Here is a 55,011-nt window from a genome sequence, read left to right as displayed (position 1 = left end):
GCTGCCCCCTAAAATCCTGCCACCCTAGGCCCGGGCCTTGGTGGCCTCTCCACAAATCCAGGCCTGCTGATTTAGCACATTTGCCTTTTCTGTATCTGGTACAACCATATTGGTACCATTATTTAAAGAAGCAACACTCTCAACCCACATCTTTTTACTATTAATATACTTAAAAAACTTTTTCGAGTTAGTCTCCTGCCATCGCCGTTATGCACTCCATTTAATTTCTTTGCCTTCTGGATTGCTGTTTTACAACATTTATTATAGTGTTTATATTCATTAAATGCAGCTTCTGTCCCCACAGACTTGTAGTTTTTAAATGCTTTTCTCTTCTTTCCTATTAACTTTACTTCTTTATTTACTTCTTTACTTCTTTTTTTTTTTTGAAACCTTAACTTTGTGAATTCAAAGCGAGTGTGGGAGCTGCTAAGCGAGTGTTGCATGTAAATTAAATGCTAAGCCGCGTTAAAAACCTTAAGGTGTTGGTGTTTGCTGTGCATGCTGGGAGTGCTGGAGCAAGAAGGGAGTAAGTGTAAATAACTGACTGCTGTGTGCCCTGAGTGTATCTGAGACAAACAGCTTTTTCTTTTCTCTGTTTGGGGTACACTCGTAGCATACCTACCAACTGTCCCTTTTTCGGAGGGACAGTCCCTCTTTTGACAGCTCAACCCGCAGTCCCTCATATGTACTGGAAAGTCCCTCTTTTCTATGCACTGAACAGCCAGAAAAAGAAACAAAGTTTCGCACTTAATTGGCTTTTAGCAGAGAGCCCAGAACAGCTAACAGGTGCAAATAAGATACTTTGTAACAATTTTGAGACACAAAAACACAGTTTAGATAAGGAGAAATATTTTCAAACTTTCATAACCTGCCAAAATTTGTAAAACAAACATGGTAATTAGGGGGTGTGGCCACAGAAAGGGGTGTGGCCAAAAAATTGCTGCGCTACGTGCGGGAAAAAAATGTGAATTAAGTGTTAAGCAGCGTTAAAAACCTTGAGGTGTTTAAAACTGAAAAGGTATTTGTGAGGAATTGCATTTGGGAGACTGTAAGTACCCAGTGTAAATATGAGTGCAAGTGGGTTTGCTGGTATTACTCAGTGTGTGTCTTGTCACATGTATGTGGTGTTGGAGCAGCAGTTCCATGCAGTATCTACATGTGAGAGGGTGTCGTGGGTTTTCATCTTGGAATCTGAACTGCAGACTCTAAGGGGTGAACTTGCAGCGGCAAACGAGGGGGAGGAAAGGAGGCTCGCAGAGCAACCACTGGCAGGAGCTAGTGGAGTGGGGGGAGGAGAAGGGGCAGTGGAGGCTAATGAGGGAGGAAGGTTTGTGAGTCAGGAGGGGAAGTAGGGGGCTGGTCCACAGCTTGCCAAAACAGCAAATTCACCGTTTTGGCTGAAGATGCTGGGGAGGAAAACTCTGAACTGGCGTGTATGGAGCAGACTGACTCTCAGAGCACCCTGGGAGGCAGTGGTTCTAATACGGGTGGTGGGGGGAGTGCAAGGAAGGAAAGGCAGGTTATAGTTAAAGGGGATTCAATTATTAGAAAGGTGGATAGGGTAATCTGTCGTAAGGCCCCTACATGACGAACAGTCTGCTGCTTGCCTGGTGCTAAGGTTCGGCATGTGGTGGAACGAGTGGACAGATTATTGGGAGGGGCTGGGGAAGACCCGGCAGTCTTGGTACACATAGGTACCAATGACAAATTTAGAGGAGGTGGTGAAGTCCTCAATAACGATTTGAAAAACCTAGGTGTAAAGTTGAGGGCGAGGACTTCCAAGGTAATTTTCTCAGTGATATTACCTGAGCCACAAGCAACGCTAAGGAGACAGCAGGAGCGTAGGGAGATTAATGCGTGGCTGAGAGATTGGTGTAGGGAGGAGGGTTTTGGGTTTTTGGAGAACTGGGCTGATTTCTCAGTCGGCTACAGGCTCTTTGCAAGGGATGGGCTGCACCTCAATGATGATGGTGCTGCTGTTTTGGGAGAGAAGAGGCTAGAGGGTTGGATTTTAAACTAGGTGTGGGGGGGAGAGTCCAGCAAATGAATGGTTGGCGTGTGCTATAGACCCCCTAATGTAAGTGAGGAGGAGGAGGCGAAGCTCCTCATGCACATAGAAAAGGCTGCTAGTTTGGGTAAAGTAATGATAATGGGAGATTTTAATTACCCAGATATTGACTGGAGCAACAGTACTGCCAGATCAGTTAATGGAAACAAATTTATAAACTTGTTGCATGACAATTTTATGGCACAGGTTGTTGAGGAGCCTACCAGCAAAAAATGCTATTCTGGATCTAGTGATCTCAAATGACCCAGAACTTATAGCAAATGTGCAAGTCATTAAACCCCTGGGTAATAGTGACCATAATGTTATATCATTTAATGTCTGGTGCAAAAAACAAAAATATACTGGGGCAACAAAAACCATGAATTTTGCAAAAGCTAATTTTAGTGCCTTGAGGGCTGGCCTACAGAGTATTGATTGGGATATTAAGTTTTTAGCTAAAAACACAGAACAGAAATGGTTGTCATTTAAAATGTTATTAAATCATTACTGTTCTCAATTTATTCCCTTAAAGGGCACCTATCACAGCCAAAATCAAAAACATAAACATGTTTAATCAAACTACATATATAGTATTTTGAAAAAATCCCTTACTTTGTCAAATGGGTTCTTTCACTGAAGGAGGCCATACTGAGACTATAACAGAGACTATAATATGCAAATTTCCGGAACATGCTTAGATTGTAACACTGCTTTGAGTATTCTACCCAGAATGCCTTGTTTTAGTAAACTCCTCCACTAGAAGTATCAGGAGATTTCCCTATCTTGTCCCCTGCTGATGATGTTATTATGCAAATTAAGGGCACACACTAACTTCCAGCAGGTGGCAGCACTACTGTACAGCAGCTAACACAAAGGTTTGGCAACAAGAAATTTCAACTGAGCATATGCAAGATTTCAGAGCTGCAGTTGGCTGGGAATAGGTAGGAGGAGGCAGTGAAATCCAAGATGCCTGCCTCAGCTAGAACTGCAGTGGAGATAGGGGAGATCTTGCAGAAGGTATAGTGAGCTGATGATTTACATTATACAAACAATACTAACTGTTTTAAAAATCTGATTTCTTGAACTTTCACATAGTGTATTTAATTAGGAAATGATTTTAGTGATGATTGGTGCCCTTTAAGAAGTAAATGTAGAAGCTCTAAGAATCATCCTATGTGGCTTAATACAGAAATAAAGAAGTTAATAGGAAAGAAGAGAAAGGCATTTAAAAACTACAAATTTATTGGGACAGAAGCTGCATTTAATGAATATAAACACTGTAATAAATGTTGTAAATCAGCAATCCGGAATGCAAAGAATGGAAATGAAGAGTTAATTGCGATGGAGGTGAAAACTAACCCTGCTCCATTAAACAATGGTACCAGTATGGTTGTAACAGATACAGAAAAGGCAAATGTGTTAAATCAGTTATTTTCTTCAGTGTATACAATAGAGGAGTCGGAGTTCCCAGGCTCACATTATAGCTGCACTAATGGCTCAGCTCAATCTAGTCAGTGGCTGACTCAGGATATGATTCATAAAGCTTTAATAAAAATTAATGTAAACAAGGCTCCAGGGCCTGATGGCATACACCCCCAGGTTCTAAGAGAGCTTAATTCAGTTTTAGACCAGCCCCTATTTCTTTCTTTTTTTTACAATTGTTTTTTATTGAATTTTCCCAGGCACATATACAACCATGTTCATGTTCAATAAACTTTGTTACAATCAAATAACGGCATGCAATAAGCATTGACATACTTTTAACAAAGAACATACGCTGTAATAGACATGCATGAAAGATAATAACTCCGTTATTCAGTAACATCACAACAACCAATGTCATTTGGAAACATAAACCCACATTCAGTATTGTATATACAAGTATATGCACCCAATACATTCCCCCTAACTAGCAGCCAACCATACCTAAACCTAGAGGTGTATTACCTTAGTTTCCAATTAATCTCTTAGATTTATCAACATAAAAGAAGAGCTCCAAGCTCTGGGCTATCTCAACATGAATTACTCATCTACCTATTTTGAGGGAGGTGTGCATCCATCCAGTCAGTCCAAATAGCATCAAACTTAGCCGGACAGCCTCTCTTGAAGTACGTTAATTTATACATGGGAACATTGTTATTTACCATAACTATCCATTGCTCTTTTGTGGGCGCTACTGAAGCCTTCCAATAGCTACCAATTTTTTAGCATAAACAAATAATGCCGACAGCAGACTTCTAGTTTTACGTATAGGGGTTATTGATTCAACATAATTAAGCAGAATAGGTAGAGGGTCCAGGGTCAAGGGGATAGAAACTACCTCCATACATTCAGCAAGAATCTCTTTCCAGAATATTTGGAGCTTACCACATGACCAGACCATGTGCAGAAAAGAGGCTGGGGTTTGATGACATTTAGGGCATTCATCAGGAATTGTACTGGAGATTAAGGATAACCTATGTGGTGTGAGGTAGGTCCTATGCAAATATCGAAATTGTATCATTTTATCCCTAACACTGATAAAAGACCCAAACGCTGACTCCAAAACTTCTTCCCATAAATCTGTGGTCAACGTAGGTATATCTACATTCCATTTCAAGTATAACTTGGGGAGTGTTTGTGGCAGAGGGAGACAATAATCCTCCAACCTGATGGGACTAGTTTAAATTGTGAAAGGGAGCTGGGCCTGGACAGCATGACGTAGCTGTAAATACCTGAAAAACATTCGATTCGGGAGATTAAATTTGGATTGAAGATCGTCAAAAGATACTAATGTCCCTTGGTCAATTATATCCCCAATGTACTTTATTTGATAATTTGCCCACAGTTGAGGATCAGGGATTGTTAACAAATGAGGTAAAGTCGGATTGAACCATAAGGGAGAGAATTTTGAGCAATAAGTTTTGTCTTTGCGAAAACATTTTTGAGCTAGTTTCCAGTCAGCGACAGTAGCTTTCATCAAAGGTGTAACTCCTCTATTAACACCAGTTCCCCTATATAAAAGATTTTTTAAAGCTTCTGAGGATCCCAGAATGTGAGATTCCAAAATGGTAGCAGCATTTGACCCTGAGGGGGACACCCACCACCATGCAGTCACAAGTCTAGAAGATAAATAATATGAGCGCATATTAGGAGCAGCTAAACCACCAGCTTCAGAGGGCAATTGAAGGGTAGATAAAGAAACTCTAGGGTGATTATTCGCCCAATAAATAGTGGTAAGAAGGGAATCCAACTTTTTAAACAGTGAGTTTGGGATGGAGACCAGGGTTTGCTGAAAGACATAAGTAAATTTGGGTAGAAGTACCATTTTGAATAAATTAATTTTACCTAGAACTGTTAATGGAATCTGAGACCACGCTTTTGTTTTAACTTTTGCAAGAGTGGACTCAGATTCAAATCAAGAAATTTGTGTAAATCTTTATTTATCCAAATCCCTAAATACTTAAACGTATCCACCCATACCATATCGGTTTGCATGAGAGAGGGGTCCGGGAGAAATTGGTCTATCGGAAAAATGGTAGACTTTGACCAATTAATCTTAAGGCCAGAGAAGGCAGTGTGATTATTAATTAAATCCAGTGCTTTCGTAAGCGGTAAATAGGGACTTTCCAAAAATAACAAGGTATCATCTGCGTACATTGCAATTTTTTCAACATGAGATCCGACTCTTAATCCTGTTACGTCCACATCTTCTTTTACCAACATGGCCAATGGCTCCATCGCTATAGCAAATAGCAAGGGCGAGAGCGGGCAGCCCTGCCGAGTTCCCCTAGCAACATCAAATAATTCAGAGATATTTTGATTGGTTCTCACCTTGGCTTTAGGTTGATGGTACTGTGCCTTAACCCATGTTAAAAAATTATTTCCCATGCCCATAACCTGTAATATTTCCCACAGGTAGATCCATTCAACAGAATCAAACGCCTTTTCGTTATCAAGCGCAACTATTACTCTATGACCAATGTTATCATGATGCACTGCTATGTTAGTATACAGGCGTCTTAAATTGATATCTGTGGACCGTCCAGGTATAAAGCCTGTTTGATCAGTTGAGATTACAGAATGTATAACTTGATTGAGGCGTTTGGAAAGTATTTTTGCCAAAATTTTGGCATCGACATTAATCAATGAAATGGGCCTGTACGACGAACATAGCAAGGGGTCTTTTCCAGGTTTGAGAAGTAATGTGATCAAAGTTTCACTCATGGAACTCGGCAGTGCTACCCCCTCCAAAACATCGTTAAACAACCGTTTCAGTTTTGGCATTACCAAGGACCCATGTACCCCATACCATTCTGACGGCAGACCATCCAACCCAGGCGATTTCCCAGGGGGGAAAGCAGATAAAGCATCCAAGATTTCTTGATCAGTAATTGGCTGGTTCAGAAACTCCCTGTCCTGGATCCCTAACTGGGGCAACGGGATATTGTGTAAGTAATTGGCAATGTCCCTCTGACTGTGTTGGATTTTGGAAGAGTAAAGGTGCTTATAATATGACACAAATACCTCATTAATTTTATCCGGAGCAGTAATTACTCCATTTTGACTATCCTGGATGGCAGGGATAGTAATGCTGGCCCTGTCTAGTTTAGTTAACAACGCCAATAATTTCCCATTCTTCTCCCCGGAAGCAAATACATTTGCTCGGTGATACAACAATTGTTTATTGACCACCTGAGTTTGGGCTAGCGCATGTTTTTGCAACAAAAGTTGGAAATCTTGTTTAGTCTCCGGGGTAGGGTTTTGAACAAAGAGAGACTCTGCTAGAGACAATTGTTTTTGGATATCCATTATAGTAGAAAGGGCAGTCTTATTATATTGCTTTATACATGAGATATATTTCCCTCTAGAATATGCTTTAAGGGTGTCCCATTCAATTTGCAGGGATGCTGTGCCCTCATTAATACTAATATGTTCCTTAAGATCCTCATTTACCTCTTCGGTTATTTTGGGCTGTTCGGTCCAGAACCTGCTAAGTTTCCAGAACTTATCAATCGGAGAAGTCAAACTAACCACCCGCAGTAAAATTGGAGTATGATCTGATATTCCACCCGGCAAAATTTCAATTTCCTCTAAATAGCTGGTAAATTCAGGGTTGCCCAAAGCCAAATCAATCCTAGACATAGTACTATGCGATGCTGAGAAACATGTAAATTGTTTCTTGGCAGGGTGTTTGGCTCTCCATAAATCTGTCAATGCAAAAGTGGAAGCCCAGGTGGCCAGTGCAGAGGTAGAGCGCAAACCCCCTTTTAACCTATCCACGTCCGCATGCATAACGGAGTTAAAGTCTCCCATCAGTAACAAAGGTGCTAAGGGCAGAGTGGCAATTTTCTCCATAATGTGGAATAGCAATGTGTCAGAGAAGGGGGGAGGGTTATATACATTTACAACATTAAACATTTTGTGATGCAACATACACAGAATAATTACGTATCGCCCCTCCTTATCACATATTACTTTGCTCACGGAGTAGTTACACGACTTAGCAAACATTATGGACACCCCCCTCGAATACGTAGAGTGCATGGAATGATATGAGTCAGCTAACCAAGGCCTCCGAAGTGCCTGTTGTACCCGGGTATCAGCATGGGTTTCTTGCAACAGGATAACCTGTGGTTTATGTTGTCTGATAAAGTTAAATACTAGACGCCTCTTAACAGAGTCTCCCAATCCCCGAACATTCCAGGATAGGAAAGTTAGATTAGCCATTATTCAAGTAAATCCACTGTCCCAGAGCAACACTCCAAGTTACCAGTAACCCAGAGCCTGTGGCACTCTTCACAAAAGTCGACAAAAAAACACGTGTTCCATCGTAGAGATTTATCCGGTATGGAAAATGATTGGTTATTCACCTTTCTGTTCAAAGGCCCTCTCCTATAATGGTACCAGTATCGTTGTAACAGATTCAAAGGAGCAAAGAGACTAGAATATTCTAGTCTCTTTGCTCCTTTGAATCTGTTACAACGATACTGGTACCATTATTTAGTTCTTTTCTTCAGTGTATACAATAGAGTCAGAGTTTCCAGGCTTAGCTCAATCTAGTCAGTGGCTGACTCAGGATATGGTTCAAAAAGCTTTAATAAAAAATTATGTAAACAAGGCACCAGGGTCAGATGGCATACACCCCTGGGTTCGAAGAGAGCTCAGTTCAGTTTTAGACTGGCCCCTATTTCTGATTCTCTCAGATTTGCGTTCATCTGGTATAGTACCTATGGATTGGAGGAAAGATGACATTCCAATATTTAAAAAGGATTACGATCTCAGCCTGGCAATTATAGGCCAGTAAATTTGACATCTGTGGTGGGCAAATTATTTGAAGGCTTGTTCAAAAATGTGTCCTAGAGAATGGCCTTATAAGCAGTAATCAGTATGGCTTTATGAAGGATAGGTCATGTCAGACAAATTTGATGATGTAAGTAAGATGCTGGACAACGAGGGAGCAAAAGCATTTGAAACCATGACCCACAACAAAGGTCTGTTGGGCTTAATAAAGTTGCTTGCACATGGATAGAAAAATGGCTAAAGGATCAGAGGGTACAGGTACAGAGGGTGGTTGTTAATGGTACATTCTCTACTTGGAGTAGAGTTCTTGGTGTGGTCTCTCAGGGCTCGGTATTGGGTCCACTTTTATTTGACTTGTTGATTAACGACTTGGGGAGGGTATTGTAAGTAATGTAAATATAAAAAACACGGAGCATCAAGAGGGAGCAAATTATTTGATAAAATTTCACCTTTAATAGTTTATCTTTATATAAATCCAGTGCATAACAACATTGAATTACGCTCTACGCATTTCGTGGCGTCTCGCCACTACCTCAGAAGTGATTCTGTGATCCATCTACAGCCAAAAGAAATAAATATCTCATAACCCCACTCCTAAAAACATTATCCCTTTAATAGATCAAAAAGATTGAGCCATGAAATAGCATCACTAAGATAGCATATTAAATGCATACCTATTCCCATTAAAAATACACATTTATTCATAGGAATATAGCATATAAATGCATACATACATCACACCCCATTACAGAGGATAATATATTAATAATAACATGTCAATTCCCATTCTCTATTCATGCCTCCTAAAGATTCAATAGTTTTAAGTGGATAAATCCAAAACACCTCCTTTCTTAACAATCTTTTATTGAAGTCCACCCTCCTGATTTGAAAATTGGGTTTATCTATAGTCTGAAATGTAATACATTGTCTTCCTCCATGTTCCTCTATTGAATGCTTTGCTAATGCTGATATATCACCTTTTCTATGTATTGCTGATACATGTTCCAAAATACGAACTCCTGCACTACGTATAGTTTTGTCTACATATTGTAACCCACAAGTACACGTTGCAAGGTAGACAATTCCTTTTGATAGACAATTGAAATATTGTTATATCATAACATATTTCCCTGTACTTGTACTGGAGAACTCCTTGGAAACCTTAAAATAATGGCAAAATTTACATCTTGTCCTTCCACAAGGGTAATTGCCATTATATCACAACAGGTCTTAGTAGCCGTGGTATCCCTTGAATTAAAGACACTTCTATCTAGATTTTAGATTTATGATTAGGAAGTAAGAGTGCTTGCTACATTCATTGTTTAAAGAATTTTTGTTTTGGAGCACAGAGACCGGCAGCTATTCCCATAAATACAGCACTGACTGCAGTAAAGTAATTAGGTGGGGGCTGGGCCGGGACATTCAGCTGGGACCCTCCTTGCAGATTTTCTTTGCGGCTGCAGCCGACTACAGCCGGCTACAGTGCGGGCCCTGGTCCAATTGAACCCCTGCTCCCCAGTAATTATGCCACTGACTGCCTGCATTTGCTGTACTGTCCCCAATTTGCAGGCAGGTTGGACTGGTACCACAAATTAGTTTCAATTAAAATGCCTTTATTGTGCACTTAGGCTGTTACAGCAATGTTTTACACAATGTGGCCTTTTATCAAGCTAACTGATCCAAAATGCTTCTTTATACAATTCTTAAATTCTATTGCCTCCTCTGCATTTGGGTTCAATTGTCCCCACAATTTGGAACTTAAAGGAACAGTTTAGTATAAAAGTAAAAACTAGTTAAATAGGCTGTGCAAAATAAAAAATGGTTGTAATATAGTTTGTTAGTCAAAAATGTAATCTTTAAAGACTGGAGTGACTGGATGTCTAACATAACAGAACAAATTTTCCTGCTTTTCAGCTCTCTAACTCTGAGTTAGTCAGTGGGGCTCATTTATTAAATTCTTGCAGGGCAGATTGGTTCTCACAGTGAATATATTTGCCCTGTGTATGGTTACATTTATAAAGCTGAAAAAGAGTGTGCAAACAGAAATTGCTAATTTTTTTTTCGCAATGCGAATGTCTATAAGAGCTTTTTAAATATGTAAAAAATTGCAAATGGAGTTTTAATTACGTCACAACTTTGGTGGCGGAGAAAATATTTGCAAACAGTTTCGCAAATTGCGAATTTAAGTTACTGTTAACGCTATTTAGCATCACTTCTGTTTGGGTCCTCTATAACCTTTGACATAAAATGATCATAAAGCATATTAATAAATAATAAATATGCTGGTAGTAGTGTTACAGATTTAAGTTCTACTAACAGATTTAAGTAATTATCTTTGTGCCAATGGTTTTTATTTTTAGTTTGCAATCCACTGGGCATGATGGGCAGACATTCCATGAAAAATATGATTTACTTTGTTTTCCTGTTTCCCTTCAAAACACATATGCCACATCAAACATAAGATTACATTTATTATAGGAAAATCATTTTATTAGGTAAAAAAAAGACATACAACATACATAAATAATCCGTATACAAATCTTTTTGATACATGTATCAAATTATATTGCAAAAAAACTCTCTCAGCATCAGATAAATACAAGAAAAACATTATTTGTCATAAATGTAAAATATGATTTTGTGTGTTCTGAGATCACAATGATCTGAATGTTCCTGAGATATTCTTTAAAAACGAATGTTTATAACATATTAAGTATCTATTTACCCCATATACTAAAAAGGCAGACCAATCTCTTCTTCTCCATATAATAAAATAAAGTTTTTCTGCGTATTTAAAGGGCACTGGCACCTGAACATGCAGAACATTATGTATATCCTGATTTTATAATCATACTGCACAGATGCAAATTGCTCAATTCTGTCATAGAAACAACGTATTAAGTTATATTATGTTACTTACAAATAGATTCCATATATAAATATTATACATTTTATAAATTTATGCATGGTCACTTTTTTTTTTAAACTGACAGAAAAATCTGAAGGTAAAGCTATTTTTATAAGCATATTTCCACTTAATGTACTCAGTTTAAGTGTTCTCAATTCACTTCAAATGAACCCAGATTTTTCATTTGATAAATTGTATTACTATAAACATGTAAAGGTGGAGATGTTAAATGTGGTTATCTGTAGTAACCAATCAGATGTTTGCTCATTTGTTCATTTCATAACTTTTATTAGACTAATAAAAACACATTTCTGACTGGTTTCTATGGGAAAGCACACTCATGCAATTTAGCACGTTACTAAATTAGCCCAGGTATGTTCCCTGTTCACAAAAACAATATTTCTTAATAGTTTACTGTTTTTTTTAAGATATACCATGCTTATAAATGTAGTGTAGTTGCACATTATGGCTCCCTTACAAAGGGGACAACATAGTATAAACTTGCCATACAGGTGCATTTCAATTGCTTTCTTATTAAACCTAAGCCAGACATAGGTGCAGATATAACAGCGCACTAACCACCACAGCCAGTCAATGCTCACAGGGTCCTGTAATTACATCTGAAAATGATAGATAATTCCATAATTCTCTGGATTCCTTGTGGACAGACACAAATGCACCATGCTACATTTTTACCCACATGCACCTGCCCAGGGTTTTGGTATCATGGTGCAGGGCCCTTGTCCTATACCTCTGAGTTTTTGAGCATGGAAATTTGAATTCATATTTGCTTTGCTCTTTTGTATGTATACTACATAGCCACAAGATGAAAAAGGCATTCAAAAGAAATATTTGAAATACTAAAAAAAACTTGAATAGTATTTTGATCTTGTGTCATAAATAAAGATTTTTTTACAGAACAGAATAGTGCATTGGTGTATCTAATCTAAGTAATTTAAAAAAATGCATTGGTGTGTTTTTTTTTAATATTTCCTCACTTCCTGCTTTGTAGTCTGAACATTTCCTTAAATAGCTGCAAAGCACCAGAGCTCCTGCCATAAACTGGCTAATTTCACAGTATAAGTGAATGTTACAGTATAAGGGTAGGACTACATGGACGTTTCGCAGCGTTGAAATGCACAATGTCGGATCAACGCTGCCGACATTTCCAGTACTTACCTTATTTCCTTCGCATGCGATTTGACACCAGCATTTGTTGCAGCTCGTCGGATCTCACTGAAAACATCCATATAGTCCTACCCTTAGTGCAAGCCCTTTAGAGCTAGTGCCAATCTGACATGATACTGTTACTCTCACCAGTACAAATAACACTGTGCAACTCACATTTTGGTCGACAGTATGAATCACAACATATATACCATATACAGCTGTCCGTGTGAGAACTCCTGTTGTATCTCCTTTATCTCGTTTAAGGAGAACCATCTTGTGTAGAATAAATACATTTGTATGTCATATCAGTGATCTCTATTACACCAGAGATATAAAACTAATGTATAACCTCTTTCACTAGGTTTAGGAATTTGGCAAGAGTTTAACATTCTATTGACTTCCATTGTTGCAGGTATTGTACAGGCTTTGTATAACAATTTGTTAGGTACCCACAAAACCAAGCACAAACGGGATCCTTAAAGGAACAGTAACACCAAAAAATATAAGTGTTTTAAAGTAATGAAAATATCATGTACTGTTGCCCTGCCCTGTTAAAATTGATCTGTTTGCTTCAGAAACACTACTATAGTTCTTATAAACAAGCTGCTATGGAGCAATGGCGGAAATTGAAAAACGTCTATATGGCACAGGTTAACTCATGGATAACAGATAACACCATTAGACAGACAGAGCTTATTTGCTTTCTGCTGTGTAACCTGAGCCTTTTCTCCTTTGAATGGCTGCCCCGATTGCTACACAGCAGCTTATTTATATAAACAATAGTAGTGTTTCCTAAAGCAAACACATCTGTTTTACCAGTGCAGGTCAACACTGCATTATATTTTCATTACTTTAAAACACTTTTATTTTTTGACATTACTGTTCCTTTAACATCTTGTTAGGATTTCTGGCTGACATTTTCTTCTCCCATCTCCACCATTATGTGAGGTTTGCCCATAAAAAGCAAAACACAAAGAGAAATCTGTGGATCTATGATGTAGTGTAATTTGTGCTTTTTGGGTTTCTTCAGATGTTTCTACTTTCCATAGGGGTGTATGAATTGCAACTTACAAACTGCTGACTGGCTGGAAGCACTAAAACCTCACTGCTGGCATCTCAGCAGAACCATTTCAATTGGCTGTGCACCAGAGGAGGTGAATGCTAGTGATGAGAGGGTTTGCGCTAAACCTGTGGTTTGGGCAAGTTCTGGCTGGAAATGGGCAACCATTTTCAGGATAGGTGCAGGTTAGCATGGGTCATAACTGTAAATACATTAACTGTCTGGTGGGGAAGTGTTGCCCAGTGCTGGCCACTGATCACATCAAATTTCATCCAGTAGACAGCACTCGCTTTTCAATAAAACCATCTTTATTCTTATTTGGACAGCAACATCATGCATGATGTTGCTGTCCAAATAAGAATAAAGACGGTTTTATTGAAAAGGGAGTGCTGTCGACTGGATGAAATTTGTATACCTTGGAGCAGCCATTGTGAATAGGCTACTAGACGTGCACCCAATTATCAAATTTGGGCAGAAAAAGTAAGTGCGGTCTAATTTGCATTTTCACTGATCACATCAGACAGGGCTGGTTCAACTGGAAAAGTCTGACCCAGGCATCACTACTATTGAGCATGTAATTGCTAAATCTGACATTCTGCTAAAGCTGACGATAGGGCTTTTTTCCTTTAGATAAAACTCGAACACTGTGAATATAGGGCATATGTGTAATTAACACACACTTTGTCACAAAATTATGAACCCTGTATGTTAAAAATCAATGTATAATCTAGTTTCATAAACACAGGGGGCAGCAAGCACGGTCACATTTTGCTGTGCACCTCCCCTTTCCTCCTTTCAGATCACTTAACAATTAGATCACATTTTGATAATTCTCATTAATCCTGTTGGTGCTGCAGGAATAAAGTGCTAAGAACCTTTTTAATATCATTTTGGGGGGGCATCATCTCATCCTGACCCTTCAAATGATATAATCTGAATTGTAGAAGTATAATTTCAGCTCATCTTGGTAGAGCCTGTTCTTCACCTCTGGCCGGCAGAGATACAGAATGATACTTTACAAACTCTTGTACTTGTGCGCTTGTAACTTCAGCTATCTTGTAGCCTGCAAAAACACATACAGATGTACATTAAACCTCTGGGGATTTATTTACTAAAAGAGTGCTAAAGGAAAAAAAATGTACTATTTGCCATGTTCTTTACTTAAAATTCTAGTCTAGTGTAATTGAATATGCTACAATTAAAAACATTTTGCACTGGTCAGTAAATTGTGTACAGGTAGTTACTGGGTACTTCACTGCTGGCTGAAATATGATGTATGCCATAGACCTGACCAACAATCAGTAAAAAGTTGTACAACTGCAAACAAGAAACTTGTCTCCTTTAAAGGACCAGTAACATAGCCCAGAGCTTTACAGTTACCAATAAACGTATGCGTCTTTTCATTTTTTTATAATTAATTACTGCAGACCTCAGTCAGACATACCCGTTCGCTGGATTGCTTTTTATCTTTAAATTACAGCTTAGCTCCTGCGCTTGCTCCCTGACAAGCTGTAAATTAAAACCAGAGCGAGTGCAGGAGCTTCAAAGATTCACTGAGTGTCCTAGGAAGTAGGATCCCAATTGGAGAGAGAACGAATGAGGCGGGGGCAGAGAGGTCAGTGATGACGTACGGCTCCATCACATGACCGCAATGTTATCTCTACCAGGGAACACATCAGATTCTAGTGTGCATGCGCAGGGCACTGCTGCTAACTATTGCACATGCGTGTGCCCTATTCAGAGTGATTTTCGGACTGCAAACCGAGTATGATTTTACATACATGTTTAAACTTTTTTTTAAAATGATTGCAGCCCTTATATTGGGAAAGAAACTAATGAGGGAATGTTTGCTGTTAAATATATGTTCTGTTCATTGGCAACACTTAGAGATGAAGTTTATTTTTGACTTTCCTTCTCTTTTAAGAAATAATTTACCGAAACTCTGCTTCCGCTCCTCTTCAGAAAAGGCCACAGGGCGACGATCCAGCGTGTGGCGCCCAATTTCACCTACCTGGCTATCTCCTATAAGGAAGGCAGGGAGGAGAAATCGAGCGATGCACGATGGATCGCCCGATCACCTTTTCTGAAGAGGAGCGCAAGCGGAGTTTCGGTAAGTTATTTCTTAAAGGAGAACTAAAGTTAAAAAACAAATACAGCTCAGCGTATTGGCCAGTATGTTAAGATCTGCTTATAAGAAGATTTTCTACAAGTGAGTTTCCTTGTGAAATTATTCTGAAATCGAATTCCAAATTATTGCCAAGTAGATTGAAAGTATATCACATCCTACTCTTAATAACAATCCCTATCTCAAGGCATGCACATGCGCACAACCATTTCCATGTGCCCTGGGCATGTGCATTTTGGTCTCTGGTGTGCAAGATCACAGATGAACCAGGTCATGCATAAGCGATCATGAGTGACTGATCGCAGATGCGAGTGCAGGTGCGATCGTGCGATGAGTGTCTCACAGGCGTTGGTTTCAAATAAAAGGGCAATTCCTCTCTCTTAAAACCCACAAATGCTATCGGCAGGGGAGGCTTTAGCCCTTTTATTTGAAACCAACGCCTGTGAGACACTCATTATATCTGCTGTACTTATCACTAGGTAACACCTCTGCACTAATTCACATACACTACACCAATTACACTTCTCATTTAGCTCTTCCTTTTTCATTTTCTGTTCACATCTATACCCTCACCTGTACTTATGCTTATACTCACACACATACACACACAAGAGTGCACCTATATATATACAACTTTACTTTGCCTTTATTATAGTCTCTTCATTATCACATTTTTTTTTTTAAATGGGTGTGGTTTGGGCAGTCTCCCTTTTAAAAGCCGCATATGCAGGTGGCGGGGGAGGATCTAGTCCACAGATTGAAACCAAGCCTCTGGAGATTTTTACTCCAAGTAATGCTGTTAAAGGACATGTAAAGTATTTTTGTGGTGCCAGTCTGTATGCATAGAGCACCTTACCCTGACCCCAACCGCATCATTTTCGCACCCCCATTCAGATCCTACGTCCTGCACCGTCGCTTTGTGTGTAAATGCATTAAACTTTTCACCCGGCGGCCATTTTCCCTGCCCGGCGTCATCGCTTCTGGCTTCCTCTTCTAAATGCGCATGTGCGCATAGTCCCTTCTGCCTGGGCTTTCTCTGCGGTAGCCTTAACAAACAAAAACTTGATGACGCATGCTTCAGGTGTACTGAAGCAGAGAAAGGGCGCATGCTCCCCACGCCAAACGGCAAGGAGAATTCTGAAGGGAGGGGGAGAGGGAGCGAGCCAGCTGCCGATATGCAGACAGATCAAGGGAACGGAGCAGCCGCTCTATTAACTTCGCAGTGAACGCAGAGGCAGGTATTTAAAGATCACAGTGGGGCTTTTTACAGATAAGATTTTTGGCTGGGGGGTTGACATGTCCTTTAAGCAGAGAGGTATATGACCTTTTATATTTTGATTACAGGTAAACAAGTTAGGGAAGACCGCATGGGGTTTACCTTGACGTGGTATGGTGGCTTATCAAATTTATGATAATAACTTGTAACAAAAAACCCTGTTTTTCTTTTTTAAATACATGCGCTTGCATATTCATTTAATTATTTAGACAGGGGATTATTAATCTTAAATATGTTTTTATATGGCTTTAGGAGTGCACCCACAACCCCCCTTTTTCATATTAAAATATTACCACCTTTACCACCATTCACCTTAAAAAAAAGCATATTTGTGAAACGTGTGTCACGTTTCTATGCTCTTGTTACCCTGTTTTTGGTTTTAATTTAGCTACGGAGCAATTATTAATTTAAAAACTCTGGAATTGGCTTTAGAGGATTGGCTTGCTACAATTCACAGCTCAGCTCATATCACTTCTACCTCTCCCCTATAATGTTCACACTTGTGACACCTCTATTGTTCACATCCAAAAGCCCTGTACTGTTCACACCTGAGACCCAGACTGAAACTGCCCACATTGTTCACCTGTTCACACCTTATTCAAAATGCTAATGGAGCACTAGCACTGTGTCACTGTATGTAGTACAGACTGGTCCTGATTCCTGTCTGCTCTGTCTTCTATATGCTCCCTGTGTGTGTCATACTTTGGTATTTGTTCTGGGGGTTTGTTAGCAATTGAAAATTATTGTTAGTGGCCCCTAAGGTGTTTAATCATATGCTGGGATACTGTATTATACACAGGGGAGGAGGAGGCATATGGATTTAAGGGTATGTCTTATATGACTTAACTTTATTTCACATATGAGTGACATCCTTGCCAGGGCAGGCACATGGTAGTTTGTCACCCTAGGCAAGAGCTTCACTCAGTGACCCTTTCCTGCTTTACCATTTACCTCCTTACCATGATGGTTTTTAAATAAAGAGAGCAAGAACACAACACTTTTTCATTTATATTACTGTTCCTTATACCTGTACCAAGAAGCTCAGCAGCAATCCATCATACAGCCCTCCTGCAGCCATCATATTGTCCCCAATCTTTACCTGTGCCAGCAGCAGCCAAAAATAAATCTGATCACATCATATTGCCCCCAAGTATTTATGTACCTAGCAGCAACAGCAAACATATGGCCCCCAAATCTGTACCTGGCTGTGCCAGCAGGAAGCTTCACACTTTACAGTAATAGAAAGAAGTCTTCAGTTCAGTGCAACTGTGCAAGGCTGAGAGCAGCGAGAGTGAGCCACACCAAGCAGGCCGCCAGCTCTCTGCCTCTCTCTGTCACCCAACTGCATTAGTGACGTCATTGACGCGTGTATGCACGTCGCGGTGCACCGCATATAAGGAGCTATTACTTGCTGGCAAGAGGGAGAAGGGGAAGGAGATGGATTCCACCCGACTGGGTGGCCATGATTACTGAAACAAATTATTAAATAAACGCTTAAAAAAAACGAAAACATTTAAAAACTAAAAGAAATCCCCTTAAAAGTGCACCCCTCAATGATGGCACCCTAGACAGCTGCCTACCCCTAGTTCTGGCCCTGATCCCTGCAGTGAGCACCAACCATCTGTTTTTTTGGTGTGCTATTAATGTGGACATGGTCTTGCGGTAACATGGGTGTGGTTTAAAGTGGGTGTGGTCTAAAAACAGGGAGTGGCTAACACTGGCTTCCGTTATCAGCCCTTCACCACGTAGATTAGAAAAATTCCAGGCCCTCGCTACCATAGAAGTTGGACAGCACTGTGTTAATGTATTGTATATGATCTCTACGATTAATTGAGGATTAGATTATCAATAATTGTTTGCATTGCACTTTATTTTAGTTAATTCCATTCCAAGTGATGGATATGAAATGAACTAATTTATGCACTGTACATTAGAAATAATAATTTTTTTCCACCAAGTAATAATTCATATTTTAGATAGAATGAGTAATTCTCCGTTTTTGTTAATTAATTTTACTATCACAGATTAGTTCATTAGAGGTACTTACACGACAAAGACCTCTGTCTTAATTTATTGGTATTACATAAATTATTAACTACTGATCTTATAACTAATACATGTGTTTGATTGGTGAGGAGGAAGCCAAGGGTGACCGATATTTTAAACTAGTTTCTTGCAGGGTACATTTCTCTTTTTCTCTCTATAGAAAAATCTCTCTGTAAAATTAAAAAGGAAAAAATTTAAAATGGGTTGTTACATACTGGGGCAAATTTATTAAAATTAGAGGTTTAATTTTTTCCACAATTCGAGAAAATCATGGTACCATAACAGTTTGTGTTTAAAATGGTGGTTCATCTCTAAGTTAACTTTTAAGGTGGCCATACACGGGCAATTAAAGCTGCCGATATCGGTCGTTTGGACCGATTTGACAGCTTATCTGCCCGTGTATGTGGGCTTCCGACGGGTCTTCCCGATCGATATCTGGCCACGATATCGATCGGGAAGGTTGGATTTTTACCCGACTGACCAGTCGGAGCCGCTTGGCGCATCGTAATTCGATTGTTCGGCCATACGGCCGAACGTTCGAATTACCCCCAATATAGCCACGCAGTTTAGTGGCATATCGGGGAAAGATCCGCTCGTTTGGCGATGTCGCCAAACGAGCGGGTCTTGGAGTCTATGGCCACCTTTAGTATGTTATACAATGATCAATTCAAACCAACTTATCAATTAGTCTTCATTCATTTTTTTTTTAGTTTTTTAATTATTTGCCTTCTTCTGACTCTTTCCAGCTTTCAAATGGGGGTCAATGGCCCCATCTAAAAAGATCTGTATGGCTACAAATCTATTGTTATTGCCACTTTTTACTACTCATCAATCTATTCAAGCCTCTCCTATTCATATTCCAGTCTCTTGTTTAAATCTTGAACCCTAGCTGTCAGATTGCTGAAATTGCCCTTATATATAATCACTCTACAAATGTAAGCACTTGTTTAGATATATATATATATATATATGAAAGCATATGCACTGACCCTTGAATCTCTTCTCCTTTTGGCCATGCTCCCATAATGCTTAGCTGATTTTCCAACTCCATAATTCGCAAACCAATGTATCCTGATGAGACCAGTAAAAGCAAAACCCTAATTAAGAAAAGGAGATAAATGAGTGAAGGAAAAATGTGCATTTAGAGGCCTATAAAAATAAGAGAAACATATGACTAAGAGGTATGGGACCTATTATCCATAATGCGCGGGACCTGGGGCTTTCTGGATAAGGGATTTTTCTATAGTTTGGATTTCCATACATTAACTATACTTAAAATTTATTTAAACATCAAATAAAGCCAACAGCATTGATGGATGATTTATATTAGTTGGATCAAGTACAAAGTACTGTTTTATTATTACAGAGAAAAAGAAAAACAATTAAGAACATTTTATTTGGTTAAAAGTCTATGGTAGATGGCTCTCCCATTATTTGGAGCTTTCTGTATAACTGGTTTCTAGATAAAAGATTCCATATATGTACATCCATGTATTATATATAGGTGCTATTGAAAACAGTGTTTGTATATTGTTTTCTGTTTTCTGGTTCTGACTTTTAAAGGAACAGTACAATGTAAAAATAAAAACTGGATAAATAGGCTGTGCAAAATAAAAAAAAAAATGTTTCTTAAATAGTAACTGAGCCAAAAATGTAACCTATAAAGGCTGGATTGAGGGAATGTCTAATATAATTGCCAGAACCCAACTTCCAGCTTTTCAGCTCTATGTGGGTTAGGCAGCAACAAATACACGGGCAAATGGAAAAGTGACCCCCTAGCTTTTGCGCCTAGGCACGTGCCTCCTCTGCCTACCCCTAGTTCTGGCCCTGCCAATCAGTGGAAACCAAGAGAGCTGCCAACAGGAGCAGGAGGTAGTGTTCTGGCAGTTTAGTCTACCAAAGAAACATTTAAATAAACACAATAGGATTGTTTTGCTACCAATATGGATTTATTCTAGGTTAGTTATAATCAAATACTATACTTTTGTAGTACTACAGAGAAAGTGGAAATTAAAAACATTAGAATTAATTGCTTAAAATACAGTGGGAGATGGAGATCCCATACCTGTTAATAATTGTATTGAATGTATTAAAGTTGTCCTGACAAGGGAAAATTACTTACAACAGCATATAGACAATGAGGAGAATATTCACAGCGCTGGGTTCCACCCACTGAGTATGATTTGTGTAATCTAAATTTACTTTTTCTTGGCCAGCTTCACCTTAGGTTAAAACAGAATAAAGTAAAATGTAACTCCTCTCAATACTAACACTACAGTATCAGTGCATACATAAAGCATACATAATTTTTTCCCCTTTTACACCAAAATACATTTCTAATAATAGCATTTTTATATCAACTGAAGGGCTGACAGCTCCAGTCTTTCCATAAAGCATTATGCTCACAAGGTTCAAAGCTAAAAGGTATGTTTATCAAAAATCAAATTTTCAAAATTGTTCACTAAAAAACTCGAATGTTAACTTATTTTGTATAAAAAGTTGAATCTTGAAAACTAGATTGATTAAAAACATGAAAAAAAACTAGACCACAGTGAAACCACTCTTTTATCATCATTATTTTGTATAAAAAGTTGAATCTTGAAAACTGGATTGATTAAAAACATTAAAAACTAGACCACAGTGAAATCACTCTTATATCATCATTTTCAAACTACATTTTCTACAAACTTTTAAAAACATCTGAAAAGCTCAAATTTAAAAAAATCGCATACATTTTGCCTAGGACATCTCCCATTGACTTTTATATGAATATTCAGCTTTTATATGCTGAATTTTTCCAATCAGTTTTTAGATTTTTGGTGCTTATTAGGGAGGTTATTTATTAATGTTTGTATTTTTTTTTTTGGTGATTACATTTTCTGTGATAAAAATCATTCATTTGAAGAATGGTTTAAAATACTCACATTTTTGATATTTATCAAGCAGAAAAAACACAATGAACTCTAATGTAAAACTCTCCTAGGCAAAATGTAAACTATTTATGCAATTTGAGTTATTAAAATTTCTTTTCAGCCTACAACCCATTAAAAATGATGACTAAAATACCAATTTGAGTGTTGGTAATTTTGTTCACGGTTTTATTAGATTACTTGCATCTCTGTAAAAACTTGAACTTAAACATTGTCACCAAAGTATACAGCATTAGATCCAATAGCTAGGTAAGCTTTTGCTAAATATATCTGTGCTAGGGAGAACATAAGCTTTATATGTATTTTTTAGTTTTTATTGGTGTGTAGGCAGCTATCTCAGGTCAGTTTGGTTAGGTGCTTTCAGAAAGAGCCAGCACTACACATTGGAACTGCTTTCAGACAGGCTGTTGTTTCTTCTACTGGGAGGCAAATTCATGTGTTTTTTAAAATTCCCATAAATTCGAAATGCGACCAATCGAAATTTATTAATAAATTCAATTCATTTTCTCAGCTCGGGTGAATTGGATCGACCCGAAAATTCGAATCTAATTAGATTCGGATTAGAAAAACTCTATTCGAATTGGAAAAACTTGATTTGATTATTTTTCTCTGAAAAAAACTTGAACGTTAGGAAGGCTGCAAACATCACCAAATTGATCCCTGGACCTCTCACATTGACTTATACAGTAACTCGGCAGGTTTTAGGTGGCGAATAGTCGAATTTGAGTTCTTAAAGGGCCAGAATATGGTAAATCTAGAAATTAGAATTCAAATTAAAACTTGAATCCAGTTTGGATAATTCACAATTAGAATTTGAGAGTTTTGACCAAAAAAAAAAACAATTGGAAAATTTGAATTCAAATTTTCACTTTGACCATTAATAAATCTGCCCCACAGTGTAACTGTAGTAAGGAGTGAGGAGTCACAACTTGGGTTAGCTGGACTTAGTTTTTTTTTCATTGAGTGCTGTTATAATGTCTACCACTAGGTGGGGAATTGGAGCATTTTTAACAATGATGATATCAGGGAACTGTTATCTGGTTACCTTTTCATTGTTCTGCTGATGGGCTGCTAAGGAGAAGGGGGGGGATGATATCACTCCAACTTGCACTGCAGTCATAAAGAGTGACTGAGTTTAGAGCACAGGTCACATACAGTAGGGGACACTTGCAGACAACATGTCTAACTCATGTAGGATTTCAAAATTACCGTAAATATAATAAAATGTATTTGCTCTTTTGGAAAAAAAGATTTCAATGCAGAATTCTGCTGGAGGTGTGCTCTTAAAGGATTTGTTTATTATAAAAATATAAACTGGGTAAATAGATAGGCTGTGCAAAATAAAAATGTTTCTAATATAGTTAGTTAGGCAAAAATATATGTATAAAGGCTGGAGTGACTGGATGTCTAACATAACATAACAGAACACTACTTCCTGATTTTCAGCTCTCTTGGTTTCCACTGACTGGTTACCCTGGTGACCAAGCAGTAACCAATAAGTGACTTGAGAGGGGCCACATGGGCCATAATGGTTGCTTATGAATCTGAGCTGAATGCTGAGGATCAATTGCTAACTCACTGAACAGTTCTGTCCCTTGTGGCCCCCCTTCAAGTCGCTGACTAGCTCAGAGTTAGTGAGCTGATAAGCAGGAAGTTGGATTCTGGCTATTATGTTACATATCCAGTCTTAGATTAAATTTTTGGCTAACTAACTATATTCGATTTTTTTTTTATTTATTTAGCCAATTTTTATTTTTACTTTGAACTGTTCCTTTAACTGATGCATTTTGAAAAAAACTGTTTTCCCTTTTATGTAAATGTATTTAGGAGGTCAAGGTATTAGGCCAATGGCACATGTTGCAGTTTCCCTGCCTGAATATAAATGCGAGCAGAGAAAAAGCTGATCTGCTCTCATGTCTCATCGAATCATTTCTGTATCTACACTGAAAGGCACATGTGTTAACAGGTCAGGCAGGTGTGGGTTAAAATTTGGGTGACCATTGCTGGTTTGGGTTGGGGGTGGGTCAAACTAGGGAGGAACACCCCTCTGCCATACCTCCCAACTGTCCCTTTTTCGGGACTGTCCTCTTTTGACAGCTCATCCTGCAGTCCCTCATTTGTACTGGAAAGTCCCTATTTTCTCTGCACTGAACAGCCAGAAAAAGAAACAAAGTTTCTAACTTAATTGGCTTTTAGCAGAGAACACAGAACAGCTAACAGTTGCAAATAAGATACTTTGTAACAATTTTGAGACACAAAAAATACAGTTTAGATAAGGAGAAATATTTTCAAACTTTCATAACCTGCCAAATTTTGTAAAATGAACATGGTAATTAGGGGGTGTGGCCACAAAAGGGGGCGTGGTCACACATTTTCGCTGTTCTACACGAAAGAAACATTTTTTGTCCCTCTTTTTACTTCCAAAATGTTTGGAGGTATGCCCTCTGCTTCTGAAGATTCCTTTGGAACCAGAGGAGCATGCACAAGTAGTGTATGGAGCAGGAGGACATGGATTTGGGTTGGGTGCAGGTCCTACAATGGCAATATTTGTCAGGTTAGGGTTGGGTGCAGGTTAAGAGTTTTAAGCTACGGCCGGGTGCAGGTTGAGTTGTTGCTGACCCTCACAACCCTAGTGTGCAGTCACACACGATTTAACATGATAAATGAATACTCTCATGTTTCCTTGCTGAAATCTGCTCAGAGTGTGTCTATACACAATGTCAGTACAGATACAGGTGTGAACTGTTAAGATCAGCTGTTTCCCTCCCCGTATTTACATGTAGGCAGAGAACCAGACACATGCGGCATAAGCCTTAGGGTTTGTTAATAAGGTATGAATGAGAAAATGGGTCCACATACCTTTAATCCAAGGGTTTAAGGTAACTGCATCCACTTCACTAGAACCGGATCTCACCAGGATTTGAGTCTCAAAATGAACATCTGCAATAAAAAACAAAACTTGATTTTGGTGAATCTGTATCAGACAGCCTGTCTGTAAATTACTTGCTATAGGCAAACATGCGTGCCAGTTTTTGTATTTGTGCATCTTTATATTCATATTGCGCACTAACCTGTACCTGTAGTGCAAATATCTGTGCTGTCCGATTCCTGTTGGTTCTGATCAATATCGGAGTGGCTAGAATTCTACAAGAAAATGCAGAATTTGGTCAACAAGACTGGGACCACAAAAAGTTGTCAGAATGTTAAAATAGGGAAAAATCATGACTAAATAAGTGTGTAATTTCTTTTTCAAGTAAGTTATAGCAATCCATGTTTCCACAATGTGCTTAAGGAGCCCTGGCATGTTTTAATAACCAGCAATACAATGCAGAAAACATGTTTCTTTAACATGCTATTACCAAGGTAACATTCCCATTTATTTCAAGGTTTGTTTCAGCACACATGAGTAGAACACAAATTATTTAGGTTGCTTTTAAAGTGCCAGTAATAACAAAAAGTTATTATAAAAATATAAAAAGATAAAGTTGTATAAAAATATTTTTTTTATATTTAAAAGGTATATCTGCTTGTTTAGCACCTGCAAATAAATTACATATTGGCAACAAAAGTCTTATTTTATATAACAGTGTATTGAAAGTATTTAATGAGCACTATACACATATATAGAACCCTTTTCAATATGAGCAAATTATTTTTGTTGTTACTGGCCTTTTTAATGGCTGAAGAATTCCATAAGGGGGTAATTACAGCAAGGAAATTACACTGTAGTAGTAGTAGTACCAACTAAGACTTGCGATAACTTACCAAAACCTTGCTTTGCTCAAAACTTGCCTCTGCCGAGTATGAAAAGGGGGTGCTGCAAGCACTGCCATCCTTAAGTTCGGAAGTAAAAAAGAAGTCAATAAAATGTCTAAGACGGCAAGGCATATTTTAGTAATTCTTGTTATTTTTCACATATTGTATGGAATCATTAATATCAAAATGTATGCCATATAAATACAAAGCAGGAAGACTCCAGCCTACTTGACAGGTGAAAACAAGCAACGTAGCATTGCAATAAGGATACATACCTGCAAGTTGCTGCATACTGCATGGACAGCTTGATAACAAAGTTCTCTATTCCGTAGAGATCCAAAAAGATACTGGGAGGAAAAAGAGAGAGAAATGTGGCATTTTTAAATATTGTAAAATTTGTATTAATATTGTAAAATTACAATCACACAAGATTTGTATATCATGGTGTATGTACAACTGTATGTTATAGAAGTCTGTTTGAGTGTTTGAAAAATAAATCTTTAAGAAGAAAGAAAGAAATCTTAATGGACATGTTTTACATTTGAACATACAAATATATCTATGCCACTCATTACCCTGGCTGCTCTAATGCTTTATTTACCAGTAGGTCCTTCCAACAGACACAAAGAAAAATCCATTCAGATTAGAAGAAAGGAAATTCTGTCTTAATATTCTAAAAGGGTTTTTAATACAGTGAGAGCTGCCAAGTTCCATATACCAGATAAAAGTGAGAAAATCAGAAAATGTGGCCTTACTAAAAAACTGAACTAAACTGTGACTTTTCTACATTAACTTAGTAAACATTTAAGAAACCTATATGTGTCAGCCACAAATTTTTATTGAGCGAGCTATCTTTGTCACTCCAGAGTGAATCTTGAAACTTGCCTGTGCAGAAACCAGTTGCTCCTTTTCTATATTTGCCTTCTATTGGGAACATCCCCTTGGCAGTCCTTGTTGAGTTATCACATACAAAACCATGGAAGCACTTTAGCCATACAGGCCATGAATTAGTTGGGCATTTTTGACAATTTCGACTGTTAAGTCCTGATCATCAGGGCATGTTTGGCGCCTCTAGCAGGGATGGTAGTTACGCCTCATTTAGCTGGGTTAAGGGCAGGAAAAGATTATAATACAGTGTCCTCTGTTTGGATTAGTACAGAGTACTGCATTTACAAATTGCATTACTTTATGATTAACTGATAACATAAAGGGAAAAATACAAATATTTAGCACACAACAACATACTAAAAACCACATGCTATACTTACTGTTAAAACTATTTCCACACTAACAAATCTTCCCCACTGTCTACAACACATGTTTAACCTTAGGCTCTTCAATGACTACAAAAAAGTGCTCACCTTTTCTCCTTCTACAGTTCTTACACTGAGAGCATTGGGTACTAGTAGAGCTGTATTTGCCTTTTTCAGAACAATGACTGAATTGACAGGAATTAATACCTTGAGAAATTGAAAGGAGGAAATTACACTGGTTATTTAATTCCATTTGGCTGTTCTGGTACGAATCCATGCAATGGACATATATACATTTCACACACCCTAACTTTCAGTAGCAATGGAAAATCAGGGTACTATACAGCTGCTAGGTAAAAATATAAACATTTAGCAGTAGTGCATATAGTGCAATGTGCCTTTGTAAACTTTTTTTAAATCTCAATGCATTTAAAAAATGGTTTTATATCTTTGTTTCTTACTACTTACCTTAATCTCCTTCCGCAGCATGTTGCAATAGAAAGCTAGGTGGTTGGAGGAAATATAGAGTCTACCTTGGTACAGGACTTCCCGCTGGAGGGCACAAGAGAAGCCTGTAGATAGAGAGCAAAAAGCCTGAGATCGGTGGATCTTAAAGGAAAACTATACCCCCAAAATGAATACTTAAGCAACAGATAGTTTATATCAAATTGAATGACATATTAAAGAATCTTACCAAACTGGAATATATATTTACATAAATATTGCCCTTTTACATCTCTTGCCTTGAACCACCATTTCGTGACTCTATCTGTGCTGCCTCAGAGATCACCTGACCAGAAATACTATAACACTAACTGTAACAGGAAGAAGTGAGGAAGCAAAAGGCAGAACTCTGTCTGTTAATTGGCTCATGTGACCTTACATGTGGTTTGTATGTGTGCACAGTGAATCTTACGATCTCAGGGGGCGGCCCTTATTTTTTAAAATGGCAATTTTCTATTTATGATTACCCAATGGCACATACTACTAAAAAAGTATATTATTATGATAATGGTTCATTTACATGAAGCAGGGTTTTACACATGAGCTGTTTTACTCATTATCTTTTTATAGAGACCTACATTGTTTGGGGGGTATAGTTTTCCTTTAAGAACTAATCACAAGGAAAAGTGACTAGATTAGACTAGAGCTAAACAGGGCAGGGGAAGGGTTCCAGTAAGGTGGTATAGTGATAATGCAGTGTTCAGTGTATCTTACTGTCTTTTAGTTCCTCCTCCTTGGTGACATCTTGAAATATCCTGTGGAAAGTGATATTGTGCTTTGGTAACTAAGGGAAAATGGAAATTAGAAGTAGGATTAAAAAAAAGGAGAAGAAAGTAAAGATGAAAATAAATTATTTTTAAATAGTGAAAGGAATACAACAACAGATTTTAAACCTATCCAAACCTAATTGCCCATTTCAAAAGTAAACCCTGGTTCAACTAGCTCCTGTTACTGACCTGAGTCAATCAGCAACACATAGCTATAAAACGCACTTAGCAGTGATACTGGACTTTAGGAGTAGAACAAAAGCTTGGAGAGAAAGGCAGGGAACTTTTTTTTGAATGGGCTATGAACTTTAGGTTTTTCTAGACATAGTTCACATTCATGTTTCTATCTACCTGAACTTTCCATACTCTGACTTCCCCTCCCAAGCCACCATGTTCACCAAAGCCCCATCTTACATTGGTAGTAATGGATCTGCGTCTTTCCACTGAAGAGCTTTGATCAGATTTTAGAGATGAGGGTGGGTCATATGTTTTTGATCTGGAAAAAGTATTATAGCTGGTGTAAAATGAAGGTTTCAGAAGGTAAGGCAAAGTTAAAAAATTCACATAGTTGGAAGTTAAAGGAGACAAATGTAAATAAAAGAAACAATTACATTTAAACTAAAGGAATTTAGAGCAATTCTTACATCAAAATTAAAGGAGTATACGAACTTTAGAACAGATTAAATTGCATTTCATATACAAATCAAAGTGTATTATCCTTTTGTGCTTCACTCGTGACTAGTGCAAGGTGAAGGATATGCTTTATTTCTTTCACATTTACAGTCCAAACGAAACCACTAAACTTTTCAAAGACTATAGGTATCATTTATGACAGTAAGTACAGTGTGCAAATTATATTTCTGTTTGTTTCTTTTTACGGCATCCTTCTGGGTTAGGGATTATTTCTGTCAGACTAATGCTTTGGTTTTAGCAATCTCTCCCAAAACTTTTTTCAAGAGATGCAGTCATGCAGGGAGGTGACCAAAATATGGCTTAAGGTACATAACTAGTGCCTTGATCCATTCCCACTCCTCAAACCAAAACTTGGACCAAGTTAAATTCATATTTTTAGGTACACATCTTTTCATTCTCTTTATTAATCAGGGGATTCCTTAATCATCTCGTAATCTTTCCCTCTTAGGCCAAAACTGCCTCTCCCTACCTTCAGATCTCTTTGGAGATTCCACCTTCTTCCACAACAGGACATAGAATGGCTACATTTTCCTTATCCTTAGGGTAAACCAATGATCACTCTTACCTACTAATACAGTTAGGTCCATAAATATTTGGAAATAGACAATTTTTTTCTAATTTTGGCTTTGTGCATTACCAGAATTAATTTTAAATGAAACAACTCAGATGCAGTTGAACTGCAGCCTTTCAACTTTAATTCAATGGGTTGAACAAAATGATTGCATAAAAATGTGAGGAACGTTGAAGTATTTACATTGCTGAATTGACAGCACATACACAACCAGTGCAATAACATGTGGGGTGTGTGGGTGTGCAGCAATAACCTGAATTTGATAACTCTGTCGCACTCAAACAAGGAGGGACAAGAACTCCTGTAATTACCAGGCGTCGTTTTTTGCTGCTCCTGATAAAGTACTTCATGGTAGAAGCAGCCCTGTATTTTTCCTGATTCAATCACCATCTTCAAATGCACTATGTTCTTCTATGTTCTTCTGATCTCTTCTTTTATACATTTAGAGAATCTCCAATCTTCTCCTTTCAGTTCACTTTCAAAACTACATGATAAGAGCGCTGCATATACACAATATTCACATAGTAAGATTTTGCCTTACAAATGCAAATAATTTCCAAAGCCTTTAACTTTGATGCCTTTTCTGCCTGCTTCAAGTTCTCACAGTCACATTTCTTTCTTTCAAAATATGGTCATATATTTGCTTTTGTGTCTCTGAATACTTTATACATCGTATGTCTACTATTCTAACCCCTTTCTTTTTCTATTTCACAATCTCACCTGGTCAAGGTTCCTCTTTCTCCCACATCTTCATGAAGGGGTTCCTCTAAACTGAATGACTTTAACTCTGCAAGACGTTTTTTACTCCTTTTCTGTCGGACAGAGCCCAAAACTGAATCTGAAGAAACACTGGGAAGTATAAATATACACATCAGTAAAGAAAGTATATGACCGTACAGTACATTTTCTTTAACATAAAGGAGCAGGAAAAAAGGCTATTAAACCTTATATTTAATAGGGCAAATGTACCTTTAGTGTAAAACGAAAAGGACCACATGCTGCCCCCAGCACACCCCTCATAGTAACATAGTTAGATCGGGTTGAAAAAAGACCAAAGTTTATCAACTTCAACCCCTCCAGCATCCATACATACACACACTGACCCCTCCATACACTTACATAAACGATACATACCTATACTTTACTATAGATTTTAGTATCATAACAGCCTTTGATATTATGCTTGTCCAATAAATCATCCAAGCCACTCTTAACGGCATTAACAGAATCAGCCATCGCACCATCATCTGGCAGTGCATTCCACAACCTCACTGACCTCACTGTGAAGAACCACCTACGCTGCTTCAAATGAAAGTTATTTTTCTCTTGTCTTAAAGGGTGGCCTCTGGTGTGGTGATCCTCTTTATGGGTAGAAAGGTCCCCTGCTATTTGTCTATAATGTCCTTTAATATTCTTGTTAAGGGTAATCATGTCACCTTTCAATCGTCTTTTTTCCATAGAAAAGACTTAAGGGAGTGATATGATAACTATGTATAAATATATAAGGGGATAATAATCTCTCTAATGCTTTATTTATTCCAGCTGACACAAGGTCACTCATTCCGATTAGAAGAAAGGAGGTTCTGTCTAAATATTCGGAAGGGGTATTTTTAACAGGGAGAGCTGTGAAGATGTGGAATTCTCTCCCTGAATCAGTCGTACAGGCTGATACATTAGATAGTAGCTTTAAGCAGGAGTTGGATGGCTTTTTAGCAAGTGAGGGAATACAGGGTCATGGAAGAAAGCTCATAGTACAAGCTGATCCAGGGACTAGTCCAATTGCCATTATGGAGTCAGGAAGGAATTTCCCCCCCCCCCCCCTGAGGCAAATTGGAGAGGCCCCAAATGGGGTTTTTCGTCTTCCTCTTGATCAGCTAGCAGTTAGGCAGGTTAAAATTGTTGAAAGGTTGAACTAGATGGACGTGTCTTCCATTCTTCTAACCAGTTTCATGGGGGGGGGGTAGATGTTTGCATTCCTGTTCCTAAGGTGCTACAGTCAGGTTGCAAAAGTTTAAAAAGTTGGATTGTGCCCTGCACTTTTTAATGGGTCCTCTGACAAGAGGCAAGAGGTGTAAAAGGACAATATTTACTTAAATATGTATACCAGTTTGGTAAGATTATTTAATATGTCACTTAATTTGATATAAACTATCTTTTAAGTATTAAATTTGGGGGTATAGTTTTTCTTTAAGAAATAGAAGAACTGGACTCCCTCAGAATTGGAAAAAGTAATTGTAGACTTGAATTCACAAGTGAAGTTCAAGTGAAAGTGATAACTTTATCAAGGATAAACAGACAACTAGTACAGATGATTTCTCTGCATTTCTGTTGGAGATGCAACACATGCATTATGTTGGACTCATCAAAACAGTTTTTGATGAGTTTTTGCATGTTTTGTTTCCTTGGGTGATTTTTGTTATTAGTTTCATATTTTTCGTAACTTAATTGTTATTTTGTGCTTTTAATCAGACACTGAGACCTGTGTAATCTGTGTAAAAGGCATATGAAACTGCAACTTACTTAAGTAAGTTAGCACAGGCTAACTTAATTTACACATTACTACAGGGCATTAATATGCATATATACAGTACTGAAAGATATAGGAGATGGTTTAGGAACATGAATGCTAAATTGTGCTAGTGCAGTTTTCCATAGCAACTGACAAGAGCTTTGGTTTGATTTTAGAGCCTGCACACAAATGTTGAGTGGTTGCTAATGGCAACTACATTAATGCAATTTACCACTTATGTAAATAAGCCCTATAAAGTGCTATACAAAACACATGAAGAAAAGCATTTAAGCACTGTTTAGTATAGTCCACTATAAAGTCCTAAAAGCTACTGTGAGACACAAATGACTGCAGCACTTTGGCAGGCTACAGATTGAGTGGATGCTGAAGAAATAGGTACAGGCAGGATAGGTTGTGTTATATGGGGTAGGGTGGGCCCCAGGGTCACAGAAGGGTCACAGGATCTTCTATTTTAAAAGTATGACAGTGAGCAGGACATAGGCAAAATGACAAGCAGCCCTACTGTGCCTCATGCTTATTGCTGTGGTGCAATATATATTCATAACAGTTGCCCTCCCCTTGCTACAAATATCCAGGCAAGCACATAGGCATTGATGCCCCAAATATCACATTAGTCTGCCTTCAAACTAACTTGGGTACTTCTTAAGGGGGCAGCCCACCAGATCTGTTATTTGAATCAGAGCCAGGTTAACGCAGAAGGGTGCGCATAGTAAGCCTTTTTGCAACTCTCCCCTCAGCCTCTCTCGCAACGCATACCTACACACTCTTGACAAATCAAATAATCCATTTTTAAAAATGTATTTCATTTTTCTCTGTAATAATAAAAGAGTACAATGTATTTGATCCCAACTAAGATATAATTCATCCTTATTGTAAGCAAAACCAGCCAATTGGGTAGTTTTTTTGTTTATGTGATTTCCTGGCACATTAAAGGTATGAAGGTCCAAATTACAGAAAGATCCGTTATCCGGACACCCCAATGTACCAAGCATTCTGGATAACAGGTCCCATACTTGTACTAACAAAATACAGGCAAACGCTGTGCATTAAAGGGGTTGTTCACCTTTGAGATAAATTTGGGTATGATGTAGAGAATATTTTTATTGAAGGTTTTTGAGTTATTTAGCTTTTTAATCAGCAGCTCTTCAATTTGCATTTTAAGCAATCTGGTAACCAGGGCCAAAATTACCCTAGCAACCATGCATGGATTTGAATAAGAGACTGGAATATGAATAGGAGATGCTTGAATAGAAGGATCAGTAATAAAAAGTAGCAATAACAATACATTTAGCCTTACAGAGCTTTTTTTTGAAAGGGGACAGTGACACCCATTTGAAAGATGCAAAGAATCAGAAGAAAAAGACAAATAACTATAAAACTATAAAAAATAATGAAAACCAATAAAGTTGCTTAGAATTGGTTGTTCTATCACATAATAAAAGTTACCTTAAAGGTGAACCACCCCCTTAGGTTTTGCACATACAAAGCCAATTACACAGTTTACTTGAAAATGCTTTTCTGGTCATCTTTCAAGCATAACAAGTCCTGCAGGTCTCGGCTTTATTCTGCTCTGCTAGGAAGCATCACATCATGCGCACGGGTCACCTCATTGTTATAAGTAACAGAATGGAGAAATGTATGTCTTTCTCTATGCCTGGGACATATGCGGGTAAAAATGTACAAAGTTAACAACAGCTCCCCATGCCACGTTAACATTGTACATCGAAATGGTGGAAGTGACTGAAACCAAATCTGACAACGTCTTGAACCGAAATATGGATATAAGGATGAGGCACTGTGCTGGGACGAATCCGTATGATCCAGAGGATGTTATATTTCTATTTTGTATCACAAAATGTACTGTACAGGACCTTGTCTGTGAAGTTGTCCTACCTTAGAGCCAACGTGGCACTCTCTCGACCTGCCCTGCCAATGAGCTTCATGGTTGGCACCGCTTGATCTTCCACACTCTCTTTCCAGCAGAAGCAGAATTCAGTCCAGTCCAATTAGCGGTACTCCTGTCATGTTCCCCAACTAAATCCCTCCGACTGCCCATATGTTCCACCCACTCAAATGAAATCGGCAAACACACCTCCCCACGCCACTCTGACGGTGGCACTAGATGGGCGGAGAATGTTGAAGTATTCGGACTTCTATTGGTTCTCTAGGAACATAGCTCTTCCTCAGAGTCAATGTACACACTGCAAGTCAGCTGACTGCTTGATTGGCACTGTAAAAAGTTGGTACCGATGAGAAAGCTTTCAGAAGCTGAAGTCCCTAGTGGCTAGTATTGTAAATTTTACGCAGGTTGCTTTCCCTCGTGACCGCGGACTGTGATGTATTATTCACAAAGCTGTGGCTTTTCTCATAACTCTGGCGCGCCAGGTTTGCTTTTGGAATTTTTTTTTCTCCTGAGGAGGCGGATGCTGTGCTGTTCCAATAGTTTCCTTGTAGTCACGAACACTAATATACATACAAATAGTGCGTTGCTCAAATAGCAGAGCTATCAAACTTCCCTGCCTTTCGTTTTCCTGTCACGGCGTAAGGAGGAAATGCACATGTTAAATAGGTCACCTTTCTTGCTTTTACGCAACCTGAGTAAATGTACTTGGTTGCACATTACCTCATTTTATTGTGGCGGAAATACCGGCAAAAAGCGCCTTGATATCGGACTTAAAGAGGTGGTTAACCTTTGAGGTAACGTTAAGTATGTGATAGAATGTCTAATTCCTACCTACCTTTCAATTGGTCTTCATTATTTATATGTAATACTTTTTGAGCTATATGACTATGAAGATTTTCATTCATCCAGGTCATGGTATATCTAGTATAGGTCAATCTAAAAACAACTGGACTTGCTGAGTAATCAATGAAGACGTTTCACTACTCATCTGAGCAGCTTCTTCAGTTCAACTGACTGCTGTGGGAAGTTTTCGGCATCTTTTCCACTAATCCATTTACAATGGCACATTTTAACTCTTCAAAGAGGTGAAATCTGAAGAAATTCACAGAAGTGTTGATTCTGTGTAGTTGTGATAGGATTATCCAATGTGTCATGCAACTCCTAGATACAGGTGTTACTTGAAAGAGTTGCATGAATGGATGTGTGAAGTGTTCTAAAACTGCCGGTGTACAGATGTTAGAACAGCATTGTATGTAGCAGACAGGTGGTGTCGAAGGCCCTCTCTGTTCAGAGATGGTTTCTCCACCTTTAAATGAATCACCTCTTTCACGCCTCGTTCAAACCAGCGGTCTTCTTTATCCAAGATTTGGACCTATTAGGCTAAGGCCACACTAGGCGATAGCGCCGCGATTTGACTCGCGGCGACTTTTCGCCGCGACTTTTAAGCCGCAATCGCTGGGGAAACTTTTGCGCTGGCGTCTATGGGGAATCGCGAAAAATCGCCAGCGTAAAAACACACGCGGCGATCTTTTTTCTATTGTCGCTCGAAATCGCCTAGCGAGGCAATTTCGAGCGACAGTAGAGAAAAGATCGCCGCGTGTGTTTTTACGCTGGCGATTTTTCGCGATTCCCCATAGACGCCAGCGCAAAAGTTTCCCCAGCGATTGCGGCTTAAAAGTCGCGGCGAAAAGTCGCCGCGAGTCAAATCGCGGCGCTATCGCCTAGTGTGGCCTTAGCCTTATAGGGGGTCACTGACACCATCTAAAAACAAATTCTCTGCAAGTCTACAAATGTATTGTTATTGCTACTTTTTATTACTCGTGTTTCTATTCTGGGCGTCTCCTATTCATATTTCAGTCTCTTATTGAAATCAGTGTATGGTTGGTAGGGTCATTTGGATCCTAGCAACCCGATTGCCCAAACTGCAAACTGGAGAGCTGCTGAATAAAAACTAAATATCAAAAAAAATATCAAAAAATTTAATCCAATTGCAAATTGTGTCATGTTATGCCACTCCTCAGTTTTAAGCAGGCCACTATTTTTGATCATATATGTCATATACTTCCTATCATAGCATGGTTGTAATGAACTGAAGGAAATTTGATAAGATTATAATATTTAAATATGGATAACTGACTCGCTTTAGTCATTGTAGGCCTACAATAAAAAGAATTGGTGACCAACACAATGGAAGCAAAAATATGTCAGTCTTTTGTGCAAAGGACTTTTACATAAAGTAAATATAAAAGTAAAGAAACTGAAAGGACAGAACTAGCTGCTTAGATTATATTTACTCTACACTACATATTTCCAGTCCTAACATAGCTCATAACATGTAGCTTGTAACAATTTAGACCTGTAAGTTATTGAAAGGTTTGTAAATAGATTGTTTTTTATGTTGTAGCAAACAGGTAGGTGGGTGTTACAAAAAATTTGGACTGCTAAGATTTTGCCACTGTTTTTGGAACAGTGTCATATAAATGGCTAGATAAAAATAGATAAAAAGAGATAAGATACATCTAATAGATAGGAAAAAAGAATTTGATAGATAAAAATACTTAGCAAGGCAGTGGCACCAGGGATGACACAGACACCACAACTGGTGAATTGGGAGAAGGTGGCTTAAAAAGAAAATATACTTTTTTTCTTCTTATAAGGAAAACTTAGCTTAGGTTAAGAGCACCAAGGGATGTAAAGTAAGTTTGGACTTGTATTGTATTTTATATAGTCTTTTCTGACTATTGCCTACAAGATGCTAGAAAGCATCCTCTTCTACAAAGTTAAAAAATAAATTTATTTGTGATCAACATATACAGGGCCATTTCTAATGTAGGAGCCGCCTAAGGTGTCTCCTGCAATGCTGCACCCTCCAGTGCTTACCTGTTCCTGGGCCGGAGGGGGTCAGGTTGAGGTCCATCCATAGCGAAGAGAGCACAATTGCACTAGAAAGCCAAATTTCGGTTTAAAAACCTCATTGGTGCAGCGCCAGACCATATACTGATTGAGCTGGTAGTTTGCTGGTATGCTTACTTTGAGAGCTTATTTGCAGTGGTTAATTACCCACATGGATTATAAGAAAATCAGGAGAGCTGCGTAAAACATGTTAGGTTAAACATTTGCACATACTATTTTATATAGCATCAACTAACTCTATAATTCAATCAGTAGAAAATATCTCTACCAGTAGAAAATGAAACGCTGTACACAATTAGTGAAATTCATTGAAAGCTCTTAAATGTATTTTCTATCCAATTTAATGTATTTTTTATTTGGAACAGGTTGCAGTGTTTTATGTTTTATATTGGTTAGGACAGGCATGTCCATAGTCCGGCCTGCGGGCCAATTGCAGCCCGGTTTCAAATTTACAGTGGGACCTGGATTTTACTATTGAGTGGTTTCTTAGATCTACCAGGGAGCTGTTATCTTGTGTTAGGAAGCTGCGATCTGGTCACAATCCCATTGTTATGTTGTTAGGCTGCTGGGAGGGGTTGATATCACTGCAATTTGCAGTAAAGAGTGACTGAAGTTTATCGGAGCACAAGTCACATCACTAGGGACAGCTGGGAAATTGACAATATGGTATATGGTATGGCAGGTGGAGGAGGACCTGCAAGTGCTGAACTGTGGGGAAACCAAAGTTTGTCCTTGGATACAACCTGATATATTTAAATTGACAATATGTCTAGCCCCATGTCAGATTTCAAAATTAAATATAAAAAAATCTGTTTGCTCTTTTGAGAAATGGTTTTCACTGCAGAATTCTGCTGGAGCAGCACTATTAACTGATTCATTTTGAAAAAATTTTTTTTCCCATGACAGTATCCCTTTAATGTAACAATATTGCCAACAGGAGATTTATAAAAGCCCTTCATGCTACAACCAGAGTACAATACTCAGGCCCCATCCATATGCAATAGAATGACTCAGATTCAATCAACACTCTGAAATTTGCACCTGGGTAATAACCAACCAATTTTTTTCCATCAGTTGTTCTCCCTTCACTTGGCTGATAAGTAATCTGTTACTATGGGTTATTGCCCAGAAGCAAATTTGCCCAGTGTTGGCTAATGAGCATGCTGTACGTACTGTGGGGGAATGGCTCTTTAGGTAGTAGCAGCAGCAACTCCTTTCACACAGACAGTAGACAGTACACAGGTTTCCAGCTGATCTCACGTGTGCATTTATTTAACACAGCAGCTTAAACACCAACATAACAGCTGTACTGATAAATGAAAATGTCCTTTTCCCAAAGGTCCCACAGTCTCCCATTTGGGCAATATAAGTCCAGCAAACAAAATTAACTGTTAACTCACGGTCCTTTGGAGATTCCTTGTGCTTTTCTCCTGGAAGCAGCCGCTCCCCAAACACTTAAGGCAGAAGCTGGTAGCCAGTCCTTGCTACCAGATAACTTGTCTCTTTCTGGAAACTTGTGCCCAGCAATAAAAGTCCTTATGCTTTAAACACAGGTAACATGCAGTTACTAAGCAAACTTTTAACACAGCACTCCAGTAGCTCTCCTTTCTCTCTCTCTCCAGGGCAGAGAGCAGCCTTAATTGAGCCCCCACCTTTTTATTCCAGGTGAGGCTAATCACCTCCCTGCTACTCAGAGCCTCATTTTCACATCCCTTTGCACTGCTTCATAGAGGATTCTGGGAGGGATATACTTTCCATCCATGATTTTCCCAACCATGCTACATATCCTCCCCCTCTGTTCAAACTTGTTGGGTTGAGCACACTTGGCCACCAGACAGTGGACCCTAGAGAGAGCATCAGCATTTCCCTGTTGACTCCCTGGTCTGTGTTCTACTACAAACTTGAAATTTTGTAGTGCCAGAAACCATCTGGTTACCCTGGCGTTTTTCTCTTTGTTTTGTGCCATCCACGTTAAAGGAGCGTAATCAGTCACTGACCTGAACTGGCGCCCTAAGAGATAGTACCTTAGGGCTTCTAGAGCCCACTTAATGGCCAGGCACTCCTTTTCCACAATGGCATAATTTCTTTCCCCTGATGTTAGCTTCCTGCTAAGATAGGCCACTGGGTGTTCTTCACACCTGATCACTTGGGACAAAACAGTGCCTAGTCCCACATCTGAGGCATCTGTTTGAACTATGAATTCACGTTTGAAATCAGGGGTAATCAAAACTGGGCACTTACAGAGAACAGTTTTTAGATTTTGGAATGCTGTCTCTGCTTCTGGGTTCCATGTAACCATGGCAGATTTTCTACCTCTAGTTAACTCTGTTAGTGGGGCTGCGATAGTGGCAAAATTGGGCACAAATCTCCTGTAGTAGCCCACCATTCCTAAAAAAGCTCTTACTTGTTTTTTTGACAGTGGCTGGGGCCAGTTTTTTATAGCCTGAATTTTGTGTATCTTTGGCTTAATTACCCCCCTTCCAATTACATATCCCAGGCAGTGGCGTAACTAGATGTTGCTGGGCCCCACAGCAAATTAATTTTAGGGCCCCCAACATATCCAGTGTCTGTCCTGTTTTACCAATATATGTTTAAATTGCTCATCAATGATAGCCTCATGGGGCCCCCTGTACCTCCTGGGCCCCCCTGCAGCCGCAGGGTCTGCTTCCTCTGTAGTTACGCCCCTGATCCCAGGTAACGGGCCTCTTCTAACCCAAGGGCACATTTTTTTGGGTTGGCTGTTAAACCAGCCGCTCTGATTGAATCAACAGCCTGTACTCTGGGCAAGTGACTTTGCCAATCTGTGCTGAAGATGACCACGTCATCAAGATAGGCTGAGGCATATTTCTGATGGGGCTTAAGAACACGGTCCATCAGCCTTTGAAATGTAGCTGGGGCCCCATGTAAACCAAAAGGCAGTACTTTATACTGAAATAACCCTTCAGGGGTAGAAAAAGCAGTTTTCTCTTTGGCCCTGTCAGTTAAGGGAACTTGCCAGTAACCCTTTGTAAAGTCAAGGGTGGCTATATACCTTGCTGGGCCAAACCTCTCAATCAGCTCATCTACTCTGGGCATGGGGTATGCGTAAAATTTAGAGATTTCATTTAATTTTCTGAAATCATTACAAAAACGGAGACTGCCATCTGTCTTAGGAATTAAGACAATGGGGTTAGACCACTCACTGCATGACTCTTCTATTACCCCAAGCTCTAACATCTTTTTAACTTCATCTGAGATCACCTGCCTGCGAGCTTCAGGCACCCGATAGGGTTTCAAGTTTATTTTTACCCCAGGTTCTGTCATAATGTCATGATTAATCACCATGGTTCGCCCTGGCAACTCTGAAAACACATCCTTATTTCTTTGTAAGAACTCTTTTACCTCTTGTGTTTGACTTGGCGAGGTTTACCTCTGGAACCGAACTACCTGCTGTTTCCCTAGGGAAGGTTACAGCCGCAAGGGTCTCGCGGTCCTTCCAGGGCTTAATCAAATTTACATGATACACTTGGTAGGGTTTCCTTTTCCCAGGTTGATGAACCTTGTAATTAACTTCTCCTACCTTCTCTACAATCTCATAAGGACCTTGCCATTTTGCTAAGAATTTACTTTCTACTGTGGGAACAAGTACCAGGATTAAAGGTTCACACCCTAACCGAGCGATTATACACCCTCGACTGGGCCTCCTGAGCCTGTTGCAAATGCTCCCGTACAATAGGCATAACCTTTTCGATTCTATCTTGCATTTGACTGATATGTTCGATTACACTCTTAAAGGGAGTGGCTTCCTGTTCCCAGGTCTCCTTAGTAATATCCAGGAGACCCCTTGGGTGTCTACCATACACTAGTTCAAAAGGAGAGAACCCAGTGGAAGCTTGGGGCACCTCCCGTATGGCAAACATGAGGTAAGGTAAAAGGGCATCCCAGTCCTTACCATCCGAAGCTACCACCCTCTTTAACATGCCTTTTAGCGTTTTGTTAAACCTCTCTACCAGCCCATCTGTTTGGGGGTGGTACACTGAGGTACGCAGTTGGGTGATTTTCAGTAACTTACACAATTATTTTGTTACCTTTGACATAAAGGGTGTCCCCTGGTCAGTGAGGATCTCCTTTGGGATCCCTGTACGTGTAAACATCAGAACCAGCTCTTTGGCAATGCTTTTTACTGAGGCGTTCCTTAGTGGAATTACCTCGGGATACCGCGTGGCATAATCAAGTACAACAAGGATATATTGGTGTCCCCTAGCAGATCTGACTAGAGGTCCTACCAGATCCATGGCAATCCTGTCAAAAGGTACCTCAATTATAGGCAAGGGTATAAGGGGAATTTTGAAATGTGGCATTGGGGCTGTTAACTGACAAATGGGACAGGAATCACAATATTGTTTTACCTCTCGGTGTACCCCAATCCAGTAAAACCTTTGTAACACCCGGTCTTTCGTTTTCTCATAGCCCAAATGTCCCCCTAACACATGGGCGTGTGCCAGATCCAGCACTGTACGTCTATGGGCTTGGGGAACTATCAGTTGCTCTATCCTCTCACCCCGTACTTCATTTACTCTATACAGTAAATCATTTTCCATTGCAAAATGAGGAAATATTTCATCAGCACCTGGTTCCTGGGGCACCCCATTTACAACCTTTATTTGTTCCCAAGCTTTACTTAAGGTGGGGTCCCTTAGTTGGGCAGTGCCTAAATTATTCTGAGAAATGGGTAGATCAGGCAGATCAAGTTCAGGCTCCGCATCCTCTCCTACCAAGACCTCTAAAGGGAAATTGCAATTTTTATCTGGAGCCACTCCTACAGCCTCACCTGGGGAAAAACACTCTAAAGGCTCAGGACATATGGGAAGATTAGACTCTAAAGATTCAGGACATATTGGGGAAATAGACATTGGAGGCACACTTCCCTCCTCGCACCCTTTTACTTTACCCCATAAGTCCCAAAACACAGGAAAATCACGTCCCAAAATAACATCATGCATTAAATTTGTTACCACTCCCACTTCATGAATGCAAATTCCACCAGCCGTTTCAAAGGAGAGGGAAGCTGTGGGATAGTTTTTAACATCCCCATGTATGCAAATAACTCCCATCTGGTATGACTGGAGCTTTTGCTTGTCTACCAGGCTGGCATGAACCAAAGTTACCAGACTTCCAGAGTCTAGAAGGCCAGAAACTTCCTGCCCGTCTACTTTGACGGTACACATTTGTGGCTCCACTTCTGCACCAGGTTGGGAAATACAAACAGGCTTAGCAAATAAGGACAAATGTGGTTGTGCAGTGCTACAATCCATGGGTTCCAGGGTAAGTGGGCAACTGGCTGCCATATGCCCTGGCTCATGACAGCGCCAACAAATTACTTGTCCTCTTTCCCTAACTTGCAGGTCTGGTTTAGGGCTTTGCCCTCTCAATGGCTTGGTCATGGAATCATTTCCACCTTTTGGGGCCTCTTTCCACCCTTTAGTGGTTGGTATGACTTTACCTATACCCGGTGCCTTTTGACTCTTAGGGCCAGCACTTTTAGCTGTTGAACTTTGAAGAAAATCCTCTGTGGTAAGAAACCGCTCCACCAGGGCCACCATCTGGTTAGCATCAGTTGCATCAGCTTGGCCTGCAAAACGTTGCAGCCGAATGGGTAAAGCATGGAGAAAACGATCCAGGACCACTCTTTCCACTATTAGTGCAGGAGTTAATGCCTCTGGTTGTAGCCACTTTTGGACAAGATGTATTAGGTCATACATCTGAGACCTTACAGGTTTGACCACATCAAATGTCCAGGCATGTACCCGATGGGCCCTCATAGCCAGGTTACTCCCAACCGGGCCACTATTTCTGCTTTTAACTTTTGGTACTGATGGGCATCCTCAGCATTCAAATCAAAATAAGCCTTTTGCGACTCTCCGGACAAAAAGGGAGCAAGCACCCCCGCCCACTGGTCAGGTGAAAGTTTTTCCCGCTCTGCCACTCTTTCAAATATGGCGAGATAAGCCTCCACATCATCCTCTGATGTCATCTATTGTAAAGAGGTTTGCACTCTTTTATACACAGAGACGGGCTCTCTTGATCCACTTTGGGACTTTTCCATAGTCTCGATCCATTTTAGAAGCTTTAAAGCTGTTTGAGCAGACTCTGCGAGTATTTGATTAGTCCGCTGCTGATGAGCATTGGCTTGCTGCTGCTGAGCATTGGCTTGCAGCAGATGCTCATTGGTGTGCTGCTGCTGCTGAGCATTGGCTTGCTGCTGCTGAGCATTGGACTTTACAAGTTCTTTTAGAATCTCCTCCATATTGGCAATGTTCTGTGAAAGTCACCCTACTGTGGTTGATATAACAATCCTTTCACACAGACAGTAGACAGTACACAGGTTTCCAGCTGATCTCACGTGTGCATTTATTTAACACAGCAGCTTAAACACCAACATAACATTTCATATCCTTTGGGAAGGCAGTAAACAAAAATAGTCCAGCTGTACTGATAAATGAAAATGTCCTTTTCCCAAAGGTCCCACAGTCTCCCACTTGGGCAATATAAGTCCAGCAAACAAAATTAACTGTTAACTCACAGTCCTTTAGAGATTCCTTGTGCTTTTCTCCTGGAAGCAGCCGCTCCCCAAACACTTAAGGCAGAAGCTGGTAGCCAGTCCTTGCTACCAGATAACTTATCTCTTTCTGGAAACTTGTGCCCAGCAAAAAAAGTCCTTATGCTTTAACACAGGTAACATGCAGTTACTAAGCAAACTTTTAACACAGCACTCCAGTAGCTCTCCTTTCTCTCTCTCTCCAGGGCAGAGAGCAGCCTTAATTGAGCCCCCACCTTTTTACTCCAGGTGAGGCTAATCACCTCCCTGCTACTCAGAGCCTCATTTTCACATCCCTTTGCACTGCTTCATAGAGGATTCTGGGAGGGATATACTTTCCATCCATGATTTTCCCAACCATGCTACATTACTTAGAACAGAAAATATGTTGGGTGCCAGCAGTTCTTGAACAAATGGTAATGATTTATTGAACAACCGGACAACAGAACACAGAGGAGATCAATAACAATATATCTGATATGCAGTACTCACTGCTGTCATTATCTTGTTTCTCCACTAGTACCCTAGGTCCCTTTTAAGGCCTTAATTCTTATCCTTGGGCCACCAGGTGGACTACAACTACCAGCATTCACCATACAATCAATTAGTGGAGGCATATTTATTAAAGGTTGGATATTTGTTTTTGAAACCACAAATGTCATTGAAATTATGAAAAGATCCGACTGTAAAAAGTGTGACAAAAATAGCTCAGAACAATGCGCTAAAAATATGAATACTTGGAAACCCCCTGAAAAATTGAGTTTTTTGGATAATTACTAGTGAGAAAAAATCCAAAAAACCTCAATTTCCAAATTTATTAAAAGCAGTCCAATAAGATCAGCACAGTTCCCATTGACTTCTATAGAACCGTGACACCTAGTTTTGCATTAGAGGTTTTCGTGGGTTTTAACTGAAAATAGTGTGGTTTGTGCTACTGCCACAAAAAAGTTATCTATGGTACCACTCAACATAAATATTAAATAATTAAAGATAATATAATAGAAAAAATGATAAGGAGGAAAACACTCACAGTTCACCTCAGTCCCAAGGTGCAAAAACCATAAACATTGTATCCAAAAGATGTGAGGGTCTCCGAAAATAAAGAAACAAATGTAAAAAGTAAAAAATGTATTAGGACATGAAGACCTTTCGTGGGTTTTACACTTAATAAATGTAAATTTTTAGAGCTTTTTAGAAAAATAGGGAAACCACAAATTTTGTGATTTAAATTAAAATGCTATCAGCAACATATGTCCCTCATTTTTCAAATGATGTGGTGACCTTATTTTATGGTTCTACTTGCCCTTTCAATTCCAACAAGTGCAATTCCAACAAGTGTATCAACAGTCCTTGAGCGTTTTTTGTTAGTTTCTGTGTGCTTGCTTGATGATTACTAGGCCAGGTCATTTTTGCATGCTCCTGAAGCCTCATATGATTGTGAAAAATGAATGTGTTCCTTCTAATTTTGGCAAATTCGAATGTAATATAAATAGTAACATAGTAGGTTGAAAAAAGGCACACTTCCATCAAGTTCAAACTTTCTGTCTATTAGATGTGCTTAGCTAACCAGAACAGTTTAAAGCTATCTTTACACAACTCTCTTGTTCTCAAACTGTTCTTTTCATACATTTTCCTCAAATGACCATATGAAGGAGTGTATCAGTATGGTATCCTTTCCCAATCTAATGTGTAGATTATTCTGATTATTCTGATTATCTAAGACAATTATCTAGGAAATTCCTAGTGCATAACTAAAATGACAAATTAGTAAACACACACTGATCTCATTCCCAGCTACAGTAAAACACTTTACCATAGAAAATCAATTATACAATTTTCATCCTAAAATTACAAAAGTGACCTTTAAGAAATATTATTTTGTCACTTTTGTTTTTAATTGTGAGAATTAAAGGTGAAGTTTTAAGTGTCACGCTAGCAACTCATTTGTACTGAATTTACAGCACTGCCTGAACTGGTTAGCATAAGGAAGGGAGGAGGGGGTGTCTATCAACTAAAGGTGGCCATACACGGATAGATCCGCTCGTTTGGCGATGTCGCCAAACGAGCGGATCTCCCTCCGATATGCCCACCTTGAGGTGGGCAATATCGGGCTGATCCGATCGTGGGCCCTAGGGCCCAACGATCGGATCCTAGCGTTCGCCAAACGGGCGGTCGGATCGCGGGACCGCATCAACGAACAGATGCGGCCGCGATCCGACGGGATTTTTAATCCCATCCGATCGAGATCTGGCCGACTTTCGACCAGATCTCGATCGGGGAAGCCCGTCGGGGGCCCCCATACACGGGCCAATAAGCTGCCGACACGGTCTGTCGGCAGCTTTTATCGGCCCGTGTATGGCCACCTTAAGACACCGATATTTTCTTTCTTTCTCTCTACTTCTGTTTTGTTGTGGTATATATGGATTCTAACCTGCAGGCTATGCAATAAAATGTTTGTTCATTACTGATTTAGGCTCAAATTCTATACCTTTTATTGTATGCAAAATAGTACTGTCATTATCTCCTAGGCAGTATATAGCACACTAAGAGACAATACACCGAAACACTTTCATGCTCGATTAATTTTCACTGTTATTCCCACAGCTTTATTTTCTAAAAGGTTTAACAATGATACTGGACTGTAGAGGACATCTTTAAATGTCTTGTTTTTAGCCACATCTGCGGGGTTTTTTTTTTATCTCAGTTAGAATTTGCGTTTGTTTGTGAAGCCCCTGTGAAGTCCTGTCTTGGGGTGGGGATCTGAGCAATTCACACTTTTTATCATTTATTAAAGCAGTCCAGAGCCCACTTATGCAAAATCCTTGCTAGCCAGGGTTAATTATATGCGCATCCAACATACAAATTACCTAACATATTGATCAGTTAGCAGGAATGTGTACATCTACTGGTTGTGTCTAAACCAATATCCACATGAAGGAATAGATGGGATCACTTATTAATGCAAATTTGCCTCTGTGCAAACAATCAGCAATTAGACATTTGTTTTTATCCTAAATTAATAAATTGGGGACAGAGAGAAGGGCTGTGCTAATTGCATATAATGTAAATGCAACTGGTTTTCCATCAGTACAGCCAGGGGCATTTCTGTCATAAAGCAAGGTGACAAACTTACCTCACATGGTATTATAATAGTGACAGTGGCTGCAGCTAACTTTAAAGGTAATGGAACATGGGGGAAGTTTTCTGTATAGACACTTGAGGGTAGCCCCCCTTAAAGGAGAAGGAAAGTTGTTAGCCACTTGGGGGTGCCAAATGTTAGGCAGTGAATGTATTTACTTACCTGAAACCCCGGGCCGGAGCTCCTACCTGCACCGGCCTGGGGTTATACCAGCGAGCACCACAGATCACTTCTCTTCTGGCTTCTTGCGGCTGCGCATGCGCATTAGAGTGAAAAGCCAAACTTTAACAAAAAATTTGGCTTTTTCATTCTACTGCGCATGCGTCTGCCCCGGGAAATTTGAAGATAACATCTGATTATTGTAATCAGATGTGATAACATCTGATTATTGTAATATTGTATTATTTTAATGATTACAGTATTTAAAGTGGCGGGGAAGCACATTATCCAATTTAAGGAGTGGACATCGGTTTTTATTGGGGTAACAGACAGAAAATGTAACTCTCTGGACATTGAGATTGGCTGCACCTAATGTTTGGACATTAATATTGGACTGTAACAGATGAAGAAAGGGTTACGTGGTAGCATGGATAATTGATACTAATTGAAAACATTGGGGGTGGAGTTATAATGCAGAGTGGTTAATGCAGTGTGTTTTTGTTTTTTTGTATTTTTCACTTGAAAAAGTATCCACGCCGATAATAAATCTAATTGCAGCACAGTCTGCCTACTGAGTGCTCCATCCTATTCTATGTTGGTTAATTATATGCTGGTCTGCTGGTGTCCAGACTGGAAAGAGAGCACTACACTCAGGTGGAATCGTTGGACTAAACCTTTGCTTTATTAAGTAGTGGGCTAATATTCTCAGAAGTGGGCTTTTCCATATGAGAAAATACTCATGGGTGACAATGTTGGGATGTAGCAGAGGAATCACATGCACACCTGAGCCCTTCGAAATGTGTCCGCCCAGTGCACAGACCCTGGGAAGTCAGCACTTCCCCCAAAGCTAACTGGAACAAACAAAAAGGTACCGGCACTCAGGGTGATTTCAAACAGGGGACAAGCCCCTTACGTGCAGGGCCGATCCTGCGCATTTTGCCGTCTGAGGCGGGCTTCGTTTTGCCCCCCCCCACGGTACTCACTTTTCCAGACTGGGACGGGATAGGGGGGGTCCACGACGCTAATGCAGAGGGTGTAGTTGCGTGCTCTGCACTAGAAGAGCCGAATTTCCGTGTTGAAAGCCGGGAATTCGGCTCTTAGTTACCAGGAGCAGCATTTTTGCCGCCCCTGGTAACCAGGGGGGGCACTGCCGCCTGAGGCGAGTGCCTCAACTCGCCTCATTGGCGAAGCACCCCTGCTTACGTGTTTATTAGTGTCACAACATTTTGGCGGCGTTCCCCCTTCATCACAAAGTTGCCTCACGAGGAAACTTCGGGCGACTTCGGAATACGAAGCGGCACGTGTGCCATGCTGCAGGCGACTTTTCATTATAGCCGGCGCAAGACAGAGGGAAGCCGTTCTGGGAGATTTGTCGCCCCAAAGAAGAGGCGATTAGTCGCCAGGCGACTAAATCTCCCTGAATTGCCAGGTGTACCCTAATGGCACACAAGCATGTTTGTCTATTTGCATAGAAACACAAGTGGAGTAAAAAGTAAATCGGCTCCCATTTGTTCTTTGCTGTAGGGCAGGGCCGGAACTAGGGGTAGACAGAAGAGGCACATGCCTAGGGTGCAACAATAGGGAGGCACTGTGCAGGTACATGTTCTGCCTACCCCTAGTTCGTAGTCGCTTTCCTCTGGTGCTCTGCCCTCCCCTCTGCCGCTTTCCCTCCCCAACTGCCGCTTTTTTCCCACTCTGGCCCTCCCCTCTATCACTGCCCCCCTATATACACACAATCGCGCTCGCACATGCACGGGGGCAGCGTGGTTGCAAGTCGGGTTGCCTAGGGCTCCCGGTTGGCTTGGCCCGGCCCTGCTGTAGGGTACAGCATGTGTCATTTGGCAGCCTCACAAAACACAGCAGCTTGAGATGGTTTTGAAACATGTATAGTTATGGGATCCATTCAGACAAAAAAAGGAACAAGGAGCTACAAACCCCTAAATTTACTACTGCAAGTACAGGGCCTACCTTGTGCTAGATTTACAGTTTTCTGCTCATACTGCAGGAGCTGTTGCCCCAGGTGGAGAAGGTAAATGCATGGGCCCAGTTTTGCTCCTGCATGTCTAGCTTATCTCCCTCACCTGACAAACTGAAGGTGATTCATTTACACACGCTCAGGGGAAGGGGTAGGGTGGGTGGCGGCAGCCCATATAGGGGGTGTCGGGGCATGGAGGGCCCTTTGGCGGGTGCATGGGCCCCTGGGGCAGCAGCCCCGGTGGACCCTGCACCCACCAGTCCAACCCTGATCTGGGCTAATGTTAATTATTTTTTAATGATACACATACTGCAGCACAAATATGTTAGCCTCCCCACAGAGGAACATGAGGGATTAGATCGGTAATGTATAAGCATTGGCCAAATACTTTTATGGCAACATAATAACAATGTTATGATAGATGTAAAGAAAATGTTTAATTTCTATTGTTGGTATCTCAATAAATTACCCCTAGTACCTTTCTGACGTTAACTAAGTTAGCATAAATCCATCTTCATGGCAATGTTAATGTTTTTAGTAGCCTAAAGTCATTATGCTCCACATTAATAAAATACCCATTGTCCCATGTCCCATAAATTCTGGGAAAGCTGATACCATACTTACAATTTATCATAAACCTATATTTGGGACAACTGTGAAACAGGTCTGATAATCTGCAGTGAGACACTTTTTTCAACACAACCTGTATATTTTCCTTTGTCACAATGACACTGAAAATACATTTTAACTCACTCAAACTAAAAAAAGACGATGAACTATACGAGCAAAATAATGTTTCTAGAACACAGTAAACTAGATTCAACTCTCTGGGCCTGTCCTGCCCTCAGGGAGACATGGGAGTTGACAACCACACAGTCGAAGCTGAGTGCATAAACAGGCATAGTGACCTTTGTATATACTGCTAGTGTTCCACTTGTAATTCTTTCTTGTAAATGTATCAGAAAAACACGCAATCTCTCAGAGGCTGCATTAACCTTGTACTAATGATCTGAGATTGGGAGCCGTACTGTGACCTGACAAAGAGACAAATACAGTAAATGCTATTTGTTGGTTTAGAATACCTAAGCTGGCTTCTAAGACAACCATTTTTACAAAAGTGGTAGGCTCTTGGTGCTGACCTTTGCCATATTTCTACATTGTCTGCTGTTTACCTGTCCCCTCCCACCATGACAGACTCTCCACAGCATTCTTGATAAATGACTAAATATATGAGAAGCTTTAACAATTACGAGGAACCATTTTCTATTCACTCCACACACTGCAGAAAATACACATATAAACTGTACACATATATACTATAATTTGTAAAAGGGTTTTCATTATATACAGGATGCTAGCTGCAGAAAAGTACAAATGTCTAGGGCCATGGTTGGTTTTAAATGGAAAATACTTTGGAGTGAAAAATACTGTTATACAGACATTATATACAAATAGCACTTTTGGTTAAGCAAAGCCAGCCTGAAAAGAGCAGATTACTGAAAGGGTAGTTAGAGAACATCAGTGAAATAACTCAGTCCCAGGCCATCACAGTACTGAAGGGGCTGAAACCAGACCACATTCTCTTCGAACAGGACCTTTGCTTGTTTTGGTCTGTGCTTGCATAACCCCTTGGATATTTATACAATGTGGAAATACAGTAATAGTTTTCTAAAGTAAAAGTTTTCTAGTATATTTGCAAAGCAAAGTTGTCAGTCGTCAGTAGTTATTTTCCACTTTTGAACTGAACTACAACTTTTAGAATATCAGGGCAGCTTTTGAATATTACAGCTAATGTAGAGTAACGACAGGTTGTGGACCATTCCTTTAAAATGTATAATAGAACAGTTTAGACAGGCCTACAAAATTGTAATTTCATGACCCACTGCTGTTTAGGTATTTCTTATGGCAACCACCAGCATAGATTTTTTTCAGTAAAAAGGATCCTAATACTTTCCCCCCATATTTTGTTTGCCTTGGCATGTGCTCAGCACCCTCCAAAGCAACTGGTTATGTTATTAGTCCATGGATTATGTAAAAATATTGTTTTTATCCTACTCCTCTTATGATGTTATATTATGCTTGCTAGGCATTGACCCCCACACAGATTTAAATGGTGAACCTCTATTCTTAAAACTTGTTTATGAATATTGAGTCACTTACTCGGCTGATCCTGCTTTGTCTGGCGGTGTCAGTGAATTTTCCATGAAGAAGATAAAAATAATTCTTCCTTTTCTTTTCCCCGCGTTACTTTTTTTCTCCCTCCACCACGCTGCCTGTTTCTTTCACAGATCTGTTCTGTATTACTGTGTGACTCAGTGATTCTCAGTGGCCAGTGGGCAGTAAAGACAAAGTTCAGTATCTGCATGCACACTCCCCTTTACAGTGCTGTATTATTCCCACAAATTCCTGACAACAGCATAAAATGTGTACCTGGAAAGAAAAAATTCAGCATGATTTCTTTTTTTCTGTAGATAAGATAGTTATACTTGCATTATCACCTTCTTTCATCTCTGCACTTCTCACCATTATCTACCAACAGAGAAACAGGAGCAAAAAGAGCATGGGAGCATGTTATCTCCCCATCCCAGCACACTTTCTCCTTGGCCTTTAAACTCTGCATAATGTTAAATATATTGCACTTAATCTCACTGCAGAGGACAATCTCACTGAAAACGAAGGACATCAGTGCTATTAAAGTTTTAAAAAGATAATCACAAAATAGCCCAATGTATTGCAGGTGAAAGGGGAAGGCACAGACAGATGAGTGATTAGAGGCTGTAAACTGAGAAACCATTAACAGGTTCAGGAGGAGATCATTTCTAGATTTTGTGCATGACATCATGACAGGCTTTCTTGGAGCTCTACTGATTGTGACCTTCTTACTGGGGATTATCAGGAGAGGCTGAAAGTGCTAGCGTTTTATATAAGGCAATGCTGTAGACTACGTAGTGTAGACACAGTCTGAAATTGCTAGGTTTGTATATGGGAAAATGTCTGTGTTTTCAGTGGATGGCTGCATTATAAAACTATAACAGTCACCTAAACGACAGAATGTTACCGTATATGGCTAGATTTAGAGCGTAATAATTTTGGCAAAAAATATAGTGTGACAGACTAGTCATGGAGTTACACTGGTTGTTGGAACACAGGCCACAGATTGTGTGCTTCCTATTGCAAGAAAGACTAGCTGATAATTCAGTTGGTAGGTCTGACTTGCTTGCCAAAATGTCCCTGCCCACCCCAGGTCACTCACGTACTCTCAGGCTCTATATATGGTATACTTTTAACAGGACTGGAATATCTAGAATAGTTGAACTTTTATGTCAGGAACTGAGGATACTGTTGGCATGGCTCAATCAGGAATCAATCGTAATCGTCAAGGAAAAAAACACATGCATAATAACATGAACATTTAACATAGTAACATGAGATTAAAAAAAAACTCACATCCACCAAGTTCAACTTTTATAGTTTGTTAAAGGTAAGGTTGACATTTATGTAAATCATTTGTTACAGTGAAACATTTTGTTAATGTTCTGAACACTCTGGAAGCAAACTTTCTGTTGTTTTTACAGAACCGCATTTTGAACTATAAGTGGCAGTATCTCCACCTGACAGATATAAAACAAAAATGTGAATTTGTTTCAAAGTGAAATTTATTCAACTTGTAGTTCAGTCAAAATTTATGTAGTCAGTGAAATTTATTGCCTACATGTGCCATTTTAGAAGAAAATATAGAGTGTTTTAATTGAGGATTATTTTGAATGTCATCAATAAATCATTGTAATACTCCCTAAAGCACTATTCTGCATATAACCACCCTTTCCTTTTAAATAAGCTATTAGATACTCAGGTGCTGATGGGTCTTGTACATGCAGAATTCCTAATCTACCTATAGGGCCTAGAAAGGGGTAACCATTTCAGTTGCACACAGTTACAGCATAATAAGGAAACATCTACTCCAAATATTTCACATACAATAAATAAATACATTCATAAAAAATAATTGTATTACTCCCTAGGCACCCTTGTGGCCGAGGCACATGCCACTTCTGCCTATCTCTGAAGCAGAATAAAAAGTTTTGTACTCTTTTCTTAAATATGGGGTAGGATCAGTGTGTAATTTTTATAAGGTGAGGCATTATTCAAGTGGCATATAGCTTTCTTCTATTAATCCATTTACTTAGAATTAAAAATGATGTTGCAATGTGTTCCTTTCACAAGAAGTTACTAAGTCAGCAGTGATGTACTGCTCAGTTGTTTACAAGCAAAAAGCTTACTGGTTGCTATAGATTAGTGGCTCTGTTCAAACACTGTGTAAATTTCACATATTGGAAGTGGTCTATAAGACCTTTCAGGAATTACTGTAATTATTATTTAAAATCTCACTTTTTCATAGAAGGAATCAATTAGAATACATCAGGTATTGGATCGCATTTCCAGAAACCGATTACTCAGAAAGCTCTGAATTACAGGAAGGTAATTTCAAGCAAATATTCATATTACAGTATATTCACAATGGTTTCTGTTTCTCTGTACAGAACTGTAATTTGTAGTTGATCCTAACTAAGCTGCATGAATTCATATTTTTTTTTCTTTTTAGTATACTTACGGTATGGTGCTAAAAATTGTGGAAAGATCCCTTATCTGAAAAACCTTAGGTTCACTTTTTCATAGAAGGAATCAATTAGAATACATCAGGTATTGGATCGCATGTCCAGAAACCGATTATGCAGAAAGCTCTGGATTAAAGGAAGGTTATTTCAAGCAAATATTCATATTATATTTACAATGGTTTCTGTTTCTCTGTAATAACATAATTGTAATTTGCACTTAATCTTAAATAAGATGCATGAATTCATATTTTTTTATTTTTAGTAGACTTACAACATGGTGATCAAAATTAGAAAAAGATCCCTTATCTGGAAAACCTCAGGTCTCACACATTACAGATAACACCTGCGTTAAATACAGATTATCTGTTCAGATAAAGTTTTCTGGTTTGAAGTGAAAATGTGAAATTTGATTGATAGGCAGTGTCATTGACAGAGTTATGTAATATAAGGTGCAACGTTTTCATCAATCAGCAGGTAGCATTTTCTGGTAACCTGTTTAAAAGCAAACAATATTGGTTGCTATGGGATACTGCCTCTGCACTAAGCATTTCAGTTTCCAAATATAAATCTTTCATTTATTTGTGAAAGGTGGTTTTTACAGTTACAGAATTATCAGAAAGATGGAAAAACAAAAAGCAAAAAACAAAACAAAAAACAAAGCAGCCTAAACAATTAATACAGGGCATAAAAGTCATAGGGCAAGTGTGTTTTGTTGATCACTAAGGAAAAGGGTGGAGTCTGAGTATCTGGACAGTCACCATTTTATATTTCTGTGTGGTATATTGTAGTACTCAGGCATAAATCCAAGTACCACGGCACGCTACACATTGACAAAGGGGCAAGATGGCCAAAGATTATTTAACTGCCTACTTTATGACAATGACATGAAAACAATATTTCAACAACAAAAAAAACATTTTTTTTGGGTTAATTTACAGAAGTAAAACTAAGAAAGAGAGACAAAAAATGTAATTGTGAAAAGCTGCAAAAAATGCCTTTACTTGGGCTATTACAACACTGCACTGTATAGTATATAGGCAAATTTCTAGTACAGGTATGGGACCTGTTAAGCTGAATGCTCAGGACCTGGGGTTTTCCGGATAATGGATCTTTCCGTAATTTGGGTCTTCATGTCTTACGTCTACTATAAATTCATTTAAACATTAAATAAACCCAGTAGGCTGGCTTTGCTTACAATAAGGATTAATTATATCTTAGTTGGGATCAAGTACAAGCTACTTTTTTATTATTACAGAGAAAAAGGAAACCATTTCTAAAAGTTTGGATAATTTGGATAAAATGGAGTCTATGGGAGATAGCCATTTCATAAATCTGAGCTTTCTGGATATCGGGTTTCCAGATAAGGGATCCTATACCTGTATATTAAATCCAACAATAACTGTGCACTATAACTATAAACCCAAATGGTAAAGAAATACTATCAGATCGTAATTTGTGCAGTAAGTTTAGTATAATGTACTGTATTAAGCAGTATGATAACAGATTTGTAATGTGTTTTGCTGGATTAGCCCTTTTGTAGTTGGCAGACAATATTTCCTGTTGTTTTCCTTCCCTTCTGGTGCTTCTTTTGGGTTCACATTACTTTGGGTTCATATTCAGATGCACCAACATGAATATAACAAACAAGGGAAAGTTGTGCTCACCACTAATTTTTAAAAACATTTAGCAGGGGTGCAATGAGGCTGTGACCACAAAATTCACATAGACAAATGCAAGAAATCCTCTGCGCTCAACCCATTATTAATATATTGAGGACATTGAAACATTTTTGCCTTATGCTACTAAAAATG

General features: G+C 39.3%; 1 protein-coding gene across 2 annotated transcripts; it reads right to left on the bottom strand.

Moving 5' to 3' along the window:
• Positions 1-13,246: 13,246 nt before the first annotated feature.
• On the bottom strand, positions 13,247-51,099 carry LOC108706797 (GRAM domain-containing protein 2B). 2 transcript variants are annotated; one of them, XM_041579839.1, is made up of 13 exons: positions 50,745-51,099; positions 30,109-30,237; positions 28,539-28,620; positions 28,072-28,141; positions 27,322-27,425; positions 26,962-27,060; positions 25,876-25,947; positions 25,610-25,678; positions 24,922-24,988; positions 24,704-24,784; positions 21,037-21,136; positions 19,904-20,011; positions 13,247-14,530 (listed from the first exon to the last, which is right to left on the bottom strand). In XM_041579839.1, the coding sequence occupies exons 1-13, from the start codon at positions 50,786-50,788 to the stop codon at positions 14,515-14,517; spliced, it is 1,041 nt and encodes a 346-aa protein (XP_041435773.1). In that variant the 5' UTR covers positions 50,789-51,099; the 3' UTR covers positions 13,247-14,514. The 2 variants fall into 2 exon arrangements, with proteins under 2 accessions (XP_041435773.1, XP_018099003.1); XM_018243514.2 differs by having other exon boundaries at positions 24,916-24,988; positions 50,745-51,098.
• Positions 51,100-55,011: the final 3,912 nt, after the last annotated feature.

The sequence above is a fragment of the Xenopus laevis genome, chromosome 1S (genome assembly GCF_017654675.1).
Source record: "Xenopus laevis strain J_2021 chromosome 1S, Xenopus_laevis_v10.1, whole genome shotgun sequence".
NCBI classification, from domain to species: Eukaryota; Metazoa; Chordata; class Amphibia; order Anura; family Pipidae; genus Xenopus; species Xenopus laevis.
Note: the sequence above shows the minus strand (reverse complement) of the source record. Positions and strands in the feature narration are given on the sequence as shown.

Bases quoted from the DNA above. Each gene is read 5' to 3' on its own strand.
- LOC108706797 (XM_018243514.2), bottom strand. From the start codon at position 50,788: ATGGAAAATTCACTGACACCGCCAGACAAAGCAGGATCAGCCGA. The intron at 25,948-26,961 runs GTGAGCACTTTT...TTTTCCTCCCAG, and splicing joins GAACTGTAGAAGGAGAAAAG to TATCTTTTTGGATCTCTACG. The intron at 21,137-24,703 runs GTATGTGGACCC...TTTTAACCTAAG, and splicing joins CTTAAACCCTTGGATTAAAG to GTGAAGCTGGCCAAGAAAAA.